We start from the raw sequence: 72,089 nt of genomic DNA on the forward strand, positions 1-72,089 counted from the left end.
CTGTTGCTTTATTTTCATGTTAGAAATAAATTAAGAAATTACCTTAAATTGAGCTGCTATTTGCTAGTGTTATTTGGATGAAATTACTATACAGTCTGCCATAAAGGAACAGCTGCAGTAGCCAATCTAAACATTTTCTAAAACCGTTGTGTTGCAGTTTTATTGATATCACTATTACCATCAAAAGAAAAAAAAAAAAAATATATATATATATATATATATATATATATATATATATATATATATATATCAAATCAAACCTGGATCAGACATTTCAATTGTATTTTTTTTTCTTTTAGAAAGTGAGTAAATGTGGAGAACAGCAATGTGGTAACGCTCGAAGCAAAGATATCCCATTTAGACATCGTTCAAACAGTTATTAACGGTATTGATTTATGTTTGAGTGATTGGAAGCCAGAGGAGGGAGATGAAGTCAGCCGTCATGACCTCTCGCCTGGGGACGGAAACGGCCTGACACAGATCACACCTGTCTCACATGTGGAACTGCTCCTGCAGGTGACATCTTAGATCATGGGATATGGAATACAGTGTGATAACGCTCACCGTATTGATATGGACCCGGTATTTACATTGTCTTCTCTTAAAAACATGGTGCTCTTTCTAAAAAATATACCTACTGTCCGTGGTTCGACAAACGTATTGAAGAATAGGGAATACTGTCTTACATTTTTACAGGAAATCTGAATCTGTCTAAGTGGTGATGATTGTTTTCTGTGTTGTGTGTGTGCGTGTGTGTGTGTGTGTGTGTCAGTGGCCTATGGACTGACTTGCAAAAGGATTCATGGTTCTTGAAATTTTCACAGTGTATCTTTTTTTTCTCTCTCTTACCTTCACCAACACAAACTTGCACACATTTGTGATGACAAACAGAAAGGCTTTCGTGGATTTCAAAATGTTTTAAAAGCGAACATCTGAAATGTTTGCCACGTAGTTGCAGAATCGCATTTGGCTGCAGTTGCAACTGAGTATCCTTCTATAATAATATCACATTGTGGGTGTAAGTCTCCCAAGTGTTGATATATTTAAAAAGGTAGCAGAATAAATTATTATTCAAATGTTGCATTTTGTTCATGTACTTTTAAATGTAGATGTTGTATTTATTTTTTTTTTTAATTTGTCATGTTATTCTATTGTTTTGTTGTCTTCTCAGTGCTGTTCTATGTTTTAACACTGTGTTTGCGAATCACTATCAGATTTTTGTTTTCTCTGAAAGGTGATATATTAAAATAACACTTACTTACTTGCCTTTGTTTCTGCAACGTGGCGAAATTCATTATCTTTCTTGGCACTTTCTCCATCATCTCTTTATATCCTGGTAATTCACTGGAGGAGCTTAGCATCCCAAATCTGTTCTTAATTATTTCTTTAACATTCCTCAGAACCTCCCCCAGATTTGTAGTCCTAGCTACCCAAAATATGTGCTGCCAACTATCCCCCCACCCTTCCCCAATGTAGTTATCTTTCCTCTGTCCTTCTAAAAGAAGAAACGATGACTTCTTTCAGAAGCGGAACTAAGCTTCTGCTAGAGATCATAAAACTTTAGTGCTGCGTGTCATTAGGTGATTACCGGCTTCTGCAGTAATTGTACTAAATATGTTGTCGTGCAAGTAAATAAACAGAGCTCCAGTTTCTAAAAAGAAGATTTAAAGACTCACTCATGTGTTGCCATCAGCAAGCAACTCAACAAAAGCTAAGGTAAAAGAGTTCAAGGTCAAACAAAAAAAAAAAATGGTTTGTCAGAGATTAAATTTAGAAAATTATTTAATTAAATTCACGCTTTTACCTTTTTCCTTGGTTTTCTTTCGCTGAACTCAAATTTAAGCAACACTGACATGAACTTTAGTCACGTTCCTTTAAATTTTTGTTCGGGTTTCAGGAAGCACTGTATGGCTTCCACAAGCTATTGCATTCTTTCATAATAATGATTTGAAAAAAAAAAAAAATCTTTTGAAAAATTAAACCCAGGCGGCAAAAAAAAAAAAAAAAAAAGATCCGCGGTCAAAAGGTTAGGCTTTTGATCCACACAGAGAGATGGTTTGAGGAGAGAAAAAAATAAATATTGCTAAATGAATACATGTTTGCATTCAGCCTTACCTTTTTGCTGAGCACACACCCTTTGAAGTCTTGTTTGTTCGGAAACACTCCCATCTCATTGAGTCCAGGAAATTCCCCTCCGTACCATTGGCCAGATTAGATGTAGTAATCCAAACTAACCCCAGAAATTCAAAGAACAGACTAAGAACTAATATTTGAGCTCATGTCTCACAAGTGAGCCTATTGTTAGTTTGTGACTCATAAAACACTGGCTGTCATCTTAGATCTGGGTTTGATAGATTGAGCGATTTAAGTATAACTGCTGATCTTTTACAAACAGAGCAAACACTCCTCGACAGAATTCTCATGTAAATGCCCGACATGGCTGTGGCTGTATGTGCTGGCTAACTGTGACGCCTGAAGAATGGCTTGGTGTTTGTGCATTTATCTCTAAAAAAGCAATGAACATGTATAATTAGTATGTGGTGACATTGATCATCCTCCAGATGTGAGTATCTGAAAAAAGGCTGGCGAAAGTTTCATTTGGAGATGCAGCGCTTTGCGAAAGCCTTGACTTTTCACCTTGTCATGATATAACCACTAACTGCAATGTGTCGCGTCGGTATTTTATGTAACAGAACACAAGAGCACAGTGCATAATTGATGTAAAGTAGAAAAAAAAAAAAAAAAACATGGGCCGAATTACAAAAATAATAAAATAAAATACAGCTTTTTCTTAAGTTCTCAAAAGGCAGCAGCATTGGAAAGATGTGAAAAAGTTGATAGCATGGATTTTTTTTCACAATCCATCTATCAATCCCCTGCTAACCTAACCTAACCCTATTGTTACTACCCTAATTAAAGAGTTAGTTGAAGTATTTTGACTGAAATTTCAAGCATTTTGTCCGTAGGGCTTGTTGTTTTTGAAAATGCCAGCACATGAATTCAGTTAAAAAGGGAAACCGCTGTGGACTGCAAACTTACTTGAACCAGAGCCACAGATTCACATTCCAATAAAAAAATTTAGACAGAATTTCAATACACTGGTTTCCACTTATGCAATGGCCCAAAGTTCAAACTTAAATCCAAATGAGATTGTTCACATCTACCCATCCCTCCATTTTTTTTTTTTTTTCAAAAGAAGGAGGATTAACAAAGAATTCAGTTTCCAGATGTCTCAAGCTGTCCATATCCCCACGGGTCTTAATTGTGCTATGTAGAAATGCAGGTGTTCTGAATACACCATACTTTTCAGATGCTTATTTGTAGGATTCATAAAACCACATGTCCTCTTCCTTCCACTTTACAATTATGATCTGCTTTGTGTTGGTCTATATTAATATTCATAATAAATATTCATAATAAAATGCATTATCTATAAATGTACAATGATCATCTATGAAAAGAAAAAAAAAAGGTCCAGACAGTACTTTTCCAAGGCACTGTAGGAAAGCAGATAGGCAACTCCCAGCACAATGGAGCACACAGTAGATGATTCCAGATCCTTTCTCAGCCCACTGCTGTCAGTGGAGGCCATGATGGATGAAAGCACTTTGGTGGGCCTTGCTGTTTATTTAGACCTCTTGTTTCTGACACAGATCCCACAAAAAAAAAAAAAAACAGAGCTGAAGTGTTCCGGCATTAAAAGACAACCTTACCAGACAACAATCTGCCACTCGGGGCTTTCGCCCTCCCTTCCCTTCCTAATCCAACAGAAAAGCCTGATTGTTCTCCATTGTGGAAGTTGGAGGCTGAGACTGTTCAGGACTAGCAGCGAGGAGCAGCCGACTGTGGCAGGCTTTCCAGTACATTAGGAGTTTATGAAAGAGCGACTGACCGGGCTCAGATTGATACGGCTGTGTCTGCACAGGACAACATATGGGAAAGCAGTAATCCACTCTCTGTGCTGGAACTGGGACTATTTGTCTTGGGGATTTGAGTATATGAGAGACAAATATGAATGGCTGTGAAGCCCTGGAAACGTTGCTGACAGCTGCTAGCACTTTGTTGACGTTTTCCATAATAAATAATTGTTTCGTGGACATCATAACCTCTTTTAAAATCTTTGCTGGCAAAAGAAAAAAAATGTTCTGCTGCCTTTGATTTGTATGTGGCATACATGTAAAACATAGCTTGTGTCCTGTATCACTCCTCTTCTCAAACGCATCTTTCAGTGTTTTTTATTTTTTTCCCCACGCCATTTCAGGCTCTTCCTGTTGTGACTCTTTCCAAGCATATGTTTGATGTGAATTGATGTATTCTCTTCTAAAATCGAGCATCAAGCACAAAAATAAACATACGTATTCAAGATCGGCACCACGTTCAAAGCAACATAACGTGAGATCTTGTTGGTGTCTGTTCTGTTTTCACTCCGAAATCACAAATGTGTCGCAGCAAGATGGAAAGACAGACAATTCTCTCAGCACAGAAATAAATAAATGAATGGGATGTGACACATCGCTGAATGTTGAAAATGCTTCAAAGATGTTTCTCCATTGAAAAAGGTTTTGTTGACAAGCTCAGTTCGCTTGCAGAATAAATGATCGGGAATGGAGCCTGGCAAAAAAAAAAAAAAAAAAAATACGATTAACCAAATATGATCATGAATATTCAAACAGGCAGATTTGACTCGAAATCTGCTTTCATGGTGAAGAATGCATTCATTTCTCTTCCACTTATTAATTTCAAATCCTATTTGCGGTAAATGAATGGAGGTGAGCTTCGTTTTGTATTTTGTCAAATGCGATCAAATTAAACTGGAAGCAGATCGAATTATGTGCATTTATGGGATGCTCTCTATCGCGCTCTCTCATTTTTATTTTTATTTTTTTTTCCTAAAGTGGTGTCCTGGTTTTAAATCCCTAAGTCTCAAGTGGGCACATCACAAAACCAACACAGTTTGGCAGCAAGGCTGGCAGTCTTTGCTTGTATGAGGCCCAGAATTTAATGAGCATGAATAATGAATACTACTCAACATGCTGGTGACTGAGTAGGCTGCCAGTTATTAGGTCAATGAAGGCCTTGTTTAGCAGGACACACTTACTGTCTCACTGAATGACAGACTCCCATGATCCGTGGAGACTAAATACTGGAAAATAACATTTCTAATGTGGAAAATCAGCAAATGCTGATGGAAACGCCATATTGAATTTGAGCTTAAAACACTTTCCATCATGGTTGTTCAGATGCTACTCTCTCTTTGGTCAGTTTGGTAAATCTAAGCATTTGAATTTCTGTATCTGCATACAACAATAAATAAATAACTGAATAGCTAGCAATGTACCTGCCTGCCTATCCATCCATCTATCTATCCATCTGCTTACTCTTACCTGGGATTTAGCGGCTTGGGTAACAGGTCCAGATATTAATCTCTCTACTCTGATCCTTCAACTCATTCTAGGGTATTTCATAATGTTCCTAGACAAATAGGTAGATCTGGTTCATCCTAAACGTTTTGTGTCTGCCACAAATTAACGTTTCTACTATGAGCTTCATCCACACGACAAAGCTACAGTGTGTACCCTACCTCTAAGGCCAACTCCACTTGTTACTTTGGTCATGATTCATATCATACGACCACAATGGAGTCCAAATATGGATGGACTGGTAAACTGAGAATTTCACTTCTGGGCTCAGCTCTTTCATCTCCTTGAGAGGATGACACATTGCTGGTTGTACTGTAGATGAGGTCACAATCCATCTATCAATCCCCTGATTCATCCTATCATTGCTCATTAACTATACACCAAGATGCTGGGACTCCTCCGATAGAGACAGAGGCAGATCAGCATTTTCCTGCTTGTGGCCTCAGACCCAGCTAGAGGAACTGACTGTGAAGATCCCACCAGAACCGCCACATGTGCAAAAAGCAAAGACGAGACGCTGAGGTTCCCAATGCAGAAGTCTTCTTGTCCATGATTACATTTGGGATCCTCTTCAGCTCTAGATTTGGGTGTACAAGTAGTCGATAGCTCCTAAAACCAACCCAGGTACACCACGCTTCTGCGGGGCTCGGACCCAATGTCTACGGGCTCGAGGAAGGTCGGGTCAAACTTCTTAGCATCACATTTTTTTTTTTTTTTAATTTGATGAAGAAAGTGTTACTTGCACCTGTTTAATCACATTATCACATGATATATTTTTAGCATAATCAATTACCCATATGTTGTTTTAATGACATCTTTACCATATGAGTTGTAAAATGCACTCTGTGTGAAAAAAAAAAAAAAACTAACACATTCCAATACAGGGAGTTCCTTTTCTGGCCCTCCAGCTATAGTGCAAATGCATTAGATTCTCTGCTACTTGCCGAGGATTTGAAGGATAAAATGGGTGAGCAATAGCAACAGCAGAGAGGGAGAGTACCCAGCAAGAGTCACAGCATGCAGATCAAAAGATCTAAATCAGTCAATCAAAACAGCTGTCATATCAACCAGCATAGCATTGAACAATCTGATGATTAATTATTGACTATATCCGTCTTTGTTGCCTTTTCACACCTTCTCTCTCTCTCTCTCTCTCTCTCTCTGTCTGTCTGTCTGTCTGTCTCGGTGGCTCTCTCTCCTCCCCCCACCTCTTTCCCCCTCACAAAGATTAGACACAGGCTCCAACATGAAAGCTGCCGACCTGTGTTTGGGTCTGTCACAGGTGATTTTGCTGCCGGTGCCACAGCTCCTCCTTTCAACAGGATATTCTCTCTCTCTCGCTGGTGTCTTCATGTTCCCCCGCACCCCCTATTCACTGTTGCTATGGCACCTGCCAGGTCGCCACAGGGACCTTCGTATCTCCACTCATCCTCTGGTTCAACCGGAGTGTCGATTCGATCCAACCCGACTTCGTGTCAGAAAACCGGGAGTAAGACCCCTCGCTGTTAAACACTCCAGAAGTTAACTGGGGTCTCTCTTTCTCTCCTTTCTACTTCTCTCTTTTACTGAACCGAAAGACACTTTTCGTTTTTGATTGTGAAAGTTGAAATAGATTTTTTTTTCTACTATTTTTTTTTCTATTTTACACTCGCAAACTGTTATTTCATATCCCAAAATTGATAGTTCAAGACTTTTGAGTTGAGATTTGAGTCATCAGTGATAATCAGTTGCCAAAACAGAATTTGACTATCTTCAAACAACTCTTAAATAGTGTGCTGAAAATTAACTTAGTAACAAACACATTGGATATGAATCATCTCCAAGTGCCAGAGTCAGAATGATTAAGTTGGTGTAGAAATAAAGAAACACATTTCGGTGAAGGGCTTGAAGGTACCTCTCCATTTCTTTATGCTCAAGCTGCTTGGACTTGTGGACAACCATCCACCATCCCGTTTTTTTTTTTTTTTTTTTAACTCAGTTGAATAAAGATCCAGAGCTTTCACTACAGCTTCATAACAGACAACCAAGCACTGCAAGAACAGGTCAACTTTTCACCATAATATCAATAGTTTTTGTCTCCAATTTTCCTTTAGAAAAAAAAATAAAAATCCCACATTGGAAATACAGCAGCATCTTTCCTCAGTGGAGGTCTTTAAAGCAAACTTTATAGTTGTTTTCTTCATGTTGGTGCCACCCTCTTTTAGAGTTTTTTTATTGTCTCTGCTGGCATGCAGAGGAAGTACAGGCATAAAAATTCAGGCGGCACTCAGATGAGTGAAGAGACACCTAGCGATCGGAAGAGGTACAAGAAAACAACTTCGATCTATTTCCTCTATGAATAATCATTGTGGTTTTTTTTCCGCAAACACCCAATTCAAATGTTATAACATGTTTGGGATATTATATATAGAAGTCCATTTTGATCGAGCTCCCTTGGACGTGTCGTTAGCTTTCGCTTCCAGGACAAACTAACTGGGATTGAAACCAGTGATGATGTCAGGAGAATTAGTGGCAATTTATTAACTGCTTACAGCCTCATAACTGAACTGCAATCTAAATTTGTGAAATGCGTCTTAAAAAAGTAAAACATTTGAAGCAATGCTTCTTCTTTATACACTTCTAGTGGTATTAATGTAAGTGTACATGTACAAAACTGCTGAAAGCTAATTTAAATAAACAAACAAAAAAAAACATTCAATAATGACACTTATGGAACAACAGTTTTCAGTAATATAGTATAAATATATAACAACTCCATCAGGTTGTACTGATGGGCTTGGTGAATGCTATAATAAATTATGTTAATGTAAATGTTTTTGCTTCTCAGTTTCTTGGTGACTTTAATTTGAACTCTGAGTTGATTTTATTTATTATCTTTCCCCCTTGGGGCACATATAAACATAAAGTCATTTTTTATAAGCATTTGGTTTAAAATGGGATGCATTTGCTTTGAGAAAATGTAGGATTCTTCTTTTTTTGTTGAGAAACTGAAAATCAATTTCACTGTTTATTGTAAGTGTTTTTGAGTCCTGGTAGCTGTGTAAAAGTTGTTGCCTATTTGGATTTTATTAGTGGTAAAAAATGTCCTTTTTGAACTGGTATTGTTTATTATTCTAAAATGTCAAATACATCCTCCTGAACTCAGTAATTTTGGCCCCTTTCATCCAGGATAACTACGGAAGCGCATTGCTATCACGCAGGAAAAAAAAATTTCGAGCGCTATCACGTTATAACGTGATACGTATCTTTTTATTTGTTTTTTAGATGCACATACATCTGCCAAAATTCAGTTTTAATATTAAAAATCCACCTGTATTTTCATTGGCTGGGTATTTTTTTTTTCCTATTTCACCAGAGGGTTGTAAATTCTAGAAGAGCTTTTATAAAACTTCAGTTTTCTTTATTAAAACTGGGCCGTTCGGGTATTACTTCGTTTTACTTTGATTTTTGAAAGCCTGCCATGTCATTCACAATCGGATGACATGTTGTCACATACCAAGTACTGAGGGCCCCAGTGGATCCACATTCCATTCAGGTATCAGCCCTTTTCCTGTCTTAGGCCATATGTTTCTGCTATTTCTGCCAGTAAAATCACATTCGCAACAACCACCGATGGTTGTTTACAGAAGTTAAAGCTCCTTTGATACATCCCTGCTTATGTTTGCATGCTTTTTGGGCCCATAGATAATACATGAGTTTGCTTGCTGTTTTTTTTTTCTTTTTTCTCTCTCTCCCTAACGAAGGGGAGATGCTGCCATATGCATGAAAGAATAAACGAAGACCCAAACTGACAGCACCATCTGCCTAACACAGTTGACGTCAGAAGAATGGCCCCCACTCAACATTTTGCCCGACTCTCAGGAGGATGCCACATTGTCATCAGTGCTAATACTAAATATTAATAATATGTTGACCCCAAAGTGTTTGGAAATCACTGATGCAGACACATATTGCCCTTCTGAATGGCATATGCAGATGTCAGGTGAACACCACTGGACTGCACTGCTCAGTGTGTGTGCGCACGTGAGTGTGATGCAGTGTTGTGGTGTTTTCCAGCAGCTCGGAGACCAGACAACTTCCACTTGGGCTGTCATGAATAATACATTATTCCAGATATCCTCTTAGCTCCTCCCTCTCTGTCTCTTTCAGATGCACACTTCCTCACCTCACCGTCGGACTCTGAACTTAGAAGGCTTCAGTAAAGCAAGAGCTGCTTTCAGTAGAAATGTGTTTAACTGCGTTCAACACTAATAAGCTGGACAAAGTGAAAACGCTACAGTAGCAGAGCCCTCCCAGACATTTTAATAAACAATGTTTGATATATTCCTTAACCAAAAATTTTGCTTTCTTTGCAGAAAGTAAAAAACAACGAATCCATGTTTAATTGTGCACATTCAAACTGGATTAAAAAATAAATAAATATATATATATATATATATATATATATATATATATATATATATATATATATATATATACATATATCTTCAATGTAATTTTAAGGCACATGCCTTTTTACTAATAAAGTTCACTCCTGCTTGGTTTCCGTAAGCAGCTTGCCGTTAAAAATGCCCACGCTCTTCAACACGTGGATATTAGGAAAAGCATACCCACCACTATTCCTGCTGGATTTCTCAGACCTAACGTACAGTAACTCTCCAGACACGAGATGCTTTTCACCTTGGCATCTGCTCTCATCGCCTCTTGTTTGCCTCCCATACATCTTTATTAGTTGGTAACTGATGGGGACACTGTGGGATGTCACTTGATGAGAGGCACCGTGTCAGTGAGGCTGATTTATTCCCAGCATTTGCTTGGCTTCAGTGCCAGCCGACCCAGTCCAACCCACTGCACTGCTCTGGAATCTCCACGCTCCCAGACCCCAAACTCTTGGACAGCTCTGCTTACAATCAGAATAGGACTCATCCCATCAATATGTAGTAACTTCATGTGTGAAACATGGCACCTGGATCATTGCATGGATACACGACTGAATCTTGCCACAGATGCAAGTTGATGATGTAATGACTGATTTTTCATGCCGTTGGCTTGAGGAAGTTTCTGCTGACATTTTGATCGTGAGCTGTAGCTGCATAAACACCTCATCACTTCTGGTTTAATCCGCAGATCTAAGGTCAGTGGTCAAGCGGCAACATGTGATCAAAATAAGCAAAAACGAGGGTAATAGGTAGGTGATAATGTGGAGAAGACAGCTTGGTTATAGCTGAGATCAGGCTATGAACTGTTGAGTATTATACCACTCAGCTGCTAGTAATATAATAAGATATTCTGGGAGCAATTCCTCGTTCTTAACTGTAAGATTCCATTGTGGATACAATAAAATAAGACAATACACAAGTCTAAAGTACATTTCAGACAACACTAGTAAGCAACACACTAAGAAAAGCAATTAAAAAATGTAAAAGAAGTGACAAAAATTAAATATTACAAGCTAACAAATCACACCACAAGATTGATTTAAAAAAAAAGTTGTTTGGAATTCTTCAAAATTTTGTTTATCGGGATTTTTTTTTTTTTTTTTGTATTTCATTGTCTTAACTAAATATTTGTATTTTTTTCTAATTATTTTTATTTTAACCCAGGAAATGTTTCTGTTGTCTGTTTTCTTGACGGGAATATTTTTGAACTTTTTTTAAACACACAAAATTATTATAATTCTGGGGCATATATTCGTCCCACAATGAGCTTCAAATTTAGTACTTTTAGTTCATTTCTCTTTTTCATTATATACAAACAACTGTATTTTATTGTTTATTCATTGCTTATTGCCTTTGCATTTAGTTTTTCACATAAGTTACAAATATCACACGAGTACACAAATGTCCACTTTGGCTGTTTGTCACTGCAAGCAGCCTTTGAGCAGCCTGGTTAATGTAACCTTTTTAGGCTTCCAGGCAGTCCTCCGATTAACTGCTGCGACTCACGAGGCTGAGATGCATTTGTTGGCACACAGCGGTAGCAGGCACAAAAGCATGGACGGGTGTCAGCTTTTAATTGTAACTCTCTTGCAGAATGGGTGTTGTTTTAATATCCTGTATAGATTTTTATGTAATACACTTACTTGTGCAAGGCGGCCTCAAGCAAGAATCAATTCAGCCCAAAGGATCCTGTCCTCCTCCCCTTTTGTTAAAAGCCAATCTTGTTTTAATGATGCATGAAGAAATATTCAAGCATTGACATTTTGCTGTCAGGTTTCTTTAGAAAAATCAATTAAGATAATACAGCTTTGACCCAGTTATCCAGTTAATGCTTATTAGGGATGTAATATGATTTACTGTCAGTATTTATAATTCTTTGCATCTCATCCCATTAGCCCTGTGACTGTTTCATAGAGTGCTGTACAATGGTCATTTCTAGGAAACTACAGTTGCTGGGAGCAGATAAAGTGGAGTGGAAAGGAGTAATGACATTGATTGGGATTGGTGGGCAGGTTAAATGCGAGCCCCTGAGGCATTCTCGTTCTCTTAAGCTTCCACACTGTCTTTCTCTTCATGTCTTTTTTCTCTTAAGCTAACCACAAAATGATGGACTATGAGACTGCAGTTACAAAGTGACACATTTATTAGGGTCCATAAAACCCACCTGATAGTTATTAAAATTTACATGAGTTATCAGTGTTGGCTCTTTTATACCAATACATTTAACTGAGGAAGAGCTCTCGATTGATTTCGCCCTTCCAAACATTCCTGACTTTCAGTGCAGGGTAATAAAAAGCGACGGCGGCCCAGCCACTTTACCTGGTCCGTGTCATTGGATGCTCTGATCAAGGGTGTTTGGGATCTCATCAGATCTCAGTACCAAGATTTGAATGGCAACGGTGATGTTTTCTGTGTTTGATTTTTCTTTAATTAAGGTAAAAAGCCTATGAAGGAGACATCTTGAAGAAAAATAAATAAATAACTCAAACTGTTACTGCATGTTGGAGCCCATAGCGAGATCCACGATATTATTTTAAGTCAGTCTCCAAAAACAACAAAACACACAAACCCATATTGAATAAATTAGAATTTTTTTGAAAAGGTTATTTACTTCAGTAACTCCGTTTATGACATTAAATGCTTTATAGATTAATTACACGCAGATGAATATTTCTGAACCTTCATTTCTGTTTGTAATGACAAATTTATGTTCATAGTAAATGAAAACATGCTACTGAAGCAGAAGCATGGGACTTTTAGTAAAAACATATTTGTTTTACTTATTTGTTAATATGTCATCATGTTGTCACAATATGATATGAGACAGATATGCAAAAAAAATGCCTAGTCTGACTTATGACCTGTTGTCATCTGAACAAATTGGTTGTTTCTGACAACCAATCAGACCAAAAAGGAGGGTCTTCGGGCTGTCAATCACTCTCGTGTACATGCTACTCCCAATAAATTATATAATTTTTATCCATTTTTTTAAGTATTTGAGGCTTGCAGTGGTTTGATTGTTCTGTTTTTTTATTTTTTATTTTATTTTATGAAGTCAAGAATAAGTTGTTCATGGGATCATATTGGTGCTCCACCAATGTTCCACCACTTCACCGATTTTTCTTGACATTGGCTCACATTATTGTTTGAATAAGTACAAATGCTTTAGAAATTGCTGTGGATCCTTTCCCCATCGTGTCTCAAACTTATTTAGATCAGTGCAGGATGTGTTGCTTTTTGACATCTTTTAGCCTATGTTTTGGCTAAGTTGTGCAGCGCAGTTGATTCTCTAGATGAGTTCAGGTTATTTTTGCTCATTATTAAATTTGTCTGTTGATCTGAACTATTCATATTAGGCAGAAAAAGCAAAAAACACTTTAAGTAGGCATTGCATATGCAGTGATCTTTAAAAAAATTCAGAGGACTAGGTTCCGAAGTCAAAACCAACCCCAAATCAACACCAAAGACATGACTCCAAAAGTCAGGTCATATAGTACAGATTTTGGTAGTGTGCTTCTGTAGTGCTTGTAAAATGGCTAATGCATTGAGAAAACAAAAGTGCCTCATTCTGTAAGTACATAGTATATACACATCTCATTGTTGTAAAGCCTACGAAGCTTTTGCTAATCACTGTGCTTCAGAACCCAGAGAAGCTGTGACAAACTGCACAAAGGATGTCTGTTGTTTCCATTTAACACAGACAAACTCAATTACAGCACCTACAACCGGGGAATATAAAACTCGGATATTTTAACCAACCTGTGTGAGTAAACTCTTAACCGTGCTCTGCTTCAGAGAGCATTCCCTGTTGCTTTGTCCTTACTTCTGCATCTATGAGCCAAAACAAGCCCACATCCCTCCCTACCTATCTAAATGGATATCTGCAATCCGCTGACACAAAGGCATCATCTGCGTGTGTGTACAGAGCAGCAGAAGCCACTTTGGATCCTGAATCTCAATGGGCTCATAGTGCCTGCGACGCCCATCTGTTCCAAGCCAGCCAGCAAGCCACTAAGCAGCAAACTTTGATCCCCATGTAGATTTTTTCCAAACCCATTCGGATTTGCCTGCCCCTCAAGAGCCATTGTGAGGTTGCCCCCGAGTACAAATTCTAGATTCATTATGAGTGTGGGCGGCAACCTTTCTATTCCCTGAAGCACACATGTATGCAGACAACATATTGCCATTTGGTAGCTTTAAAGCCTAAGTCCATTGTTCATTGTTGGTTCATATATCACAAGTATCTGTCTGAGAGAGTGCACTTCGAAATACCTGTGGTTCAAATCAGCTAATAATAATGCAATCATACTTGACCCTTGCTGGTCTTTCTTTTTAACCTCTTCATGATGAGGCGTTGGAAAGTACATGTTATAATTACACCAGGATGACTGTTGTGTTGTATAGTTTTGGCTTGACTTGATACACTTGACTACTGGTGTTTATTGTACTGTGTTTATTTTATTGTTGAAAAAACAAAACAATTATAATTTATATATGCTGCTTTTTTGTTTAAACCAATGTTAAAAGTATTTGTTTTAATTGTTTCTATAAGCAAGAATTTAGTTTGATTTGTTTTACATTATTTCAGTTTGTATATTTGTATGTTTTTGTTATTTTTCCTATATATTTTTTTTATTTACATGAACATGTTGAAAAAGCTGTTATGTTGTTTATAGTTTATAATTTTCACATCTTCAAAATTAACTTTAAGTTGCTGAAGACATTGCAGCTCTTGAGTTAAATTAAAGTTATCAAATGATAATTTGTAAAGTTAGGATGGATGAATTAGAGTAAACAATTAATAAAAAAGATAATGTTACTTAAAAAATGTGAATTAATTTAGAGATCATTTAGATTTTGCTTACTGTGTTTACATGTATAAGTGCTTTCAAACTAAATCAGCATTGTTTAACTTAATGTAAAAGTTTACAGGATGTTAAAGCTTTTCACTTAAAGCAAAACTTTTTATCAATTGCTTTGTTGAATTAACTCATTAGATTTTACAGTCTAAACACAATACAAATCAGCACTGAAAGCAGTAAGGAGTTTTCTCAGACAACTTAGTTTGAGAAGTTTTTTCCTTTTTTTTTTTTTTACTTCAACATTATTTTATTTTTACATCAAATTTCCTTAATGCATTGAGCCTTCGGATGTCAAAATAAACTTAAATGTATTATTTTTATTTGTCCTTGATAATTTTAAACATTGTTTTTGTTTTACTGAGTTGTGAAACCCTAGTGTTTAACAACTTAGCAAAGAGTTTCTGTAAAATAAATTGAGGAAATGCCAATACTTCAGAGCTGCCCAAATACAAAAATTAATTAAATAAAACGAAAATCACTATTAAAACTTACTGAAAATGTCAATAAACAAGAAACAAATTTGACATTCTTATCATTTAAATGACTCGGTAAACTTACATACATATTTTCTTTCTCACTTTAAAATTGAAAATTACATATCCTTTAGCTTTTTTTAGTCAACCTAAGACTTAAAGCAAAAACTTTATCCAAACTGTTTCAGCTGAATTAGCATATGAGCTTCTACAATGTAAGTATAACAATTAAGTAATACAGTTATTTATTATTATTTTACCATTCATAACATTTGCTTTGCTGAGATATGGATAAGATGTTTATAAAAAATAAATAAAATAGCTCGTGTGGGTGGCCAAGTACTTTCTTTCTGACAAACATTAATTTTAAAGCACATTATTATGTGGAAAAACACTGAGTGATATATATATATATATATATATATATATATATATATATATATATATATATATATATATATATATATATATATATATATATATAAATAAAATGTTGCACAGTGACACATTTTTAGAGACATGGCAGCAACATTAGCATTGGTCATTAGTGGCACACACATCCGTGTAGTGTCGAATACAGAGGCTCATACGCAGGCCCTATTTGGTTACCTGTGTGACAGGCTTGTTCAGGACACCAGAAACAGCTGTCCTGGCCTGTGTGAGCCGAAATAATTAGGCCTGTCATCTCTGTGCTCTGATTTCCCCTTCAGCCCGCTCCACAAAATGCTAATATTTTGCTTTCATTGTCACATTCACCTTGACACGGATATTGCCTCGGCGCATAACTGGATGAGATGACTCTAAATTTGCATTGTTCGTTCTAATAAATTTGCTTCCTCTGTACCTTATGGCAGGACCCATCAGATAAAGTCTCCCAGAGTGTCATCAATCACGGCCTGGGATGACAGACGGCTTTCGCCTTCATTTGTTACATAGAAGAACATGCTTAATTATTTGTACTGTAATTAGTTGGGAAAATGTCAGGAAATGTCAACGCTCTGTTCGCTGTGGAAGGGCTCTGCTTGAAAGCCACAGAGACTGAAGTGTCATTAATGCCACGTAACGAGATGAGGATCGGGGGTGGAGGTGAGGGGGTGGGGGGTGGTTTGGGGTCTTAGAATGTAATCATGGAGAGAGTTAGAGGGAGACTCAAATCAGTACTGCTATAGCTAGCATGATGGGCATCTTATTAGCCAAGCAGCCAGCCAGCTGCATTTTAAACCACATCTTTCCCCCCCACCATCCCCACCACCTCTTTTCTCACACTTGCACGAAATAAAGGCAGCAAGTGGGGAAGAGAAATGAAGTCAAGTAAACAATTCCAGCTTCCCACTTGCTGTCAAACCAGCCATACTTTGCTATGTTATACCGCCTGTCATAAATAGGCACTGTGCGGAGTTGGAAAACAATGGAAAGGCTTCCTGTTTGAGCAGTCTATGCTAAAGCAGAACTTTTAAACTGCAATTAATCAAAACCAGTTAAATTGTTATCACCAAGGTAGTTAAAGCTGCATATCTGTCATAGCAGTAATAACATTTTCGTCTGGAGCAGAACCCCTCATTTGGGTGCTTAATTATACAAAACAATTATTTATGGCAAAATTAGAACATAAAGTCGTTAAATAACCTTCACGGTCTGTTATATCGACGCTAATTATTGCGTTCAGCTTTGAGCAAAATACCCACTTCGCCAGATGTTTGTTTCTGTGACAACTGGACAGTCAGCGCGCGGACAGGCGACTTGAACACTTGTCCAAAAAAGGCAAGGCAATTTACACTTGTTTGAAAAGAAGGAGAGGGAACGAGACGGGAAAAGAGAATTTGGAATCCCATGAGCGAGATCTTTTGTTTTGGAGGGGAATATGTAGCATTATGACATCCCGCGGGGGTTTCGGGGGCCATTCGTCTTTTCAGGGCCTCGCAGTGGGAGTGTGGCAGAGCAAGCCTCAGCCTGCTACCTTGCCCACCGACAGGCACTGATGGTCATCCAAGAAGCTCCTTAATTAGCCCGCAATCTGGCAACGACCCGTGTTCCTGAGATGTGGCAGCCCTGTTTAAATATGATGCCAGATGCAGTCCCACCTTCAGCATGTCATCTCATTGTCCTAGGAAGCCAGGGGAAGAGAGAGCCTGCACATCCCACCACGCAGCATGTGCTGCGGGATGATGTGCTCATTGTTTTTGTGTTTATTCTCCTTTTTCCTTGTTTCCGTTTTGCTTTATGTCATTCAGCGGGCAATCCTTTCTCCTGCTCTGGCACATCCGCAGTGGCCTCCACTTTGAAAAGCGATGCTGCTCAGCTCTAAAAATGCACAGAATAAAGTGCTAAAAAAACATAAACACGTGTTTAATATGGCCCTTTAGATCGTCTGCGACTGGTTTGGGATTATAAACTTGGTTCAGTGTGATCTATTCATGCAGTTAATGTAGCAATATCAATGGATCTAATCCAGTTTCCTTACACATTACTTTGCAGAGCTTGGCTCTTTTATGGGTGATGCCACAAGCATAAATAATCTAAATCAAATCCAGCCAAGTTTGACCTCCTTATAGTCAGACACACTCTAACACTTGATATTACATCTAATCTGTGATTCAGTATGTAGAGCAAGCACAAGCATTATCCAAAATGGTGTAAACATGTCCCAAGGCCTTCTAAAATTCTTCACTTATAATAGTTTTATTTCAGAACATATAAATGCTGGATATGGTGCAATAAATACTACAACCCTCCATTCAGTTTGTTTTTTTATTTATTTTTTATTATTATTATTTTTTTGCTTGTGTGCTTACTGTGGGATTTAGGCTGTCACAGCACCAACTTTGTGCCGCTGCGCTTATGGTAAATGTGGATAAGCTCAGAGGACGGAGGGCTTTTTATAGACCCGATAGAACAGCTCTTTCATGGCATGTTTTTTTTTTTTTTTTTTCTTGCAGCTCTTTCCTCAAATACAGTGTCATGACTTGAAGTTGACTCAGTCTGCATCGACTTCCCGTACCGGAGTTCACGAGTTAGCAGAAAATATCTCTGTGGAGACAGAGTGACAAGAGGAAGAAGAAAAACAAAAGTGCATTGAAATGTTTGAGGCTACATTCCCCCAGTGTTTCCGTTTTACTCGTTTTTGTGTTTAGATTAGAGCATATTTATATGATTAAAAAAAAAAATCTGTGCAGTTCAACTTTTTTATTCTTTTTAGAAGAAACGCTTGTTTTACGAGTTTGTGATCAAACTTCACTAATTGAAACGCACCAAATCAGTTACATGGGAAAAACAAACAAACAAACAAACAAAAAAATCATGTCTTTTCTACTAAATTTACAACTTAAATGAAGCTTCAAATTGGCATGGTGCAGCAACTTGTATAAATAGACATTTTGTCAAACTCCCTGCTTCCAGTGTGGAAGAATTTGAACATTTATTTGCATTATTTCTAATAAGTATTACATAATGGTGTATTTGTTCAATCAAATGTGTACCAACACTAAAACCACAACAGTGTTCTGGAGTTTGACTGTCCATTGCAGGATTTTACAAAGTGCAACGATTTCAGTAAAGCAGTATAGAAAATTATGCTCAGTGTATTTGGCTTGATTACATTGCACGATGATTATGGGGCACCATAGTGCAAGAACAAATTTTAAGAGATTTCAGTATAAATTTGGATGCAATGAAGTTCCATTTTAATGTGTCCTAGTCCTCCTTATTAACTGTTTTGATATTTTTTCTGAAGTCATACTACAATCTACCCCCTTTAAAACAGGAAACTGTGTAACAAACACGGAGGAGGAAGATAAATCATTAATTTCTACCTTGTATCATGATGGGCTTGTTATTGATCTCTAAATTTTCTGAATTTTGACGAGTGATTTTTTTTTTTTTAAATATCTCTGCATTTTCATTCAGAACAGTCCAGCATTCTTTTAATTTTTTAAAGTAAATCTTTTGACACTTTTTTCATTTGATCTGGAAATTTTACTGACGTGCAGACGTCACGTCCTGGTGGACACTCGCCCCTAAAATAGAGATCTGACAAAACAAAACAATTGATTCCGTTTCAATAACCCCTCTGTACTCATCCACGCAACTTCAAGAATAACCTTTCTTTGCATGCGCCCGGATCCATCTATGGATTGATCTTTGTAAATTGCCCATACATCAATGTGTGTCACACAGATTTATCAACGAGGACAAATGGCACCAACTTGCATGCAAAGTTTGCATCTTGAAACCTCATTTATTTGTTGCTGCATATGGAGAGACGAGATAATCTAATCAATTTTCAGAGGCAAAAAAAAAAAAAAAAAAAGAAAAAAGAAAGGAGATGCTGGAATAAAAGGGAGAGGTGGAGCATCCAAGAAAACATTAAGGAATATTGAGAAATATCCAGTTGTCTGAGCAAATGTAAACTGCCAAAGCCTCTTAGAACATGGTAGGTCTTTATTCACTAATACATTATCTTGAATATTTCATACAGGGAGATTACTAAAACAGGCTTGTGTGTCTTTTCTGTTGTATGTCTTTATAATTACACCTTGAAGCCATGGCTAAGTCGTGTTTTTTTTTTTCCTCCTCCGGTTTTTCCTCCATATTCATGAAAAGCAGACTTGTAATTTGATAAAGAGACGCTTGTGTTCTCAACTTCATTCAAATGGCATCATGGCGCCGTATTAAAGTGGGCATCTGTGTTCTTGCGGCATTAATCTCTTCAAGCACATTCCAGCTGCTGTGATGTGCGAGGGGGAGATAAGTCTTAAACAGTCTAAAGCTAAGCAAACCAGACAACTCTATTATTGGCTTCATAATTGCTTAATTAAACTTTTGTCACTAATCATTATGAGGGCAATAGAGCTGTTATACAGGCTTTCTGTCGAGCAGGGAAAAAACATCAATAAACTATGTTGGGGAGCTGATCCCCCCCTCCCATTCTCTCTCTTTCTTTCTCTCTCTCTCTCTCTCTCTCTGTCTCTCTCTTCCTGTCTCTCTCTCTTCACTCTTTTTTGTCCTCTGCAAATGAAATTCATTGCTGCCGGTTAGTGATCTGTAGGTCTGGAGCTCGACTGATATGAGCTGCCATCACCATTTGAATTGAGGGGTATTCAGTAGCACATGAATATGAACAAATGGCAAACATAAATCTCTTGCATGAAGTACACCTTCTATCCTTTTATTATGGAACAATTGACCCATCTAAAATGAATTCTAATGCCCGGGAAAGCATTTAGATTTAAATTACACCACGGGTCCCCTGGACCTGAGAGATGACGGCATAAAAAAGATGAATATGCTAATTATTTTCTTCCCCCCCTCTCTTTATTCCTCTTTTCGACATTTGCGTTGGGGTTATTGTGGACCTTGTAAATAAGATGACTGTTTTGTCAAGGAACGACTATGAAGCTCTGTTCCGTAAAGTATACCTTAGATCACCGACATGCATCTAGCTGTGACATTATCTTTATTGTTTTTTTATGAGCCTCCGGACTTTTTTTTTCTGCCCTGATGCACTTTATTGCACATATGTTAAGACGCGTGGGTTTGGCATGCAAATATGTTTTGTTTTGCTAGTGACTCGGATAGTCCATCAGACGCAAGTAGAAGGCGATCTCTCTCTTTCTCTCCTGTGTGAAATGTGCCCCCCGTCTCTCCGCTGCAGTCACAAGCAACCTGAGATGGCCATGTTACAAGGTTTGTTCCAAACTTCTGCCAAAGGATCAGAGTGAAATTGTGTCGCGTTTTATGTCCTTTAATTGGCCTGGCTTTGAAAAAACAACTTTTAGCTTTGAATGTGTTGCCATAGGCAGTCGGTTGGCAGGAGTGCAATGGGTGCAAAAAAAAGCCTCATTTTATAATTTGTAGGCACTTTAAAGTTGACGAAAGCCCTCTGATCACTTGAAAAGTGTCCAAAACGTGACAAGAGTTGGGGGGCTTCACCAGGAGAATAATCAAGAAAAGCTTTTGTGTGCATCTTTTCTTGATTTTTTTGTCTTCCCCTCCCTCAATATCACAATGGCAATATGGAGGTTAAGAATGCCAGCTTCATCAAAAATGTGAAAGTAGGGGGAAAAAAATAAATATGGCCTATGAATTGACACTTTTACCTCGATTTATTATTTTACACAGCGTGAGGATTACTGTTCAACAGGGTTGCAATGTGATCATGTGGAACATTATAAAACAGCCCAACATTTGTCAAATTTATTTGGCTGATGCGTGGGTTATTTATGTCTGATGATTCTAGCTTGAATTGTGAAAGAAAAGAAAATGTTAGGAGGAGCCTGTCATGCACATAATAAATTTTGTGATCTTTCCCCAGTTCCAGTTACGTGTGAAAAGTTACACCGGTTGTCTAAAACTATATGCAACTAGATAATAATTTATTTATAAATGTCACAAAATTCATAATGCCTAAAGTTAATACTTTTCAGGGTCAAAACGGACGGACGTCTGAAATGTACGTCCACTCTAGTTTTATTCTGCTATGAATTATTCACCCAAAGCCGTTCTGTTCTATAGTGACAACTACAGTTTAAAATGAGAACTGCAGTGAGTTGGTTTGAAGTGGCAGTGTGCTACAAAAGGCCACAGGTTTCAACTTGACCCCAGTACTACCTTGCTAATGGGCCAACATAAAACTGTAGCCTTCAGTACAAAATGTTATTATAGGAGGATCATGACACACTTTACCAATGTTTTAGAGTTTTTTTAGAGTAAGAAAGGTAATAACTCAGAAGTTTTTGTCCAGTCATATCACCAAACTGGCTAATACGACTAACTGCTCATCAGCCCTCCATTTGCAATTTGTTTGTCTAAAAGCATTTTGGGTATCTAGTAAAAAGAAACAGAGACATAGAAGATACTTTGCTACCACCATAAGAATACCATATCTCAGGGCTTTTCAAAGTGAAGGGCATGCCAGAGCAGACATGGCTCATCTTTTCTTTGTTTCACAAGATGAGAAAACTAATTTATAACTAGTGGAAAACTTGATTATGAATTTAAACCGGTGATGTATGGGTGGGGTTCTGAAACTTTACTATTTGATTTCTTAACTGCTGATTGCTAATTGCAGGATCTGCTGACCTTATTTACTGTTCATGGTCTTTCTACACCCCACAAGTGCTCAGAGTGGTGGGCAGTCATACGACTATGTAACTGATCTTCCTCTTCTTCTACCGCCAGAACTTGGCTACATTCTGTTCCCATTTTGGATAATTTTTTTTTGTTTGTTTTTGCCAAAAACTTAACCATATGTAGAAAAACTGATCTAGAATAATTTTCTCTGTATTTAATAATTTGATGTACATTTATTCATTTATTTCTCCAATACATTTTTTGCCATTTACATCAAGTGACTAAGCACAATTCCCTGCAAGAAATCAGTCTTCAGACATACATCCTATTGCAATAACTGAGTCCAAAAACAATTATTTTTTTTAGCGTTACACATGCAAGAGAAAAAAACAAAAAAAAAAGGATAAATATTTAGTACCTAAAGAAACAGTGAGTACGCAGATTATCTGGCCCAAGCAAAATAATAAACAATAAGGAATTATGACCATGATTATTTAAATTTGGGATTTTGATGGTCGGATCTGAAGATAATCCACTTTCACAGTGTTGTGTCATGCAATTCAATAAAGTAATTAAATCCAAGCCTAATAATATTTAAACTAATTAAACTCAGATAATTTTAACTTTATGAAACTTTTAGGATACTCTAATTTTATTTACATTGCATTGCATGCACATAGAGCCTCCTTACAATTACACAAGACAATAAAATATTCAATTCAAGCTTAGACCAGAAAAAATATCTTAAGTTTCCTCAAAATATAAAAACATTGAGAGAACTACATTTTTGTAAATAAAATATTTTGTATTGTATCGTAGTAACTGTATTACTAAAAAATTGGTTTTGTAAAACTTTTTTTTTCTTTTTTTTTTTTTTGTCTTTTTGTTATTTACTTTGTTTTGCTGTTTTTCTCCAATATAGTCATGTTCAAAAATTGCACGGCCAGTTTAATGATTTTTCTTAGAAGAATTAATTACTGTATTACAAAGTTTATGGGAACATTGGCATATATTTTCTTTATATAGAGAGCAGAAAAGTTACCTTTGGTGAGTCTAAACACTCAAAAACTTTTGTCATTTAATGCATCTCAGCTGACAGCGAGACACTTTGTTAATGAATTGCTTCGAAGGCGTCAGAAGACAGACTTAATTACAGAGAACACAGTTCTTGCATTATTATTCCATATATCCCCAGCTGAATACAATTCTGCAGCTAGATAAACAAATTTCATGGCAGCCTTTATGGCACCACTTTCTGGCCAACCATTGATACCAGTGTTTATTCGCGGGGCTGCGTGAAGCGTGGCAGGCATGAAAATGTGGCATTAAAAGTGGAATCCTTCATTTTCATCTCATTAAAAAAAAAAGTTGGCAGAATGCAAATACGTAGCCATGAAGATGTACGATACTTACAAGTCTTCTACAGCCCTCACAATGGTTGATTATGTGGTTAAGTGAACAAATGTGGAAAAGAGAGAAGTGGTTTGAGGAGCGCTGTTTGTGGCAACATATTTAATGAGCTAGTTAGTGATTTAAATGCACAAGGAAAAGTCTAGTTAAAAGGCTGACATGTTGATATTTATTGCTACATTTCATTGTATATTCTGCATACTGTCTGTTCTTAAATGTTTATATATATATATATATATATATATATATATATATATATATATATATATATATATATATATAGAGAGAGAGAGAGAGAGAGAGAGAGAGATTTTTTAGTTAGTTTCTGTTCAGAAAGCTCTATTGTGTAAAAATGACAGTATAGTTTGACTGAACAAGTAAAGCTTTTATACTGAAAATTAAAACTCTTCAGCAGAATATTTATCATTTAGACAGAAGAACAATGTTTATGTATGTTTTTTTTTTTTTGCATATCTTATAGATTTCACCAATGTATTATTTGAATTAAATCTAATATTTGTATGCCACATTATTTCAGAAAAAAAAAAAAAAGGTTTTATGCCTTGAGCCTCCTTCCCTTTCTGCCTGCCATAAACCAGACTCTTCTTTTAATTAAAAATATGTAAGCGTTGTGTTCACATACTTCCAGAAACATGTAACATATTATTTTGGTTATGTGGAGATTCATTTCTACTGCCTCACCCTGGCCAAACAACGGGAGTATTACATATCTCCGCACGTGTGTGTGTATGCGCGCGCGTGTGTGTGTGTGTGTGTGTGTACTTGTTTTACCTGCCGCGTGGGGACTTCAGCCTGACTCTGTGCATACACGTGGGGACCTGATGACACGTGGGGACCAAATTTGAGGTCCCCACCGGCACAACCCCATTTTCAAGTAGAAAATGGTGTATAAACATGCCTGGTGAAGTTTTCCAGGAAGTCCCCACGAATTCCATTCCAAGACAAAATGTGTGTGTGTGTATAAGGGAACCGCCCCTAGTGGTCACACAGATTATTGCAGTCCCCATTAGGCTAGGTGTTCCGGAACAGTGCGTCACCATCTGCTCACTCTCTAGCTCCCTCTATTGGTCGGTCAGAGGTTTTGCAATTTATTGGTGAAATTAAACTTTAACTTTAAAAATGTAATATTTTTAACTTATTTTTTTACATTGTGGGATTAATGGAGTATTTTTCATTTAATTTATTTTATTGCAATTTAAAGTGAAGTTTACCAGTATTTACTTTTTTATTTAATTTATTGCAATAAATTAAATAAAATTTATTACAATAAATAATAATAAATTTATTGTAATAAATAAATTTATTATTTATTATTATAAATATTAAATAAGCAGCTTAGCTCAAAGCTGCGCTCTTAGCTTTGAGAAGCTAAGTGCACACACACTATTGAAACTCAAGTTAACTGGCAAATCGTAAAGAGCTGAAATTTGATACATCGGTAGGACCCACTGAAACAAGAAAAAAAGCCTTTTGGAGGAAATGTTGCCATTTTGGGTCAAATTTTTTGGCATTTTTGACTTTTCATACATGTCGAACTTCAACAAACTCCTACAGATTCTGAGCTATCTTCAAATTTGGTCAATATGACATTAAGGCAGTGGTTCTTAACGTGAGTTCATTCGAACCCCAGGGGTTTGATCAGTCGGTCTCAGGGGTTCAGTGGAGCCTCTGCCGCACTGATTGAAGAAGCTCCACTTCTCAGCATGAATTTGAACTTGTGTCTTTTATTACTTCAGCAAAGCTCACAGTTTTTACCAAATTCTGTACCAAATTCTTTTCGGGGTTGCTACTGCCTCTAGTGGCATGGGGGTGGTAACATAATTACTCAGTCAGCCTCCTGCAGTGATTAACAGGCAGAAGCAGCTGTTGGAGCTGATCTGATTATTGGGTGAAGGAGTGAGGAGTGAAATTGTTTTTGTACCGCAAATTAACGTTTTATTTTAAGTCAACTCAGAGATTATTTTTTGTTATTTTTATAAGCAAAAGAAACTCCTTTGAAACAGGAAAAGTCTCCCCAAGTGCTTTTTATTGTTTTTGAATGAGTCGAAAACCTCCTCCTGAGGGACTACTCTGGTATTTTTGTTTTCTGGACCTTTGTGATGCAAGAGTGGCCATAACAAGTACAAAAACCTTCACCGACGACTTGAAGAAAAGCGCAAAGTTGTGGGATCCAGCCGATCACTCACAGAAGAACAAAGAAAGCAGCCAGCGGGCAGTGAGTAAAATCAGCTGATTGAGTTTATGAATGAAAGTGCAGCTGCGCTGCAGAGAAACAATCAATCGCCACAGAAAGCAAAGTTGTGGATTTTGGAAAAGAATTGCAACAAAAAAGGATGTTTATGGATGAACTTATTTGAAAGTGAAGGGATTGTGTGATCATTAACAATGTCTGACCCTGACACTCCGCCTGCGTCTGAGGACATATTAAAGGTGTGCGTTCTTTCGCGCAGAGGCAGATTGGGAGCCTGCACTAGAAGGATTACATTACTAAATCAGAATACTGCAAAGTCTTTATTTATTATTAATTTTTCATTCTCTTAAGAATGTAGAGCTAATTAAATGATCTAAACAAGACCTTAAAGTGGATCCAGTTTCTCTCGATGGTCAACCTGTTGAAATTGTGGCAAATTTTAAATACCTTGGGTCGTTCCTGGACAGTCAGCTCAACTGAAAACACTGACTATATTTTGAAGAACTGTTATCAGAGACTCTACCTTTGAAGAAGACTTAGTGATCTTCGGGTGACCCAAATAGACTCTAATTGGGTCACCCCCTATGTCTTGAATTTTGAAAAAAATAATTTTGTTTATCACTACATAAGGGTTCAGCGAGTGCGCATATGAATTTGATGGATTTGGTACCTCAAAAAAGGTTAAGAACCACTGCATTAAGGTGTTGGGGAGTAATGATTATCAATTTTTTGTTTTTGTTTTTGTGGATGTTAAAGGGGCATGGCCAGGCCTTAACTTTGAGCTTCATACCATAAATTTGGAAAATCTATAAAGAAAGACTGATTTATACCAAACAATGAGTGATCCATGTGGTATGCCAAATGATACTATTTGGTCATATGATGACATAAATGCACACCCTATCAGAACAAGAAGTCTGTTTTTTTCCTTTGAAAGTTCCATTTCTGACTCCCTTGATCTAATCAAGATGATACTGAGGCAGATACCAGATAAATTGGTCTTACTTGCTTTAAAGCTCAACAAGTTTACACTGGAAGGTGACTTCCCCATGCCCACACAATATAGCAAGCCATTGCCATTCATTTGGCTCTAAATTCCACATATTTCAGCCAAGCAGCACCAAAGTCACTAGGGAGAATGGACATGTCTGGCACATTCCGCATCATGGCGTTTACCATAAGCGAAAGAACATACTGAGGGTGGTGTTTGACTGCACATCCTCATTTCAAGGAACCTCTCTGAACAAGAAACATCTCCAAGGTCCTGATTTAACAAACACCCTGATTGGGGTACTGTTAAGGTTTCGCCAAGAAGCAATCACTGTTATGGCAGACATTGAGGCAATGTTTTATCAAGTTTATGTTGATGAAAAGGACAGAGACTTTCTGAGGTTTCTGTGGTGGCCAGAAGGGGACATTAGTAAACCTCTTAAGGTTTACAGGATAAAATTTCACCTCTTTGGTTCAGTATCACTGCTGCTGACAACCAGAAACATTATTCTGATGAGGTTATCAAAACCATTAAAAGTAACTTATGTAGATTGTTTGCCTCTGATCAGTGGCAACAGAGAACCCTCCAGGACCCTGCTGAGGGTGTAGAGCTGGTCCAGTGTTCCACGACCAGGACGAAAACCACACTGCTCTTCCTGAATCCGTGGTTCGACTATCCGACGGACCCTCCTCTCCAGAACCCCTGAATAGACCTTACCAGGGAGGCTTAAGAGTGTGACCCCTCTGTAATTGGAGCACACCCTCCAGTCCCCCTTTTTGAACAGGGGGACCACCACCCCAGTCTGCCAATCCAGGGGAACTGCCCCCGATGTCCATGCGATATTGCAGAGACGCGTGAGCCAACACAACCCTACAACATCCAGAGCCTTAAGGAACTCCGGGCGGATCTCATCCACCCCCGGGGCCCTGCCACCGAGGAGCTTTTTGACCACCTCGGCGACCTTGTCCCCAGAGATTGGAGAGCCCGACCCAGAGTCCCCAGGCTCAGCTTCCTCAACAGAAGGCATGTTGGTGGGATTGAGGAGGTCTTCGAAGTATTCCGCCCAACGGCCCACAACGTCCCGAGTTGAGGGGACGGGGTCAGCAGCACACCGCCCCCACTATAAACAGTGTTGGTGCTGCACTGCTTCCCCCTCCTGAGACGCCGGATGGTGGACCAGAATCGCCTCGAAGCCGTACGGAAGTCTTTCTCCATGGCCTCTCCAAACTCCTCCCATGCCCAAGTTTTTGCCTCAGCGACCACCTGAGCCACATGCCGCTTCACCCGCCAGTACCCATCAGCTGCTTCTGGAGTCCCACAGGCCAAAAAGGCCCGATAGGACTCCTTGACAGCATCGCTCACCGAAGGCGTCCACCAACGGGTTCGAGGGTTGCCGCTGCGACAGGCACCAACAACCTTTGCGGCCACAGCTCCGATAAGCCGCCTCGGCAATTGAGGCACGGAACATGGTCCACTCAGACTCAATGTCCCCTACCTCCCCCGGAACGTGTTCGAAGTTCTGCCAGAGATGAGAGTTAAAGCTCCGTCTCACAGGGGACTCCGCCAGACGTTCCCAGCAGACCCTCACTATACGTTTGGGCCTGCCAGATCTGACCGGCTTCCTCCCCCACCACCGGAGCCAACTCACCACCAGGTAGTGGTCAGTGGACAGCTCCGCACCTCTCTTCACCCGAGTGTCCAAGACATACGGCCGCAGATCCGATGAAACGACGACAAAATCGATCATCCAACCTGCGGCCTAGGGTGTCCTGGTGCCAAGTGCACATATGGACACCCTTATGTCCATCATGGTGTTCATGATGGACAATCCGTGATGAGCACAGAAGTCCAATAACAGAACACCACTCAAGTTCAGATTGGGGGGGCCGTTCCTCCCAACCACGCCCCTCCAGGTCAGTACCCCCTCTAAGGACTCCAAGAGGGGTGGGTAATCTGAACTGTTGTTCGGCCCATAAGCACATACAACAGTCAGAACCCTTACCCCCACCCATAGGCGGAAGGAGGCTACCCTTTCGTTCACCGGGGTAAACCCGGTGAACAAGTATGCCCACTCCTGCCCGGCGCCTCTCACCGTGGGCAACTCCAGAGTGGAAGTACGTCCAGCCCCTCTCAAGGACACTGATTCCAGAACCAGAGCCATGCGTCGAGGCGAGGCCGACTATTTCTAGCCGACTATTTCTCAGCTTGAAGTAACCTCAGATTGAAGTAGCTGAGAGTAACCTCTCAGCTATTTCAAGCTGAGAGGTTCTACCCAGAACCTCTCAGCCTCGCACACTGGCGCCTGTTCCTTCCCCACCAGAGAGGTGACGTTCCATGTCCCAAGAGCCAGCTTCTGCAGCCGAGGATCAGACCGCCAGGGTCCCCTCCTTCGGCCGCCGCCCATTACACATTGTACCCGACCCCTTTGGCCCCTCCGACAGGTGGTGAGCCCATTGGAAGGGGGACCCACGTCTCCTCTTCGGGCTGAGCCCGGCCGGGCTCCGTGGGTAAAAGCCCGGCCACCAGGCGCTCGCCATTGTGCCCCACCTCCAGTTGTATTGTACCTCTATTGTTGTATATTTATTTATTTATGTATGTATGTATTTATTTGTTTTGCTTAGACCCTCCTCCTGCAGTGATTAACAGGCAGAAGCAGCTGTTGGGGCTGATCTGATTGTTGGGTGAAGGAGTGAGGAGTGAAACAGTTTTTGTACCGCAAATTAACGTTTTATTTGAAGTCAACTCGGAGATTATTTTTTGTTATTTTTATAAGTAAAAGAAACTCCTTTGACACAGGAAAAGTCTCCGTGAGTGCTTTTTATTGTTTTTGAGTGAGTCAAAAACCTTCTCCTGAAGGACTACTCTGGCATTTTTGTTTTCTGGACCTTTGTGATGGAAGAGTGGCCATAACACAGAGAGAATACCCTCCATGGATAAAGGAGTTGGAAACTAAAATAAAAAAGGGTCACACTAGAGGTGGTGGCTTGGTGCAGCTACTTCAAGCTCAATACCCAGAAGACAGTGGAGTTAATGATAGACTTAGGAAAGTCACAGACCCATCATCCCCTCTCAGAGTCCTTTCTATCTCCAATTTGGACTCATTCTGCTTCCTGGACATTACCATCATCCAGGACTTCAAGTGGGAGCCAACCATCAGCTCCTTTATCATAAAGGCCCAGAACAAGTTGTTCTAGCTATGGCAGCTGAGAGAACTCAAACTGCCAATTGAGTGTTGGTGCAGTTTAACACAGACATCATCAAGTCCGTCCTCACCACCTCTGTCACTGGGTACAATGGAACCACAACCAAGGACAAACCTAGATTACAACACATCATGCATACTGATGAAAAGGTGATTGGGTGCAACCTCCAACATTTACATGACCTGTACTTCAGGGATGTAGGTCGTGCAGGTTGGATTGCGACTAACACTTCTCAAGAACAGCTTCTTTACCTCAGCCATTAGACTGTTAACAATAGATAATTGAATGTTGCATAACACTGCCACTTTATCTACCTGCTATTCTGCACATGCATACATATTTTTACTTTTTAGTCATATTTTGCATCAATATATCAAAGCAATTTCCTAACACATGACCCTGTATACTAGCAATAGCAATAAAAGTGATTCTGATTCTTCATGCGACAAGTCTGACGTTCTATCAAACAGTTCTAGGAATGGGGTACTGTTCTATCCCATTGTGTGCTAGGGGAATGGTATGACTGAAAGAAACAGGAATCTTAATAAAATGGTAAACATAGCAGTTCTATGTCTGGAAATTGAATTAAAACTAATTGAATAATTCCTAAAGAGAAAGTATTTCACTCCATGTTCATTAGTCAAGTCAAACAGGTCATGTTTAGGCCTGCTTAGTAGAAATGACGGTATTAGGTGCATTAAGTGCAGAAGCTTTCTGCTGAACACAATCCTTTATTTGCTCTTTGTTTTATGTAAAGCATAAAACAAAGAGCAGTGTTGTCCATCATTTTAAGTGACTTGCCCATACAAAATTTAACAGAAATAAAAATCTTATCCACATATTTATCCACATGTAGTATAATAATAGTAATATATAGTAGTATAATAATATAATAGTATAATAGTAATCTTATCCACATATTCATCCACATATAGTTTTCCTTATCTACAATAGGCCTCCACCCAATTTCTCTGTAATGGCTGCCATCTCACACACATCCTGAAATTTGACGTCCCCACCTCACCCATGCCCATCCCCCCTCAACATTCCCTCCATGGCCTGGAGGGAAACATGCTGAACTATAAAGTATAGCATGTTTGAACTTTTTAAGGAAAATGCTTGGTTGACAATAAAGAATGGTGGGAGAAGAGAAATAAAGAATCCGCATGCAACTCAAGCAGGTTGACTGGCTCACATTTCCTCATATAGTTTTTCTTATGTACTATAGCCATCTACCCAGTTTCTCTGTAATGGCTGCCATCTCACACACTTCCTGAGATTTGACGTCCCCATCTCACCCATGCCCATCCCCCCTCAACATGCTTGGTTGAAGATAAAGAATGGTTGGAGAATAAAAACAATCAGTATGCTAATCAAACAGGTTGACCACCTCACATTTCTTCACTTTCTTTCAACTTTCCTAATTTATATATTTATTTTTCCACATCCTGTTTTTCTGATATGCTATAGCCTCTATCCCCAGTCTCTCTGTAATGGCTGCCATCTCACACACTTCCTGAGATTTGACGTCCCCACCTCACCCATGCCCATCCCCCTCAACATGCTTGGTTGAAGATAAAGAACGGTGGGAAAATAACAAAATCAGTATGCTAATCAAACAGGTTGACTGGCTCACATTTCTTCAGTCACTTTCTTTCAACTTTCCTAATTTATATATTTATTTTTCCACATCTTGTTTTTCTGATATGCTATAGCCTCTATCCCCAGTCTCTCTATAATGGCTGCCATCTCACACACTTCCTGAGATTTGACGTCCCCACCTCACCCATGCCCATCCCCCCTCAACATTCCTCCATAACTTGCTCTCAAACTTTGCAGAATTGACTGGTGTTGAACCTACAAAATTTCCATTACAAAGAATAATTTTGTCTCCTGAAGCATTACTGTGGGAGATAATAAAATGTAACTTATTAATTTCATAGTTTTAAAACTTAATTGATGGCGCGGGAAAGTTGTGACGCCAAAGTTAAGGTGTCATTAGTTATTAACACAGGGCTGGGCCGTCAACCTCAGCTCAATGCTTTTTGCAACCAAGCAGAAACTCCGGCGTGTGCCGGAGGAAAAATCAAGCGCTCCTTTTTGACTACTGCACACCGAAGGAGGGGATTCATGCTAACACATCCGAGGAATGAGGAGCGACGTATGACGAGGATTGATCTAAAAAAATGGTAAGATTATAGTTATCTTAATGGACTCCTAGTTTTTATCCATTATATCACTCGGTCAGATATACTTTTAAATGCTGTTTAAACGTGTTGATCTGTAAAAACTGTTTCAATTGTGCTTCACTTGGATGGCTAGCTTACATTAGCCTAGTACAGCTAATAAGAAACATGCATGTTTTATATTTTATTTATTGATGTGCAGTCTTACAAGAAAAATAAAAATAAAAGTGATAACCTAAAAAATATATTAAAATATGACTGCTCAAAAAAAAGACTCAAATGCAAAATATAAAAAGCTAAGTTAGCAAATTGCAAACCTCATAAAGCAGAAATAATGAAATATGCACTATTTTCAGTCACCCTGCTTGTGTGATTGAAGAGGGTTTTTGCTTTTTTGCATGTGTTTTGAATGGAGAGACGATAGACATGAGGATCTAAAACATGAGGCTGAAGTAAATGGATACCTTGTGGGTAAAGGTTGATTCTGCTGGGAGGGGGGCCTTCAGGGCACATTACACCAGACTACATTCTCTTTAGAATAATAAAGGTTGGGATATTTGGGGAAGAGCTGTGAATTAGAAACTAACTTCAGCATCATAACTTTAGTTGAGGGGAAGAGAGTGAATCTGCTTTGTTAAAATGAATTTCAGGGCTTTGACACATTTATAATCATTGAATGTTTGGGGGGGGGGTTTTCCAGGAAAATCCCAACCAGAGATGCAGATCCAGTGATGGGAGTGACGGCTGTTCCAGTTTAAAAGGTGAATTATCTCAGGGAAAGATGCATTAGCCCACAGTGTTTTTCCCACTTTTAAATTGTTTTTGCATAACTGTTTCAGCTAAATTAATGTAACCTGTGCATAACCGCACAGGTAAGAGAAGGGAGGTGTGCAGGGGCAGATCTAGCAAAATATTTATGGGGTGACAAGAGGAGGGCAGGGATTTTTTCAGGGGTGGCAGCATATGCCAGTATCTAAGTATGAATCTAGATAGAGATGTGCCAATACCGTGATCGGCGATCACCGATCATACACTTTTTCACGGAAATCGGCCGATTATGATCGATGGCCGATCGATCGGCACACCTCTAATAGATAGATAATATGTCTCACTCTCACATTTGTCATCTCTGACAGCGGGAGATGTTTTGGTAGGACCCAGTTCAACTGCTTTCCTTTATACATTCATCTGTTATTGACTTCTTATAGCTTTGCTAATTTTATTTAGTAACAGTCTAGTTGTTCCTTTAGTTGTTCTTCTAGTTGGGGAAATCATATTTTATTTATCACTGCAGGAGGGTTCAGTGAATGCGCATATGAAACTGGTGGGTTTGGTACCTCAAAAAAGGTTAAGAACCACTGTCTTGCATATAAATGTCAAATAATTTAAAGCCTTTTAATTTATGTATGCTGAAACCATTATGTCAAATTTAGCAGCAATGATAATCTCAATAAACAAATGGTGGTCTGTGTTAAAATATTAGCATTTATGGGGCCTCTGAAGCTCTGGGGGCCCAATGGAGCTGCTGACTTAATTTGGATTTAACAGAAGTGGACAGAATTGATATTCATTTTAATTGTATTTTTTGATTAGTTGTTTTTAAGACTAGTTGTGGGTTTATATAGCAGTTCAATGATGATGTTTTCCCATAACATAATTACCCAGTGATATTTTTACTTTTATTGTCAACTTAACATCTTTTAATACAAAAAACACGGTGGACCGCCTGGGCACCCGACCACCGGGTTTAGCAAGTTTTCTGGGGGAAACCCTGCATGTTGAAGTATAAAATCAATGTGCATAGTTTGTGTCATTTAACCTACAGTTAATAGGTCAGATTAGGTGAAAATGGATATCATAGTCCAAATGTAATTTGCTGCGGTCAGTACCTAACTCCTGTGTGGGTGTCTGATTTTTAACTGTCAAATTTGGACACAGCAGAATATTAGCTTTTGGTGTATTTGTGACAGATCCGGGTGGATCACTTCATGGTTAGTATTAAATATATAAGTAAGGCTTTTGCTTTATTTGTCCTCCCACCCCCTCTGTTAAGTGCTGTGTTTTCATATTATGCACCATGAAATGCAGAATCTCCAGTGTAATCTGATGGAGCCTGTACACTTTTGATGCTGTTAATATGTGACATATTTGGGATTTCTAAATACCTTCATGAAGTTGAAGTTGACTCTGTAGCTCTGTATTAAGTTGTAACAGCTAATTTAGGCATTTTACTGTTAACTTGTCAATTTTTAGGAGTTGAAACAGTCATCCGATGAGAGCGACGATACCGTCATCCTTGGTCCAACACCAGCTGAAGTACGGGACACGAGCGTGCCTGAGCTCACAAGAACTGATTGTAAGTTTATCTATAAATATCATAGTATTACACTTTTTTTAACTGATGATTGTAGATGTTTTGATTTTTATGCTTGTTTCTGTATTTATCATCAGAAATAATTTCCCAGAGAACAAAAAGTCATGGGAATAGAAATTATTTTCACAGGCGTCTAAGAAAAATGCAATGAACATTCAGGTTAACATCGGTAGGCCTAACAGCAGCCAATCAGAGTGGAAAAAATATTATTATTTTGTGCCATTTTCTAGTTGTTAAATATTCCACAAAATGAGGAGATAAAAGATGAACAACATGCCAGTTTAAACTTTGGACTATTTGCAAACCAACTGAACTCTGCAGCATTAAAACATGGATAGAACTGTAACTACATTAATCATAACTCTTCTTCTGTTCAATGTTTGTCAGTTTCTTGTGGTGCAGCTCTGTGCTGCCTTCAGGAGAATGGGACATCAGAGCATCATCCATAAAATTTCACCCAAATGGCATTTACTGTGCAAACCAGAGCTTTTAGTGGAAAAACAAAAGTTCCTTTTAATGCCACACAAATATGAGACAGAAATATGGATTATTTCTTTATATAGACCTGTCTATTGATTATAGATTAATAGTTTTACTGAACAGAAATTACAAAGAACAAATCTGGTTCTTCATCAAATCCTAATGAGTCAAACTGAAAGTGTCATGGAGTCACTGAACACCACCATGACATTAACACTGACATGAAAATAATATTGAAGAAATAAATATATCAAATATAATTAAAAACATAAATAAGTGATAAGTTATTTACTGTTATGGTCTGTAAGATATATTTATTCTCAATATTAGATATGGTCTCAGCAAACCCATGGCACTTCAACAATATTATTTTACCTTTTATCTGGAAATAGTGTGTTTATTCTTGCCATACATCCTATGTATTAATTATTGATCGAAAGGTCTTGCCATACCAGTTTATTCCTCTGTATTTACTTTAGTTTCTTAGTTTATTCTTGCATTTTGTTCTTCATTAATTTCCATTTAGTTTCCTTTGATTAGTATTGTCCTCTCTTGGTTTATTGCTATGTCCACTTTAGTTTCTTTTCTGTTTCTAGATTTATTTTATCATTTATTGATGCTCAGTAATCTTCACTCATCACCTGCTGCGCTGCCTAATCATCATGTTTCACATCATGTGTTCATTTTTCACTGTTCAGCGTCGGATTCTGTTTTTATGCCATAATTCACATCTCTGCCAGCATGCCTAGGTGGGCCCCATGTGGGGAAAAGGAGGGCAGACCATGTGGGTTTGTCCGCGGTTTCCACAATGGCCCGGCATGGGTTTGCCCATGTAGGGCCCATGTAGGGCCACAGCCCACATGGGCCATACATGGGCAAACCCATGTGGGCCCCCACCATATAGGGCATGTAGGGCCCATGTGGGCTGTGGCCCTACATGGGCCCTACATGGGCAAACCCATGTGGGTCCATTGTGGAACCCGCAGACAAACCCATATGGGACCCATATATCAGCCCTCCTTTCCCCCACATGGGGCCCACCTAGGCATGCTGGCAGGGTACCTGCTGATGCTTTTTTAAGGACTGGTGAGATTAATGTTTTCACTCATTACTAGTTGTCAGCTTCATCAGTGGCAACTATTACAGCTGACAACTGACCCTTTAATATTAAATACTTTACTACAGCTGTGATTAAAAAATGTTTTTGTGATAGCTTTATAACTTGCCCTGTCACACAGACTGAAACCTTTTTTCATTGAAGAACACTTATGTGCCCCTAATTATTTTTCAGGCCCACCACAAAAGAAGAGACTCAAGTGGAGCCAAGAAGAAATTCAGGCGGTGGAGAAAACGCTCATGGACTGTATTGAATCTGGAAAGGTTCCTGAGAAAGCCCAGTGTACAGTCATGGCCAAAAGTTTTGAGAATGACACAAATATTATATTTTCACATGAACTGCTGCCCTCTGGATTTCATGTGTCAGATGTTTTCATCACATACAGAAATACAATTGCAATCATATTATGAGTAACAAAAGCTTTTACTGACAGAATGAGTTAATGCAGCAAGTCAGTATTTGCAGTGTTGACCCCTCTTCTTCAGAACCTCTGCAATTCTCCCTGGCATGCTCTCAATCAACTTCTGGACTAAATTCTGACTGATAGCAGTCCATTCTTGCACAATCAATGCTTGCATTTTGTCAGAATTGCTAGGTTTTTGTTTGTCCACCCGTCTCTTGATGATTGACCACAAGTTTTCAATGGGATTAAGATCTGGGGAGTTTCCAGGCCATGGACCCAAAATCAAAAATTGCTGTTAAGCTGATCACTCTTTATAACATTCTGGAGTACATGCAAATTGCCATTATAAAAACTGAAGCAGTAGACTTTGTAAAAATTAACATTTGAATCATTCTCAAAACTTTTGGCCATGACTGTATGAAGTGCATTGAAACCTCGCCAGTGGCCCTCAAGGACAGGACATGGCAAGGGGTTAAATTCTATGTGAAAAATCGCATAGATGCGTTAAAACGAGAGACTTTCAAAAGAAGGTAAGCGTTGACTTTTTTGGTACTGTTAAAGAACCTGATCATTTGTTAGTGCCATTACCACCCCGGATCTGTTTGGAGTTTCTGCCAGTTTTGAAGTTCTGAGACAGCTGTAGTCAAGTTTTGTAATCCAAGTATGTATGCATACTTTCATAGAAGAGGAAGTTTGTATGTTAATGTTTATGGATGCAAATCAATGAATCCATTTCATATATGTATATCCATGTTGAATTGTACTACGTATATCTGGAAATTGTGTAATAAAATGGTTCACATACAACCTGAAAATGCAGTCCAATATTGATGGTTGGCTTTAAGCAGGTTACCAGGAACTTAAAATATCATTAAACAAAAACAAATCTAATATAATGCAGTTTATTGACTTAAAACAACTAGGATTGCTCATATTTAACAAACTGTGTTCACAAAAATTACACAGTGCCACCTGGTGGTAGTTGGTGAAGGACAAGTCCCCACGTGCACCCAAAACCTGACAGATTTTTGATTTTCTAAACTTTATAAATTTTTATGTTAAAGATGATATTTCATGTTCCAATGTCCCTAAAAAAAATCCAAACCTAAAATGGAGTCTTTAGCTCATTTAGAAAGTTGAGTCCCCACGCGTAACCACCTAGTCACTCGCTAAAAATGGTCCTCACGTTTCACCTAATACAAGTATGTGTGTGTGTGTGTGTGTGTGTGTGTGTCAATGCTTGTTTTCAGCTACCATACTTAGTTCATAATGAGCTATCCATTGCAAACACATATAAACACACACGACAAGTCACTTCCTTCCCATTTTGGTGTGTGTATATGTTTTTGTGTGTACCGCCAGGATAACACTGTGAACACTGGCAACAGTGCCCACGCCCTGGGGCCGCGCCATGTCTTCTCACACCTCTCATTTTCAGTCTGGGGCTTCATCCTTTGTGCAAATACTCGTTTTTGACTTAAATAATAGAACCACTCTTTGGGCTGTAATATACACAAATCCTATAAAATTATAGGGAGCTAAGGGTCCACATGCGGTTCTACCTTTGTCACTAAATCCCAAGTCAGTATTTTTTTTTTTTTTTTTTACCCCATTTAATGTTTTTATTACTCCCAACTGTAAACGGATAAAATGATACGTTTTTAAATTGAAAGCATATTTATTTTTGTCTCAAATTTCTTACGTTATATATTTTATTCAGTGCAACCTTTTACGTTAATTGTGCATTGAAGCGTTCTTCATTTATTTTTTACTTTATTGTTGGACTGGGCTTTACCCTGAAAGGGAAGCTGCTGCTACCTTTGTAAAATACTATACACACAAGTGGAAATCACTTAATAACATGTTTGTTTCCCCTCTAATCCTTGAGTATTCTTTAAGAAAAAAATGTTCACCCTTTAGTGAAACATATAATTGCTGGGTTGCCAGCTCACAAAGGTATCCCCAGGTTTTTGGCTTGATAGAAGAGGGCCAGTCAATTAAAATAATTACAGTATTTCTGTGATAACTGCAAGGTTTGGGTATTTTAGAACATTTAGGGATTTGCAGTTCCATATAATTGGAGCTGTGAAGTCCACCTCCTACTTTTTGTCAAAAGCAAGTGATTATGTGGAAGAACACACAGTCATTTGGTGAGTTCTAAGCTTTAATGCAGTGTTTCCTAATCTGTAGGTCAGAAGCAATGTGTATCACAGGCCCAGAGGACATACAGATGTATGTCAGGTGTTGGAGGTTCTTCGACAAAATCTTCACTGCTAGGCAAAGTTTAGAAATATGCCATTCACTAAACTGGCTAATAATGTATTAAATTCCCTTGTTAACGTCTTTTACTTCAGCTTCTACAGTTTTACATTCCATAACAACCAAAACAAGTCCGTTCGCAACCATCCATGTCCAAGGCCTGGCTCGGAGCTAAGCTATTAGCGCCAGTGGCGAGCCAACCATAACGCTAGTTGGAGCGATAGCCCTATTTCAGTGTCGGGGCAGCGACTCAGCCATATTGTTAAGATGATTGTTCTGCCAGCCTTCTGTCATGGCTGATGTGGCTGGAGCGCTTGGCTTGGTTAGTGGCAGCCTGGCTCCTCACCGCCTGGAAAGAGGCTTTGCTGTAGGCAGCTCGGAGGCTTTAAAAGCCTTATTGTCTATTTTTCTCGCAGCTAACCCTGTTCCCCCTCTGTTCAACTCCATAGGATGGTCAGATGGGAGAAATAAAATGGGAAGAGAGGAGAAAAAAAAAAAAAGGAGAGAGAAGCCAAACACCACATGAGGGACCGGTCCAATGTATCATGATCAGCATAGGCTTTTACAGCAGCGTCCCACTGCATTGTTTAGCCACTTTCTTTCTGGCAGCTCTGCCATTTGAACAGAATTTTGACACTGCAATGGGGAATTCTGAAGATTAAAGGGGACATATTTGGTACACTTGCTTCTTGGCATTTTTTTTAATCACTGGGGGAAGGTAGATAGAACTTGAAATGTGAAACTTTTCTTTATCCTTTCATATAATTTATTCAAATTCATACACGTTGTATGGATAACGCATTATGTATTTAGCTTTTATTATAGCAGCAAACAAGATGTTACCATTTTGAAACACAGTTCTATTTTCTTCTTATTCGGAGCATCATGGCATTAAGGGTCGGAAATTAACACTCAACACCTGGATAAATGTGGATAAATTTGTCAACTGGCAGAAAAGTTTAAAACAATGTACACAAGCAAACTCTGTTTGGTCTTTAGCACTGATCTACGAGGAACAGAAATCAAGCTGAGCTGCTGTTGTACTGAATGTTGTTGCTCTCCTGGGGTAATGCGGTTGACCGAAACCATCAAACGCTGACAGGAAGGATGAACACAAACTTAAATAGCTGCTTTATAATGAAAAGGTTTGATTACTGTTTTTATTTTTTTGCTTTTTGTTTTGTTTTTTGGATGATGGCAACCAATTAATTAGTTTTATTCCTAAACTTAATAAATGCAGCCTATACTCCCTTCACAATTTGGTACTCTTTGGCAGTCTTAATCTTTTTCACACCCAACCATTTTGGAGACTCTGTACACGCTTTTACAACTAACAAATTAAAATAATTTGCTAAATTATATTTGTATCTCCTGAATGGTAATATGACTTTATCAGATGCCTGTAAGTACAGAGTTGCACAGAAGTATCGTGATCAAGTGACAGCTCATTGGTTCAGAATGACAACAGGTAAACCTGATCAGCCTACAAGCCACAGTGCTGGGTTTGCAGTGTGAACAGGAGAACAGCATTTTAATTTTCACAACTGATCTGTAAGGGGCAAATGTCCATGAGCTGCCACTGCCTGCCTGTCTGTTTGGTACGAGTCACTCAGAAGGAGCTCAGCTATGACCGAGTTGGACAGCAGTGTGGGGAGACACTCGATCAATGCATGGCACGGTGCTGTAACTGGATTAGGAATTACAATGTTTAAGATGAGGTGTTTAGTTTATGAAGTGGAACTCCTTCTGTACTTCTTTCCCCCCATAAATGAATTCCTAGATCCACAGAGAAAATAGTTTATGAGGTAAATTATGAATGAGGCATCTGAAAACACACATAAAGCAAGCTAGCTTTAGATCTAGTAGTCCTCCTTGCACAAAGGTTTTCAGCAGAGCACAGAGTGTGTTTACCGAAGAGTTCTGTAGCTGTTCTCCATCTGAAATAAACTGATAAAGCATTACATGTTTTAGATGAAATGTTGTTCTAAAAATCTTGTACCAGATCAGCAAAACCTGTCAAACAAAACAGGGCCAGCTTCATAATGCTGATGAAATGTGGGAACTTTAAGTTTGGATATTTGTAGAGGACCTTCCATGGAGAGCTTTTTGTTTGTTTTGTTTTGTTTTTAATAATAAACACGTGTCACTTGTTTATATTAATCACATTAAATTTGCGTTATATTTAACATCTCATCTATTAAAGTCACAAAGTTCACAAAAACCCTTTTTTCAGTAAAATATGCTTTATTTTGTAAAATGTATAATTATGAAAATATATGGATTAAAAAAATTGAATTTGGCAAGACAAAACAAGAAAAAAAAAGTATTTACTTAATGTACTTCTGTTTGGCATGTTCTTCCATTTTTATTATGCATAAACAGCAGACAAATGAACAAGAAACAATGACAGATTGTACAAAGACTGCAGTACATTTCTCTTTAAATACAGAATCAGGAATAGATGTATTTCAATTAGCAAATTTAATTTTGCTGATATTACATAATTAAAACAAACAGTAGATTATTATGTTTTTGAATAGATTATCCACCCCTGACTGTCCAGGTATAGTTATGGTTTCATATGTCTGGACCTCGTATCATTTTCTTCCTATTTGGACTCACTAGAACAACCAACCAAGGCAACACTGCTCAAAACTTTTTCCAATTGTCCAAATATTTACGTGGCTCTATGTGTGTGTGCGTGTGCGTGTGTGTGTGTGTGTGTGTGTGTATGTGTGTGCTTTTCTACGCCTGTGCAAAGATTCAGATTGTTGGAGAGAACTATTCATTTAGGGGGCCCCTCTTCTCTCCTCAGCTGCTCCCTGCCTTCCCCAGTAATTAGCCTAGTGTGGCAGCCACCTCTCGCTGCTCAGTCTGGGAGAGAGACACTTGACACGGCAGACATCAGAGAGATTTTCAGGAGGCTCTCCCGGCGCCCCAACAGCTCTTAATTAACCACTTAGGTATCCCCGCTCATTCTCCCGGTCGGCACTTTCCAAATGGTAAGGAGGTTCTGTGCCACGGATCTAAACACCGGGGGAAGCGTGCTATCAAAAGATCTGGGTAAATGAAGGCTTGTGTAAATTATTTTTAATGATTCCCTCCTGGCACATCATTATGTTTGTAGTTACACACAGGCACTTCTGAGACGGCTCATCTTTGCTAAGGTCATCAGCAGGACCAACTGTAACTAGCTGCTAGTCTGTAAATGGCTTATTAATTAGTGCTGTGGTTTTACATAGCTGTGAGCTCTGATATATGGAGCAGGGATCGTAATTGTGGGGAATCAAAAATGATGATGATGATGACGACGATAACCAATCTCCAGGCTATTTATGCAAATTAGCCCCTCGTATTAGAAAATCATTACCTATCCAAACACTGCAACACTCAGCCCGCGTGAATTACAATGATGGATTTTATGATAATTGCGATTTAATTTCCTCCCTCTCGCCATCTCTCTTTTGTCTGTCTGCGGTTTGAAAATAATTTGAGTCATTGCGAGAGCTATTAATTCTGTATTAGTTAAAGATGAGTAGATGGGTTTATTCAATTTTCTTCTAAATTTAGATTTGTAAAAGATCATCACATTTTCTTTCTTTTTTTTTTTTTCATCAGATGATCACTATGTCTTCTTTTCTTTGTTTTGGTTGTACTCCGCATGCCAGATTTATACTAATTTTGGAAATTTGAAAATCTGTGATTGATTGTATTCCTATGAATATTATTACTATCTATAATTGGTACATTTTATTTATTTACCTAAAATGAACAAAAATGACTGATGCATTTGAACTTAAAAAAATACTGTGCTCACATAGCATGTCACATTGTGGATTAACAGTGAAAAGGTGAACAATCCAACATAATAAGTGGAGAAGTTCTGCAAGCGTGCAATTCATTATTTTTTTTTTCTTCTTTTGGAAATTCCTGCTCCCCCTGTCCATTGCCTGGATTGGATTTAATTATCTGCCAAGCTCTGCCCTAACAAGTGCTTTGTAGTTTGGTATTGAAATCTCCCCGGAAGTCTTCAGAGAGCCGAGGCGAACTTTGCATTCATGAGCGAAGCAAATACTACATAACCTTGATGAAATGTGCATTTCACCTTAGGCTATGAGAAGAGGACATAGAAACCCCACATCATTACATGAAGGCAGCTCTCCTCCCTGACCGCTTTAAAACAGCACTGTGGCAGATAAAAAAAAAACAAAAAAAAACAGAAAGAGTCAATTCTTTGTTTTTTTTTTTCTTTTTTACCTTGCATGTCAGCTGGTAAACATTGATGGATCAGTCTCCTGATTAAAAACAGTAATATTAAATAAATTGTAATATTTTTAAAATGTTTGTTTATGTTTCACGAATGAAAACATGAGAACTTAACAGAAAAGCGGTAAAAAAAATCAAAAAACAAACTTTTTAAAACACACGTGGGTGCAGTGAAATGCCCTGCTTCAAGGTTGTTATTTTAAAATTAAATAAGAAACAAACTTTAATCAAACGCATATTCCAATCTGTAGAATGTGACTATATAGATTAAGCTGAACTCAAGTTCGTAACTTGTGACACATGGAAATTATGATACTCTGGAAATCCTAGTGATTCCACATTTTGACCTTTTTATTACACAGTTGGGCCTCAACAACCACCAAGCTCTTATACTTATTCTAAGTTATTAAATGTGACAGTATTAACCATGGGGGCACGGGGTAAAGAATCTAAAAGAACTGAGTTTATGAAGCATAAAATGAGGCCAGATCTGTGGTGGTGTTTTTTTCCCACCACCACAGATGAGCCGGGTGTCTCTGGTTCCACGCTACCAGTTTACCCGACCCAACCCGGGCCCGTCTCTCTGAGAGAGCCTTTTGGTATGCTGACGGTATCCAGGTTGCAATCAACATCTGCTAATTTCTGTCTATTAACCATATTGTCGTAACACATGATCATGATGTTCTGTTTGTATGGCTGAACTGAGACTTATGACCCTAATCCATCATCTGCTTGTCATATTTTTATGCGTTGTCTGTGCAGTTCCCCGCTGCCCAAAGCGAGCGCATTACAAGGCCCTGTCTAAGTTATTGGCCAGCTGCTAGAGCCATGCCCAGCTGAAGAGGTCATTGTGTTTCTCTCTGTTTTTTTTTTTTTTCCTCCCCACTTTTCCTCCCAGAATATCACACTGTAGCACAGCAATGCCAAGGATAATACAATCCGTATGTCCTGTGAAGCTATCGTTTGCATGCTCCGTAGCTGAATATTTTACCAGGCGCCACATCCTTGTCTGTTCACAAAGACACAAATGGATAGAGTGAATGCTGAGGTCTTCTTCTCTACTCGCATCAGTTTTTGACTACAGACAACTTCTGTCACACACACACGCTCAACATATGACGTGCATTCGCAAGGATCATGCAGCTCAGAAATTTTGAATCACATTTTACTACAGGTTTGTTTTGTTTTGTTTGTCCACTGCTGTTGGTTCCCAACACTTCACTTTAATTTTGTGTGTGGCTCCAAATCCAGGCCTCCATTGGTTAATAAATTTGATTTCCACTGATGATTTTTGTGTGATTTTGTTGTCAGCACATTCAACTTTGTACAGAACAAAGTATTCAATGAGAATATTTCATTCATTCAGATCTAGGATGTGTTATTTGAGTGGTCCCTTTATTTTTTTTTGAGCAGTGTATATATATATTTTTTTTTCTTTTTGACCTTCCTATTTATCTTTGTGCAGCTAGCTGCTTGAACAGATGCAGCATGTTGTGCTATTAATAAAAAAAAAGAAATTGTGCAAAAGGGGATGATTTCACTTGTATCTTTTTATAGAGAAAAAATCTGAATGACACTTCAAGGCAACCAGACTCACCATACTAATCATCCAGAATATTATATAACAAATAAATGAATAAAAATGAGGTACCATTGAAATTTTGTTTACTATTACAGCAAAATAAAATTTGTTCAAAACATCAAGCCCTGTATTTTATCATTCTTATCTTTCACTTCTTTTGTAAAATAAATCTAACTCTGTAAGGCAACCAGACTCAACATGCTGTCCGTCTAAGTTACTCGGACTGGACATGACAGAAAAAATTAAGAGAGTGCATGTGAAAAAAATGTTTCAGGCAGGTCTTTTTTTTTTCCTTTCATACCCCTGTTGTAAAAATAAAACTATTTAAAAAAAAATCTTCAAATGACACTGGAAAGCATCCATAACTGCCACATTATTTGCAACAAAAGAAAGAAAGAAATGAGGAAACAAACACAGAATAAAACAAAGAAAGAAAGAAAGAAAGAAGACATTAATAAAGGATGGATCAAATGTGCAAAATGCATCAGGTTTTTGTCATTTTTTTGCAATTCTACACTATGATTTTAAATCGTTCTTTAAGACAAACAATATTTGGTGCAAATTAAACTGTGTTTTTCCACACCCACTAAGTCATGAGATTGTGAATATATATATATAGCCAACATATATAAAGCAACAGCTCATGATAAATATCTGGGACTCTGCCAATTGCAAGCTGCACGAGCTCAGAACCTCTGCCCATTACGAAATGAATGGGTTTAGAATAAATGTCCTCTTGAGGACAGTCGATGCATATCACCGCAGAGAGCCTTTCCTTTCCCCAGCTCGACATCGTGTTGATAGACACAGGCAGTATTTCTCCTTGTTAAGAAAGGGCCTTGTTTACTCTGCAGGTAACGATCCAAATCCACCAGACATTTGCCCCACAGGAAGGGGTGCGCTCACTCAAGTTTGTCATTTCATTTCTACTGTGAAATCCATTAAGTCCACACACCGCAGCTCCCTTTTTTTTTCATGCTTATACAGAATTTGCCGTCTTTTCTTTTTTTTCTTCTTCTTCTTTCAGAATCGTCTTCTAAGAACAAAAGTTTCCCGTCACTGAGTTGCATGTTAAACTCACGTGATGATATCATTCGTTTCAACAAATGCACATCGCAGCAGAGACATAGCCAAAGTACGACTGAGAGAACAGATTAAACAATGCAGATTTTTTATTTTTTTTAATCCACAAGTGTTTTACATGACAGCATTTGCCTCTCTGGGTAGAAATAATAAGGTCTTCACACGTTCCCTCCCGTTCCCAGTTTGGTTTATTTGTCCGCTTTGTGTCGCTTTTCCCTCTTTCGGGCAGGTTTCTGGTTAGCCGTGTGAAATTAATCTGAGGGAAAGTAAACAGCAGAGCCTAACAACTAATACAGTTAATTGTCTTAGTGCTTTTCTGGCTGGCCGCTCGCTAACAGCTGGTCGTACTGGCTCATGGCACCACTTCAGCCAGCCTTTGAGATAATAACTTTTGCATCTGCCAAAGAAGTGGCTGTTACTGCCCACAGAATTTACAACTCACAAGTGGAAACACAGACTCCGACAGAATTTTCTATGCACGGCTCTTTGAATTTTATTAATGCAATGCAAACACAGTCCTTCCAACACATTAAATTGTTGATGTTATGCGAATACACTCTGGAATTGCAGATCCTCATTAACATTATTTGCATGTTAATCTGCATCTTTTTAATTAGTGATATTATTTATGCACATAATTTTCGCCTGGTGATGCCAAGTTGCAGGCACATTAATTAATCTACTGAGATGCCAAACTGTTTTTCTTCCACTTTATTTGTCTACACCATGTTCTCGATATAGGAGGAAGACGGCAGAAAATGGATCAAAATTGCCCAAAGATGAATGGAAGCAGAAAGACAAGATAGACAAAAAGTCCTTTTTGTTTTCATAATTTATATTGTAATATTAGCCAAATGTCACGTGAGGACTCTTTCTCCCCTCTCTCGTCCTCTTCCCTTCCCTCCGAGATCGGTTATTCAGTTACATTACCTTGATGTATTATTAAAATCCATAATGGACTCCTGAGGCCTCCCTTGCTTCTCTTCTTCATTTACAGAATATAGTCAGTGTTATTCTAATATCTCTACAACACAGTCATGCATAGGCAATGAGACCCCAACCGCGGCTCCACCACCTACCCGGCCACCCCCGTGAGATCGTCCACCTCTCCGCACATTGGCCAGACAGACACTCCAGCGAGGTTCACAAGAAACACCCAAAGTTTAGAGCCACGTCGTGCTGCTCGGAGCCAAGGAAACAATATCTTTCCTGCTGCTGTATCAATATTACAGCGGACTGTTTCATCACTGACCCGGTAGAATTCAGCTGCTGAATTAATATTACAATTCATAATGTTCATACACCAAAAGTGTGGTATTTTCTAAATCCCAATATGAAACAGTGACAAAAAGTCGTCCTAATTTCAGTTACTAAGTCCTTTTAAAACTGGGACTCTTAAGGTATTGCTGAGTTTGATTTTACTCTTTAAGCCTAATTTATAAATTTTGACCCAATGTGTTTTTAAAGGGATGTGGTGTAACCAGTTGTTTATGTGGAGTAGAGGGAGGATTAACGGCCATGACTTTCTGACCCTTAAAGCTAAGGGGTTTTTCAGGAGAATGTTTGGAAACAATAACCCCCGTCATCTACTTCTGGTGCATTTCAATGCTGATCATTGTTAGCATAAATTTACCAAAAGTGTGTTTTATAAATGTATTTTCAAAGTAAAATATCCCACTGTACCTATATATTACCAAAATGTTTTGATTTTCAATTCTTCTTTGTAAGCAGAAAACAATTATTTTGATGTATTCTGACGTGTTCCACCGCAGAGTGAATTCTAAATCTAGTTATCAGCGAACTTCTAATGTGTTTAAAAATGTGTGCCCATTTCTGCAATTTTAAAATAGTTTAAAACATAAAATACTTTTTTTTGTTAGCATATTGGAAATATATAATTAAAAGAGAAATAGATAAGGACATCTGAGAATATACTGCAACGATACTATCAAAAATAAACAATGGAAAAAAAAAAAAAAAAACTCCACCCCCAAAAATATATTTTCTTTTTGTAATAACAAGCTTGCAACTCTTGCAAACTATATTCACAAACATTTGACTGATTAAGTTCCCCTGGTTGTGTGAGGGAAGCAACATCTTGAAAATTAAAACTGCAGAAAACTTAAAAACAGTTTGAAATTTATTTTTTCTTACAGTTTAGTTTGAGCAATAATGTACTCCTAAATTCTGCTCCTTGTTTCTAAATTGGGAGAAAAAAAATGTAATAGCATTTTAACTGCAGATAGACCAATGCATGATTCCACGGTTTCTTGTGAATGAAACATTGACCATGCCCCCTGCTGCAGAACGTGGGATTTGGGTGGGTACCAAAAGTTTATGTAGGTCATCATACAGCTTTTGGCCTAACCTGGATTAGATACTATGTTTTAAAAAAAAAAAAAGAAAAAGAAAAAAAAGAGGCTGTATGGAGTATCAGATGCTAGTTAGGGCTTAATTTCCTTAAATGTTTCCGCATGAGAGTGTGCAAAGCAGCTTTGTAAGGTCATTTTAAAAAGTTCTGAGCCAATCCATTAGCCTTATAAATGCTGAAGAATAACATTACTTTTAATGAAAACCCTTCACTGTGTGGCTCCATTACCTTATTCTATTACACGTCTTTTATGAAAAAAAGAGAAATGAACCTTCTATTAACAATACATCTAAAGTGAAATGTGTTATGTGGATCAATAAACTAGGAAACTATTACAGAGTATACTGAGTATTCCATTAGAAATTTAAAATACTGTTATTTTGATATTTGCTCTGGGTTTCCCCCTGACTGCATTTATCTACCATTTTATGAAAAAGTAACCTTTCAGGTGATATTTACAGATGACTTTAAAATGGGTGCATGCACAAGACTTCTCATATTTGATGGTCTTCAACAATGAATTTTAGACTCTACAGCATCTGAGATCTTGTGGCACAGGATGACAAAACACGATTTCCATGGTCGGATCAGTTTCACAATGACCGCAGAGTAAATTCTTCATGGTTTGAATAGTAAAACATGCAAACCGTAAAGTAACAATGCCTTTTTACGCCTTTTTCATGAGTACGAAGCACCCCGTACTTATGAAAGAGGAAAGACAAAACAAATGTTAACCTTTGGAAGTCTAAATGAAGTGACAAGTTTAGGTCTTAACATGAATGATTACCCTGATCAAATCTCATCTCAGTCCTTCAATTCGTAACAGCTCCTCATCTTGCCAGTGCATGTAGTTATGCTGTTATGATAATACCGGGACTAAGCTCTCAACTTCAAAAGGCGTTTCTTTTGTGCAGTCAGTATCCAAAGACAATGAAGTTAGTGACAGCGCTGAGGCAAATCCTTCTGAGGGGTTTGTCTGGAATTTACAAGCTTACAATGCATTGCCAGTGGCACAACTGATACTGCAGGTAATTTGGCATATCATGTCCAGGAACCAGATCCTTAGGAAGGAGAAATAAAAAAAAAAAAGAAAGAGGGAAAGGACGATATCTGGTGGGAAAAAGGGAGACTAAAATCTTGGCATTCCAGTGGCCATTCACATGAAACTGATAAGTCTGAAAAGCCAAAAGACTCCCATTTTTCTTCTCCTTGTCTTCACCCAAGTGCGGCTGATGAAAGTCCCTTTTGTCTCTTGAATGTCTGAGTTTTACGTTAAATTGTGGTATAATTGATATGTGGTGAGGGTGTCTCATGCCTGACTGTGATTTCAACAAAGATCAAACGTCGTCACATGAATTGCTAAATAGCTACGGACAGGTGCAAGACTTGTACGCTTTTGCGGTTTGCAGTATATGTGAGAGAAAAAAAAATATTAGACGTGCTGCTTTTTCTACTAACTTTAGATCCATAGATTATGGCACATTTACTGATTTCATCTTTTCTCATTGCCGTACTCAGGACATCCTCTTAGCCCATCTTAGCCATTGTCTGGAAATATTTGTATGACTTTCAGCACAATGAAGTTTGTCCGAAAACTGGCCGATGCATTTTCTCATGCAGGAATGGCTTTATCTTTCAAATTTAGAAATTCAGCAAATTCTGAAATGATCCACGATTAATTAACTTTCAACATAAATTATGTGCTTTACTCTGAAATATCAAATGTGAGAACACCTTCAGGCAGAGTTTTTATTTTTTGTGCACTCTCTGTAGTATACTCAAAGCATTTGAAAAATGATTGAAGAATCCAGTTTCAGAATTATCCATCTAAAATTATCTCTAGTGTTGTCCCAGCTCTCATTTTGATTGGTTAAACAGCACCACGTGATGTCTCTTCCCCCGGAAGCTCCAACTCCTGCTGAGCTGCAGTCTTCTCGTACTGAGACAGAAAACAAACCTGAACCAACACGAAAACTCTTAGTAACTGGACTGAGGACTGACAACCCTGCAGAGGTAACCCTCTTTGCTAATTTGGGATAATTTGCATGGGAAGTTCCTGCAAAGATTCTTCTACTTTCCTGCAAATCTTTTACATAACGAGTCTCTTTAAGTGCATCACCAGGTTTGGCAGCTAAAGTCTGGAGTCTCTGAACACCTAAAAGCCACTACTTCTTGGAGAAAGCGTTATTGCTGGACTTTTTAAGAGTCACCTCTTGGTAGACAGAATTGCTAGTGGATCAGAAAAGCCCAGCTGTTTCTTCAGATGAGAGAGAGAAAGAGGGGCCATGAAATCGAGCTGCGAAAAAGTAAACTGCTGTGTCCAACTCAGAATGCTCACTTTCTTTTCCTGTTCTGTCGGTTCTGGTGCCGATAGACTCAAATTAATCTATGGTGGTTTCAAAAATTTGAATTTCTTTTTCCGTTTCCCATTAAAATGAACATTAGGCAAAAGAAAATCTTAATTGTGGGCTTTAATTAAGCTCCTGAGAGTCTGATTAACTTAAGAAAAACATCTTTTCCTTTTTGCTGTAGTTTTTTTTTGAAGATTGTACTGATATTTAGTTCTAATTTCTCAGTTAAATCATTAGAAAATTGACAAAGTTTGTAAAAAAAAAAAAAGATTACAATTCTAATTACTTCTTAACGGCTTTCAAAAAATAATTAATTGAAGTGATAATGTTTTGGAGATATGATGATAAATTTTAATCTTAGAAAGATACTGATTTTTTTGTTTCTTGTAGTATGTGATGATTTTTTATAGACAGTGGAAGAAATTGTATTTTGAATATGAGTCTGATCTACTTTTTTCTATATCAGTATTTTTTTTTTCCACATAGCTTATTTGTACAACAGTTCAGAAGGCAATCAATGTAAATCAAATACATAGGTGCCGCTTTACCCAGGACTAAAGTAAAAGAAGAACAACTTGCTATCGTTAAATAAAATTATACAAGAACGATACCTCCTCTTTGAGTACTTATAATAATTCTGTCATTTCTTGCTGTAATCACATCGAGATGTCCTTTTGACCTTAGTGACAGACAGAGTTATAGTCTCCACGTTATAACTAACAGGCTTAATTTCCCATGTCAGAGGAGGGCCCTAAATAGGTTTTTAATCCTAAACTAACCACAGTACACATTGCACATAGTGTGTAGGTGAAAAGTTCTTTCCACCACCCTATTATACTGGGGCAAGTTGGTTCTGTAACCTGAATCACTGGAAAAATAATGCGCTAAGCCCCTGGTACTGTATAGGCGTTACACTGCAACAATGTGTTTCTTGTTTCTGTTGATGCCTCGGACTCCTCTTTGATGCAGCTCTGAAATGACTGAGCACCCTGGACTATTTTCTCCCTGTTCGAGCAACTCAATAGCTGCTCTGTCTAGCCTGTTTGTTTTCAGCTAATTGCCTCAAGATCTAATAAGTTAGTGATGATGTATGTCGAGTCACCCGTGACCCCTGCTGAAGAAATATTGTCGCACTAAAAGGAGTCCAGCGAAGGGGTGAGGTGCCTCTTTGTCAGCCCGGCCTCAGAGGCAACTGCCTGGGTCAAATAATGATGAAATTAGGTCACGAAAGCCTAAAAATTAAGTCATTATGCAAACCATTTAGGACATGAAAAGGGAAACTTAAAAGTTTAGGTGGAGGATGACAAAGCAGTTTGTCAGTCTGTCATTACAGATTAAAAAGTCGTAAAATCACAAGTGCTCATGACCTTGTTTCACCGGCTTTTGTCTTTCGGCATGAACCGTATTTCTTTTCGCTTTTGCTTTTTTATATTTACCCGTTTTATTTCCTTGCCACTTTTTTTTTTTGGAAACTATTTTATAAAAGGACTGTTTTAGATTTTTTTAATAGTGAAATTATGTCAAAAAGCTGTAAGCAGTGAATGTCTTACCTGCTGTACATACGATTATCTTCTGATCTTCATTTAGGCCCTTTTCACACTTAAAAGAAAAAAAAAATCACCTCATGTCTGAACACAAACAGTGTCTTAGTAAAAAGAAAAAACAACAAATGTATATATTTTTATTTCTGTTCTTGGTGCATAAATATATTATGGTTCTCCTATATCTACTCCGACATGTGCAGCTATGCAAGATGAGCATATACCCCCATCACTCTGTCATTTCTGTCCAATAGGAGCAACGTTTGTCACCCATGTGGCTTTGTTTACAAATTATAGTCCATTTGCAAAAGAGCACACCACACCAAGTGTAAAGAAAAAAAAAATCTGCTGTTGATCCTGGTTTAAACAAGCTCTTAGGTATTTAGACATAGTAGATACCTATCATTAATTATTGTTAGGTTTTAACAATAACTAGCAATATATTTACTCACAGTGAGTACCTTTATTGTAAGTATTAACTTACAATAATAGTAAGTTTTAAATCAGATGCATGTTTTTCAACTGCAGGTTACGATTAGATCAACCAAACAAGCATACGACAATAACTTTGGTTTTTAATTTTATTTTAGCCCAGAATAGAGTTTTTGCAAGTGCCTGCAAACCACGTATTCTGTTTTATTTTAACAAAAGCAAAATAATGTAATCCAATTCAATAACATATTTTGATGGATAAAGTTCAAGCTACGTCATGTACACGAAGCAGAGATTTGATTGATTTTAAGAAATCAAGAAACTTCATAGACTGTTGTCTGTCAAGGGAAGAGAGACAAAAACTGGGTAAAATGATGCAATGCTTCCTGTGCTGACCATGCGTGGCTTATGCATTTTGATTGCATATATCTCTGTGGGAGTATTCATTTTTCCCTGGCAAAGTATCTATGATTCCCCACCTCCTCCTCTTTTATTTTCCGAAAGACAGACAGCAGTCCAAGCCAAAAAGCCATTTCACCTGCATTAATACACAATGAATAATTTATAAATCCCAATTATTTGGTATCATTTATGCAAGGAGTGTCACACAAGGCATACATAAAGCATTAAGGACGGTTAACCCGTAAAGGAATGGGAGACTAGGAGAAGAGTGGAAGGTCACACCTGAATGTTGGGTTGCTGTTGTTATTTTGGGGGGGTTTTATGTCTTTTTTTTCCCCCTCTAAAGCTTCTCATTCAGGGTCCACAGTACTTCGCACTGTAAAAACAGCTAATCGGTAAGCACATATAATCTCTCATATTATTTAAAGTGTAAGCATCGCTTCACAAACAAAGCACATGTCTGTAACACGACTACATAGTTATGAAGGAGGACAAAAATGTGAGAGTGAAGAAAAAGCATATTGTTTGTAAACATCTTCTTTCTATATGATGTGTTGCCATAAAATTTAGATTGAAACTGCACTTGTCCTACCACCGCTACTCCATTTCGCTGTGATCTCCTTATCAAAACAAATGCAATTACGGTTGGGTTAGCAGTGGTGCTTCCCAGGAGATGGACTGTCCCCCCTTGTCGCTGACTATCTCCCCCACTAATCCTGTCTTAGAAGGGTCTCTGTTAACAGGGATAAGGCATTGGCCTGGTATCCTAGGCTAGTAAGCTAAAGCTTATGTACAAAATGCTATTCAAGAGGCACTGCCTGGAGCTATTGGAACTGCGTAGATGTCCATATCATTCAGCCAGCCTAAATACGCAGGAATTTAGCCATGGCTAAATCTTGGAGACTGACGTGGACATGTTCGCTGATAAGAACTAGGGGGCTGGTGCAGGAGTCTTATTTGGAATCAAATTGATGTGTTATAGAATCTGGAACATGAAGATCTGGTCTTGTCCAATAACAAATCCACAAACTCCCCAGCAAACACGCTTCTACTGCTGAAATCCCCCCTCGCTTTAGCCTGCTACCAATCATATTGCTTATTCATTCTACTCGAGTCACCGCATCAACTAAGCTTACAGGCGTAATGCTGCAGTATGTCTGCAACAATTTGCGCTCAAACTATTGTTTCTGATTTTGCTGAAGGTTTACTTGCCTCAGTGCGAGGGGTTGGAACGGCATGTTTTTTTTTTTTGTTTACAGCGTTGCGTGAAAGTTTAAGTGCTTTTCGCTATACGAGTGCCTTTCTTTAACAGTTGGCTGAAAGTTAAATCATTATGGAGGGTCACGTTATTGACCCTGCGCTTTTATGGCCAGGGAAAGAGCTTGACACCAAACCTCAGTCAATTTAGCCTTTCTGGTGTGAACAAAATACTTCTCAGTTTCACACATTTGGACGGATTAAGCTTTTAACACTTGGTGAAATCCAGCACTTATCCTACAAACACTTGGGAAGTATATGTAACAGTGGATCTATATTAAGTGTGACTGGCCAAGCTCCTTGGGACCGGAAAAGGCAGCACATCTGTTCCACCAAGTAATGACTTTGACCAATTGTCACACGGTTGGTTTTCAATGATAAACAATCAGTAAATGACCAGTTTCAAATTTTAGTAATGGCTTCCTGCAATAGTTCTTGCAAAAACGAAAAAAAAAAATAAAAAAATAAAAAAGAAAGAAGAAAGGACAAGTAAGAAGGCAGTAAATCAACTTATTACTTAAATTGGAGCATTAGGAATTTAGCTGTACTCCCTGAAACCACTTCTATAATGAAAGTCATGTAATCTGATACACTTTGCTCACCACCCATGTTGAAAGCACCTATAATGTACCACAACAGACGGGAGCAGCTTTGTATGTTTGTCGCTCACATTCCTGCATATTTTATCACACACTCAAAGAGTGAATTAATATCACACTCTCTTTGATGAGAGACGCAGCACAAACATTTGTGATACAGGGAGATAGGGAGATGGTCTGTAACATGCTGGCTGCATTTGTAGATATGTGACCTTCAATTGGTTGTTTCACAGGGATGGTAAATAATAACACCAAGAGTTAATGGATTTCATATGCTCCTCAGTCTCACTGCTGCAGTCACCGCGTGCAACTGTGCATTCAGCCTCACCCCAAGGAAATGAGAGAACTCTGTCAATTACCTTACACTTCCTGCATTTAGGTTTAAATTTAATGTATAGAAACACGCAAAAACACGCATACTAGTACTTCTCAAAACATTTTCATATTGTTTCCTGTTAGTCATATAAGTGAAGTGGTAATTTTGCAGAGATTCTTCACATAGAGAGTAACATATTTCAACCTGTTGTTTTTTTTTGTTTGTTTTTTTGTTCTTTTTCCTGGTGCTTGACTGCATTGACTGTGGACTTCAGAAAACACAGTGGACCAACATCAGCAGATTGAGGTGTCTCCCCAAACCAACACTGTCTGTGGAAGCTTCTCAATGGACTTCGAGCATCATGGATTCTGTGCATCTTCAATCAAACCTTGATTTCCAAATGAAATGCTAAATTTATTTCAATCTTAAAACAAGACTCTGTACCATTGCGCAACAGTTCAGTTTATTTTTGACTTAGCCCAGGTAAGACACCTCTGACGTTGTCTCTGGTTCAAGAGTGGCTTGACACGGGGAATGTGAAATTTTTCGCCCATGTCTAGTATTCATCTGTGTGTGGTTGCTCTTTTTGTAATGGATTTCATTTGACAATCCCCTCTAGGCTGCAGTTCTCCCTGTTGCTGATGCACATGTTCCGACCACACTTCTTCCTTCCACTCGAATTTCTGTCAAGATGTTTGGATATGGCACTCTGTAAACAACCAGCTTCTTCAGCAATGACATTCTATAGCTTACACTTCTTGTGAAGGGTGTCAGTGAAAGACTTCTGGACATCTGTCAAGTCAGCAGTGTTCCCCATGATTGTGTAGCCTACTGACCCAGAATGAAAGACCAATTAAAGGCTCAGGAATAGGCTCATCGGGAGATGATTGACCAGTCAGATATGTACTAGACTCAAGAATAATTTATCTGACAGTCCATATCAGTATTTATACACTTCTCATTTATTTATACTTTATAGTGAGCCAATTTTAAATATCCCCCATTCACTCTTGGCCACAGCCACTCCACATTCTAGACATGAAAATGTCACTTAGTCATCTGCAATGGTGTAATTTTTATTTATTTATTTATTTATATTAGTGTGTTTCTCCAACATTGTTTGTGTCCCCAACTTAGCCAACACTTTGATTACATTCTACAGCTATCCCTGATGGTGAAATGCAAAACATCGTGTATTTACCAATTTACACAAATAAATTAGCTTTTAATACAGTGAATTAAAGTGAGATTTTGCACTCACACTAGAAAATGTGAGCTATAAACCACTGCATAGACAGCTTTGACCACAAAGCTTAACAAAAGCTTTAAAGATGAAAAACTGGGATCTTGACTGAAACTAAACAGCATCAATCTTTAAAAAGACAAAAATCCCCAGTACAGTCTTTGTATTTCCAGGCTATGTTTTTTTTTTTTTTTAAACTGCCTTAATCCGGTATGTTGCTTCAGCCATCAGTTACTGTTCTTCCACTTGGTCTTTAGGAAAGTTTTCAATTCAAAAGGATTTCTTTCAAAGCAACTTAATTTGGAGTCACAAAGGGCCAAAACTGCCTCGTTGTGGTTAAATGTTCCAGTTTCCTCTGCCAGGCCAAAACCCTTTAACCTTTGCATGGCCTCTTCACATCTATCCCTCTCCCTTTCTCTCTCCATCATTCGCTGCCTCCCCCTGCTCCGCTGTAAGTGTATTCCTCATCTGACTGAATTATTGCCTAGCTGTTGGTTTTTTGGCCGCCATTCCTATTTGTGTTACAGAAAGACATGAGATTTGCATTACACTCATTTCAGCTGCCTGCCAAAAGATTTCACATTAGTTTCAGCTGGATGTGTGAATTATTGTTCAAATTTGATGAGCTTAGTAATGCAAATAAAGGTCACATCAGAATTTCCAGATGTTTCGGTGTCGGCGGACGTGAGTACATTTGAAAAACAAGGATGCTGTTCAAACAGCAATGTGTTGCGATTCCGCCGAACTAAACTCATCCGTCAAAGTGCTGGTTGTCGAACGGCCACTGAGAGGGACGGAGGGAGAGCGAGAGAGACCGAATTTGAATTGGAAGACCCTCTGTCAAACCACAGTTTAGCTCAGTTTATCCCTTGTGTTTACAATCCCTGAAAAAGGTCGTTGATTTAAAAAAAAAAACAAAAAAAACACTCAAACCTGCTCAGAGCGGAGCCTCTTCTTTATCTCGTCCCAACATTCCAGTGGGGCTTGAGGGGTGTAGCAGGCAGAAAACTAGCAAGACTCAAGGAGGGAAGGGGAGGGAGGCAGGCATAAAATCTGCATGCTGGAAGAAACAAGATGGACATAAAAGATGGACTAAATTGCAGAGAGGACTTTTCTTGTCAAAGGCTAATGGAAACATTTCCACACAACACAGAGAGGGGAATGGAGGCTTCATTATCACAGCAGAGCAGACGGAGCTGGCAGCCGTTCCAGAGAAGCGCTGAGATGTGCACAGTGGCCCAGCTTAGTGCCCCCAGCCAGCCCCTCAGGCCTCTACCTGAATAATCTGTGTCAACAGGTTCCAAAATGCCCACAAGAATCATATAATCATACAGAGAAAAACACTTACTAAATAATTATCCGTCTGCTTTGTTATTGTCTTCCTACTTTTTTTTTTTTTTTTTAATTCTTCACTTGAACCTTTTAATTAAGTAGCAACATCCCCCAAACCCAGACTTCTGTCGACTATTGACAGCCTATGTGCTGTTTGACAGAAGGGTTTTGTAGAACACGTAAAGGTAAAATCCCCTACTTTGATTTAAATCCCAGCTTGTATCTCCTAATACTCAAAACAACAAATTTAGACAATAAAGTGCCTTGTGAAGTTGTCAAAACCCCTTAAATGGTGTCAACAACAACACTGCAATGCATTTCACTGGGATACCACAAGCTAACAGAGAGAAACACTTAAGTGTGAAGTAGAAAAGAAATAAAGGATCCCTGTTTTTTCGGAACTTTTTGTAAAATAAAACCCTGAAAAGTGTTGCATGTTTTTGTACTCATCCTCTCTTACTCTGACACCACTAAATAAACAATCCAGTGAAACCTTCAGAAGAAGCCTAATTAGTAGACAGATTTGTCCTGTGTGTGTAATTTAATCTCAGGAGCAGCTGCTCTGTGAAGGGCTCAAACATTTGTTAGACAACATTAGCGAACAATCAGTTTCATGAAAACCAGGAAACACTCCAGACAGGTGAGGGATAAAGTCACGGGGAAGTTCAATGCAGAGTTAGGTTATAAAAAAGAAATTTAAATATCCATTAGTTCTTGGTGTTATTCCAATAAAAACCAACAACATTCATCTAAACTGATGGATTGTGAACATCAAACCAAAATAAAAACCATGGTTACTCCAAAAAGAGCTACAGAGATCTACAGCTTAGGTGTGAGAGTCTGTCAACAGAATTACGACGTGCCACAATGGACACAAACAGACATTAGTTATGCATGGATAATATCTGGCTTCCTATAATTTTGGCCATAGCAACTCATTGCTGAAAGAAAGTCATGAGAAATCCCATTTAGAGTTTTCCACAAACATTGTAAGGGATATAGTACACATGCAAAAGAAACAAAGAACATATGAGACCAAAATTAACTGTTTTGCCCCTCATGCATTTTTGGTTTTGAACTAATATTCTACATCATTCTAAGAACTTTAACACAGGGAGTAAAAAGTGCTTATGCTGTGGGAATGCTTTTCCTCAAAACAGACAAGAAAGCTGGTCAGAGTTGATGGGAAGATGAATGGACTTAAATACAGGACAGCTCTGGAACATAAACCAGGACAGATTTCATCTTCTAGCTGGCAACTGGTCCAAAACACACATCTAGAGCAACAATAAAATGGTTGAGATCAGTGTTTCTCTGTTCCAGTCCTCAGCCTCCCGGCACTGCATATTTTAGATCTGTCTGTTCTGGAACACCTGATTCAAATGATTGCATGACCTCCCATATGCAGCCATCAAGTGCTCCAAGAGACCTGTTAATCACCTGCAGATTCCAGCCAGGTGTGTGGCAGAAGAGAAATACTTAAAACGTTCAAGGCAGGGTGGGGGTTCTGAGGACCAGAATTGAAAAACAATGGTCTGGATCAATGCATTTAAAGTTGCAGAATGGCCTAGTCAAAATTCAGACCCAAACCCAAGAGACAACATGTGAGGATACTGCTGCTCACTGGGTGCAGCGGTGGAGGCCTTGGTTCTCGATGCCTGATGACCTTTGTTGCATATCTTCCCCCTTTCTCAATCTTAGATAAAGACCAGTAGAGATGGAGAAAACCTTAAAAAAAAGAAAAGAAATACCACTCACAAGAGCCTCCTGTCCTACTTAACTAAGCTTTAGCTACACTACACGGCAAAGATTTCAGTGTATGGGTTTAACGGAACCATTTACTTTTCAGAATACCCTCATTACAAACTCATATTGCATTTTTAATAAAAAAAAAAACAACATTTTGGTAACTGTATAAGGATGTTCTTTTAAGTCACAGGTATGTGCTATTTTGTGTTGTTCTATTAAAAATCCAGTTAAACACTTTGAAGCTTTTGGTTGCGGTGTGGGAATTTTTTTTTTTTTTTTTAATGTTCAGAGCAAATTACCAAACAAGTGAAAATACGAAACACATTTTGTGAAAATATTGCAGAAAAAAAAATAAATAAATGACATGTGGGGAATCCTGTTCTGTTTGTGTTTACTGACAGCATTGGTAAGAGTGAAACTTGCTAAGCTTACACCAAAGCTCTGTCGAAGTAAATTATCGTGATTTTTTTTTTCCACACCGAAACCCATGTCCCATGAGACCCAAGAGAGATTGATTTGATGGGAGCATTTTTACTGACAACTCCTCAAGGCAAGCTTGCGTTTGTGTGCTCTCTGACACCTCACATAGCCCGAGGATGCCACAGAGCCACACAGACTGCTAGGACCAAAGCTGGATTTGCCGTTTCCTGATAAGTAAACGGGTGAGAGAAAAAAAAAAAAAGTGGAGATAAAAGCAGGTGATGAAGGACAAGATGACTTCTCGAATCTCTGGCTGCCATTTCATGTCACAAAGCACCATGGCACACTCGCGGATTAAACGGGACGCACTCCAGTAAGAAAAAAAAGAAAAATAAATAAAAAACAGAGCAGACTATATTGTGCCCTATAATCAAAAACAATCTGCATGCAAAATGGTAAACAACCAAGTTCAATGAGAGAGATGAAGGAGAAGCCAATCTGACGACTTGTTCATCTCATGTGCCAGTCTTCCTCTGGAAATCATCCATTTATAATAAGGCCAGTTAATAAATGTTTTAGTAAAAATATTGCATAATTCATTTTGGCAGGCCTAGTTTTAATTGACTTATTGCTGAATTGTTCTGAAGATCAAAAGCATGATTAAAGCAATGTATATATTAGTGCTGTGAGGTCCTCCCCTCCCCCCCAACGCCATGTTTCAAAGAACATGAGAGGAGAAATACGTTGTGAAATGTGATCAAATATTCATCAAGATAATCAGTTAAGTGAAAGATGGAAAGATCAGCTTTGACAATAGTGATGTAAATGGTGCGTGTTTATGAAGCACTTTTCTCGTTGTGTTGACCATTCAAAGCACTTTCGTAATCTTTAGTCTCTGAAGTGTAACTACACAGCACATCTAAGGCTTTGTAGAAACACTAATTATTGGTTGGCCAAAGAAATTTAGTAAGAATGTCTGGGGCAAGGACACATTGACATTTGAAGTCGGGAAACTGGAATTCTACCTCCGGTCGAACCAAACAGCACAAAGTTTAATTTTGAGGACTAATATAACCTATTACAAGTATCAAGCAGTTTGTAAGCATAATAGAAATTATGATTAGAATTTAGCTAAACATATGCAGTACAAAGAGATGTAAATAGACTATTTCGTGTTGTTGTTTACAATAGGGCTTTTGAGTAGAGACAAATGACACACCTCCAAATTGCACGTATAGGCTGTCTTTTGGGACAAAATAGCACCACGCTGTTAAAATGAGCAATCGATGTCATCTTTCAGTTCAGTCCCAAGCATATAGATCTGGATTGGTGGATCAGCTCATCTCATGGCTTGATATAGCCAGCAGTTCTGCAAACCCAACTTTAGCAAAGGGGTTGGTGTGTCTGAGAAAGAAATGACAAAAAACAAACAACTTTTTTCTTCTGAAAGTCTAGACTTTAAATATTCACTATTATAGCATTGTTTCCTATGAGCATAGGAATTTTTTTTTCTTGTTTTTTGCTTTTTTTAATTTGTTAAAATGAGTGGTCTATCTGACCCCACTTTTAGCCTGTTACCCCTTTTGGGATATTTTCACTTCTCAATAATTTCAGGGCAATATGACATAGTTAACAGGTGTAAGGGACCTAATATTTACTGATACTAGTTTAATTGAATCTCAAATCAAAAACTAATCCTTCAAGTTTGTATCCTGGTCTAACTACTTCAGCAGCAGAAACTTGCTTGTAAGCTGAGCGTCACAACCCTGAGTCAGTCATTATCAATCAGTAACAGATCTTAGAGCAAAGAAAACTTGTTAAAATACCATTTGCCATTTTATGCCCTTATTACAAACCACTCTTCTGTTTTTTTTTCCCTCTATAACATATATATGAACAGGTGACCTGATGAAAAAAGACAGTATTTGCAGGTGTGTAACTAGTGTCAATGAGGGTGAAGTAGATGTGTTCACTGTAAAAAAGAAAAAGGAGGATCCTCTTCTGCTTTATAAGAGAAAGGGAAGCTATAATCCTTTTTGTTTTTTTGTTGTTTTTTTTAACAATAACAACTAAAGTTATGAAATTGTATCTTTTTTAATTATGTTTTATTGGGTATTGATTGATCTGATCTTGTAAACTTTAGGAGCACATTTATTTAAATTAATGTTATTGAGGAAATGGTTACATCTCAATTTGATTCTATTTATGCATGTTGTGTTGAAAGATCGACTCAATATAAAACATTATAGTGCTGTTACCTGAGCAATATCAGAGATGCTTTTTAAAGACCGATCAATGACAATAAATACATTTTAAAAAACAGCACTGATATTACCTGTTTCCTTAGAAACATATTCATTTATTTATTTTTTGTTAGAAGTCACATTAGTGCTTCGCAGCTTTTCATTCAAAAACGCAATCGTGTTACGAAGCAGCAAAGTTGACAGATAAGACAACATTTACACTTCACAGCTGTTTGACACCTAATTACACTGCTCTATGAAGGCCTTTGTGTGTGCGTGCATGTGTGTGTGTATGTGTGCGTGTGTGTGTTTGCTCCGAGTTCACACAGTCTCACAGCTATAATTATCTTGTCTTAGTATTTGACAGTATATTGTTTAACCCAGATCCTGTGGGGGATTCCACACGTCTTCCAACAGCTTACATGTGAACTGCTAGCTTTTCCTATTAATCTTACAAAAGACCTGACATTACCTTACAGGTTTAGGTTTAACAGGTTTTTGTCAGTGTCTGACATTGGCCACTTTGTCCTGAACCTATTTGGGAATTTCTCTGAAGAGGTTGCCCCACCGAGCACTTTTGCTTTGAAGGTCTTGATTTATTTGAATCTTAGGTGATGCTTTTGTCAAAAAACCTCATTAGGCAAAATGAGTCATTCCGAAAATTCTGCTCTGTCTGCTGCAGTGCTGCATTTGTGGTTTATCTTCAGGTGGTACGGCCGGCTAAAGGTTGAACTGGGCTCGGAGCAGAATTTACTTTTTGATCTCACTTGCAGATAAGGCAGAACAGAACGGCATTTTATTTGAACTCATCAGACTCCAAAATGGTTGCTCCGTTTTTGTTTTTTTTCTTCAGATCATGTCAGTCAGTTTGCATTGTTATTTATATTATTTACAAAACATTTGAAATTAAGTATTTGTGAAAGCTCAAACAGAAAATAAGCCTTGGCAAGTGGGTCATTTCTCCGACTTACTCATTTGCTCTGACAAGCACAATTGTTGATTACCTGCTGAGATTTATTTGCAGACAGAATAAAATGCCAGGTCAGACAGAAGGAATACAAAATTATTAAACTGCAGTTGCTGCATTAAAACTCATACATATACTATAAAAAAAAACAAACATTAAAGACATTTGAGTGCTATATTCTACTTAAATGAAAAGTCTGCTCGTTTAAAAAGAATGGTGTGAACTTGACAGCTGGCCAGTTTGTAGCGCAACTAGACCCACTAGACCCAAAAAAGCTTGAAAAAAGAAAGAAAATTCAAATCTCTTGCAGGCCCTCTGCTGGCCTTTAGCTGCTATCGGAAGCAAGGAAGCTTGCTTATGCCTCAGGCTAGCTGCTCTGTCAGGAAGAATAACTGTTTGTTTGGTGATTTGAATTATTATTATATCCACACATGGATGTTTCACTATATTTATTTAGTGTTTCACTGTACAACTTGCATTTATCATGGAACTATAACATTAGCATTAAACATAATTGTAACAGATAACAGCAGATGACTAACTCTCAGTTATGACAGCACTCCCAGATATCATCCAGGTCATCATTGGGCTGTTTCATGTTTCACCACAACAATAAGAGCTAAAATACTCTATATATTATATATTTTAGTGTATATCCTGGAAAATAGCTGTTATCACAAAACAGGGTAAAAAAATTAACTTAGCCATTTTTATTTACTTCTCAATCTTGTAATAATTTGACTTACTGTTTCCCCAGTGAGTCAAATTAAGTGGTAGTTTATAATTAGATAGTGACCTGAAGTGTAAGGTAAATGTGCTCACTAAAATGGACCACGGTAATGACAGACAGACATAATGCTGTTCATAGTGCAAACTGCATGGTACAAAGAAAATATCTTTAATATGCAGATCAACAACTACGATGTGTTTTTTTTGTTTTTGTTTTTTGTATTATTAAAATCAGTTTCATTCTGTTTCTGCAATACAAAATGAATTAAACACAAATTAACCAGATACTCTATCTTTATGTCCAGGTTTGGTCTCATTGTAGCAGATTGAATGATATTACTGCATCTGTCTTACAATGGACTGTACTGACTCAGCTTCTAAAAGTCCTGCTGTAGCTAACTCTGACTGGGTAAATAAAGATTACCCAAACACTGATGACCAAACACCAGATTTAAACAGTCTGGTGTAAATGAATAGCTTTGCTAAAATATTCTGCTCATTCACTTCATGGAGTCTTGTATTTTTTATTTTTTTTAACATGCATACACACAAGAGGAGCCTCCTAGTGTATTGTTCTGACCTCAGGCCATCCTTCTTACACTGTTACTGACCTTTGAGTGATGAAAGGAAAAACAGCCTGCTCCCCGAATAGCTCACAACCTACAACACGTTTATTTGCACACAAATGAATACATGCTTTTCTGCACTCATGCATCAACTTATGAAAGGAATCTCACACACTCATAAGCAGAAACAATGCATTAAGGGCAACTTTGTTGTGCAAGAGGTCACCGGGGGCTGGAATGAAACATAAGGTGATATATTATTGGGGGCTCTCAGATAAACTGCAAGACAGAGGGGGAAAAAAAATAAACAAGAAGTTTCATCCACATTCTCCTTTTGTTTTCTTATCATAGATCCTAACACAGTTTCATTTGAGCGTGGAGTTGGAAGTTGCTACGAGATACCAGAACGGATGTTAAGCAGAGCAGTAAATTCCATCCAGAATTTGATAGGCTTCCTTTGTTTCCTCAGTGATTTCAGTACAATAGATTCAAATGAAGTGTGTGCAAAGTGTGCCGTTATGCCAGATGTTGCTATTGTTTGACTCAATTAAGATTGGTATCAGTAATCAGTGTGGAGCATTAAGGCAACATTTTGTTCCATTCTGAAATATACCTGAGTGTGTGTGCGCGTGTGTGTGCGTGTGTGTGTGTGTGCATTGGTTTGCGTGTACACACTGAACCCTGTGAGCCTTCCAAAGCCCATTTGTGGTCTCTGAGTGATCCCATAATAAACACCGTGTCAAAACCTTTCACTTAGACACAGACTGTGCACGTCTTTGTCCATTTCACTTTTCCATTTCTTTTCTAAACGTTCTTTGAGTGTTTTCATTACTTTCAGTCCTGTTAAAATTAATTTTCCAGCTTCTTTCACCTAACTAGGCTAAACAAAAAAAAAAAAAGAAAGAAAAAAATGTGTCTCGTTTCCACAGCGGATAACTAACTGGCTTCCTCACTCAGACAAACTGCTTGATAATGGAATCATCTCTATTCAATTAGTGGTCTAACTGTCTCAGCAACCCAAAACACACACACTCACGCATTCCCCAAACTCTCCGTCTTTTTCTCCTCCTCAGCTCTAATGCAGCCAGACACTCTTAATGTTGACAATGGCAGTAGATGCTGATTTCTCCTTTTTTGCTTCCTCTTATTCTCTCTTTGTCATTAATCAGTGGTGAAGGAGAAGGAGAGAGAGGAAGAGAGAGAGGCAAAGAGAGAGAGGGAGAGATCTGTAGAGTTTGGTCGGTCAGCCGCACCGGAGTGAGTAATTAACTGGCATTAACTCATTAAACTGTCCCAGATGTGGCCATGAATATCTGAGTGGTGGGGAGACACAGAAGAGAGGAGTGTGAGAGAGAGTTCAAGCTTCCCCGTCCTGCTGACAGCAGAAGAGACAGATAAAAAGGAGAATGTGTGCAGTGGAGTCATTTGTGTGTTGCTGTGTACTTTATGGTGAGTTTGCTGAGGCGTGTATTACTTTGAGCTGAAGTGCCTGACTCAGAGGAAATAAAGAGTTGGGAGAAGAGGGTGTGTCTGTGTTTGACATTCGTTTTCAAAAAGATAAAAAGATTCTCCCAGTGTGGATAAGCCAGGTGAAAGATGATTAAAAAAAAAAAAATCCTCATTCACAATGTTAGGTGAAAATCTGCCCATGTGAAAGCCTAATGACATGATCAGGAAACTAATTTTGGGTCTTCTAGGAGAATTTCAACTTTCCGTTCATTTTTTTTTTTTTTTTGCATCCTTACATCTCTGCATTTATGATATCAATTTCATCTGCATTTACTCAATCATGAGGGTAAAGTGATAGGGAAATGTGACAAGTTAATATTTTCTTTTTGTTTCTCACATATTCTTTTTTTGAATTTTCTGTGAAATATATGATTATTTATACATTTTATGTAACACATGAGTGTTTAAGAGGAATAGATCCCAAGGAAACAGGAATGACTGAGGTGCGTCAATGGTGTAACCTTTACATTTTTAAAATGTGTCATTATCTGCTGCATACATACCCTAAAAATGTTCAGTGTTGTTTTGTTTTGTTTTTACATCCAGGGTTCCCCAGGTAAGCCGTTCCCTTTTCGCCCATTACAGTACATGACCTGCCCCTTGCTGCAATGGCTTTGGTGGTTCCTCTGCTAGGTCAGAGCGCTACTAGACGTCTGGAACCTTGAGGGTTCAGTATGATATCTTAGCTGTTCCTGGGATGCATCTTTCTCATTGTTCTGAAATTTAGTCCTCATTAAAAACAGTTGAATTTCCTTTTTTTAATAGGTGTTGATTCGAAAGGAATGCATCAGCGACCTTCTGCAGCATCATAACCCTGTTATGGCCCATTGTTTACCGTGCATCACAGATATGGTCCCTGCGACGTATTTAACGGGTATCCAACAAATAATAAAATTAAATGAAATAATGAAAAACATCACTGGCACATTTTTTTTTCTTTTTTTAGTTGCTTGTGCAGCCCCCTGATAAATGGGCAACCTGACCAAGAAGCCATATCACCCATATCAGAGCACCGCACTGCGAGTGTAGTACTAATATTTCCCCCTCATCTTTTTTGTTGCACTTTAAGGAAAGTTTATATAAAATATCAAAAAATATTTAAAAAATATTTAAAACATACAAATTTTACTTCATATTCATATATATATATAAAGTAAATCAGTTCCACTTTCTCATCTGCTTGGATAGAAATGTGAATGTATAAAGACACGTTCACACCTTGTGATTCCACTTGCCTTTCAACAGAATATATTTGAGAAATCTTAGTCACTGGAGTTCACTTATGTATACGTTTTTTTCCCTCCGTGTTGATCCCTCTGGGGCAAATATTTGCGCTCACACAGATTAGTTGGATTCTCCCCATCAGAGCATTATAGAAGCACAGAAAGAGGAAAACGCTGATGGCTTGATAGAATATGAAGACTCTCATTTTGTTGCTAATGCCACTTTTTTTCCCCTGTCTCCATTAAAACACTTGCTATTCACTTGAACATATAGGAACACACCACTTAGCAGTTATTTTTGAACCGCTTGGCTTTTGGCACCGTCAGTTCTGCTGTGCGTAAAAATGTGATTGAATTGGAAGAACTTACATTAAGATTACAAATCTAACAACCGGTTGTTAGGCAAGGTAAAATATGTAAAACATGCGCTGGTGTAGGCGAAGGAACACCTTTGAAATCTGAAACAGCAGCTTGATTTTTTTTTTCGTTGTTTTGTTTTCCGACAAAGTTTTGTTTTCCTTTTCATTTACAGAGATTCAGTTTACTTTATGCCTTTTAAGTGTATTTATGCATGCACTTGTTCTAGGCTTTAAATTAGAAAGATGCTGAAAACACACTGCCTGTATTTAAATTTAGCCCTGTGATCACATTCAAAACCACAAGACTGTTACCGTGAAGACCGACCAAAATAAAAAAAAACAACATTGCTTTGAGATTTCAAATTTAATCAAGTGAAAACACCCCAGTTATAAGACTTTATACAGGAGGTCATTCATTTTCCCATCCATGCCACCAACAGTCAACTAATTTTAACTTCTCGAAAGCATGATGGAAGGAAGTCACGGTAAACTGTTAAAGTAACAACTGCTTATTAAAACATTTATGGTACGTGAATGAGATGACAAATACCTCTCCTTTACATAGCTGAAAACTCCCCTGGTGCCCGAGAAGGCGAAAAACAAAACAAATAGACATTATTCATTTTGCTGCTTGAGATCTGCTCCAGAACAATTTCATTTGCATTTATCCAGTGTCAGGCACCGAAAGAGGGAGAGGGGAGCGCTCATCTCAAATGATGCATGGCTGACATACTGTGAGTGATAAAAGTAATCACTCTAGATGCCATCTTTGAAATCAGTGCGTGTGCAATGATGCATGCACAGCAAATGCAGGGTGCCATTCAGGGTATAAGTGTGCATGTCTTTGCGGCAACTTTGTTTCCCTCTCAGTGTGTGTGTGTGTGTGTTTATGCATAATTGTGTGTACATACCTAAACCTGCATGTCCGTTTGGTCATGATTGCATGTGGGTATAATTGTGTCTGTAAAATGTCTTGCAACGAGTCTGCATGAGCATGTGGCTGCGTGTGCACTCGTACCTTTTGTGTGTTTGACGGCGTCTTATTAAAGTGTCATTTAGACAGACACTTCTCAGAGTCTGGCCCCAGGCAGCCTGATAGATTGTAATCATGGACTAAATTACTACTTTCCAAAGTAGTAATCACAGGTTCTGCGTTTGCGTGCTCGCGTGTGTGCGTGTGGCGTGAGTGTGTGCGTGTCAAAATGTGTAATGGTGTGTGTGTGTGTTGTTCAGTGAGAGGTAGACAAAGAACTTCATCAGTGTTTGGCATGTGTCTGTTTTGATTCAGGTAAATCTAATGATCCTTACTGATTATTTATTTGCTCTGAATTACCTGCATCCCTGCTCCTCCGTCTTGTTCTGAAGATGGTCATACTGTTCATTTTATGCAGTCATGAAATACGTTCAGAAAAATAACTCCAACTGGATTCAATTAATTCAGTTTTTAAATATAATAATAATAATAACAGTAGAGGCTTTCACTTTATTGGGGATGAACCAAGCTTGAATGATGACCAAAGGTAGTTTTGATGGAAGTTATCTATCCACTATTCCATATTAAAGTTTCATATAAAAGAAAGAGAGTAAAGTATAAACTAATTTGTGGGCTAGTTAAAATAATAACTAGTCCCCAGGGTTGCTTCAATTGTTTTATTGACTTTAATCCAACCTCATTAGGATATGAAGAGTAGAAAGATTTTTAATTCTAGAACTCACTGTTCATATGAGTTAAAATGTCCAGACCTCAATTTCAGTGTTTTTTTGGAATCAAGAGTCACTTTGCAAAAGGAAATGTCATCTTCAGTTTCCTCTGATTCATTTTTAGACCACTGTACTCCTAGTGAAGAATTAAACGTTGTGAACTCAAAGAGCTTGATTGAAACAGCTCTAAGTGAGCTCTTGCTTGGGAAATATTAATCAGACTCAAACACTTTTATTCACAGTGAACTACAAACATGCAATGAAAAATTACTTTAATTAATTTGTCATCACCGCAGTTCTGAGACATTCCCAAAGCAGGTATAAGTGGGTGTATACCATGTAAAAAAAAATCATACAGATGACAACATATTCGTGTCCAAAAAAGTAGAGTTCCAATGACAAAATGCATAAACATAATGTCCTCAATCTCCAGCACTCATGGTTACGGAAACCTAAAAGTGTGAACCAAATAAAGAAAAACAAATCCCAAGGAAAGTGATTTTTCTACTTATACGCTATCAAATGTAAAGTCTGAGCTTCACTCATCTTCAATGCAGGCTGATTTGCTTTTCCATATTTATTGTAATATTCTGCGACCTAACTCCCCCTCATGTTGACGCTAATGTTTGTAAAAATGTACATTTTTTGCAGCATTTACACCTGTCATCCACATGTAGCCTGTGCTTTCAGTGAGGATGATCTCTAAAACTGTTTTGCTAGAGAGAAGATCATGTATCCGTCTAACAAACACATGGAGACTAAATCACACACACACACACACACTTACTAAGGATAATTTACAGCATCTGATAGACCTTACTTTCATATATTTTGGAGCACAAGAGTAAGTTGGAGTACCTGGAGAGTGCCAAAGCGTACATGGGGAAACATTTGAACTCCAAGCAATCTCTCTTGCTGCCACAGTCCTTCCAAATATGTCTCCTTGTAGCTGAAACACTTTTGTTTACTCTATGGCAAACGCTCACTACGAAAAAAAAAAAAAAAAAAAACATTACTATCTCATTCACTCACTACAGCTTTATGTGATCTTGCTTGAGTTTGTGTACAAAACCAAAACTTGCAAAGCTTTGAATGATTTTTCAGAATCAACAGTGAACATCCCACCATCCCAATAGTGAAACTTGGTGATGGTGACATCAAGCTGTGGGGATGATGTTCTTCAGCAGGGGAGAGGGAAGCTATCCGGGAAAGGAACAACCGCCACATTAAACTTTGATCATGAGATTAAAAGCTTATTTATTGAGGAAACTTTAAACTATTACAATGAAGAAAAAAAAAAAAAAAACAAGCAAAAGATGTTTAGAAAAAAACTTTTCTGTGTGTGTCTTAAGAAAATATATGTATATATATATATATATTCTTACATGGTGATGATCATGTGCTAGCCCTTGCAATGTTAATGCAGCATTTTCTTCAGAGCTGCCACATTCTTTTTTTTTTTTTTGACAAAGAAAAAAAATATGTCTATAACAATACTGAGAGTGGGTCTGGCATAGGCCTTAGTCTCAACCATCATTCTCTCATCTTCTGATAAAATAAAGCAGCCTAGTTTGTCACGTCCAAACTAAGTTATGGAAACATGCGCATTGCTTATTTCCTGCAAAATGTGTCTCAAGGTTGTTGCAAATTGGCTTCATCGCTGTCTTTTCCTCTCAGAAAGAGTTGATCTTAAAACACTCCATAAGTTCCAGAAAGAAGAAGCCTTATTCTCAATGTTTTGATTCCCGCTTGCGTGAATGTGTCGTCTAAATGTGCGCCAGGTGTTCAAAGCCCCACGAGGGCCATCACCTAAAATGAATTTTCCCCAGATTGGCTTCGAAATAAACTAAAAACAAAATAAACACTAAACAGCCCTCTGATGCATTGGTGATGACGGTGTTGTCTGGCAACACCTCGCCTTGTTGAACTGTGACTCCAAACTACTTACGCGCGCTATCTCGGATGCACTTGCATAATTTGACTATTTTAAGATACAGAGAACATGCACACTTTAGCAACACACACACACACACGCACGCGTGCACGCACACACACACCACAGTTACAAGCATTCACACGCTCTCCTCCTGTACCTGAGAGGCATGCAGCTTTTAAATCTCTCTTGACCTTTTGCAAAGCACACGATGACATGAACTGTCTTTCCTTTTAACCCTCTTGCCCTGTTCTTCTGCAGTTATCGCTTTCCTCTCAGACTTTGCCCAGATTATGTCTCTTCACAGCTCAGGCACTCTGAGCAGAATGTCGGCAGGAAGAAAAGGAACAAAACAAACTTGTGGGAGTTTGTATTTCTGACATATGACTCATGGCAATTGAGATTACAGACTTGAGTAATGAGCTATAAATATATGAAAACAAACCATGTAAAAGGGCATAAATACATTCTGGTGGCATTCTGCTACACTAAAAAAAAAAAAAAAAAACTACAAATGTCAGAAATTTAACACAATGTGCAGTTTAATAAATGTTTAATAAATGCAGTAAATGATATTATCACCAGTTTTTCTTGGAGCTAACGCCTGCTCTGCTCCTCTTCCTCTTTTAAAGCCTACACTGCACCTATAATTTCCTCCAGCCTTTTTATTTATTTTTTTTTCCGTTTTGGCATGCGAGGTGGTAACTTGATTGGTCAGCTGTGCGCCTTTCCAGTCTGATGATTGGATTTGGTTCTCATGTGTCCAGAGCGCCACCCCTGCACGCCGGGATGGAGCAGATTAACTAGATTTTCTGTTTCTCCATGCTTTCTCTTTCCCTCTCCATCCCTGGCACTGTTATTGGAAGAAAGCGATAATTCCCCTGCACTTCAAACACAGCCCCCTAACTAAGACTCAGCTTAAGTCTCCTCCAAGGAAAAAAGCTGCCTGCCTGTGCACAGATGTCTCTGATTAAATTGTATCTCAGAGAGAGAAAAAGAGAGAGTCCTGCTCACAGCT

The 72,089-nt window shown here is 38.2% G+C and overlaps 1 long non-coding RNA gene across 1 annotated transcript; it reads left to right on the forward strand.

Moving 5' to 3' along the window:
- Window positions 1-25,140: 25,140 nt before the first annotated feature.
- Window positions 25,141-37,453, forward strand: LOC148155081 (uncharacterized). Its single transcript, XR_015765585.1, has 3 exons — window positions 25,141-33,025; window positions 34,518-34,620; window positions 36,410-37,453. It is a non-coding gene; the product is annotated as an uncharacterized LOC148155081 (long non-coding RNA).
- The last annotated feature ends 34,636 nt before the right edge of the window (window positions 37,454-72,089 follow it).

The sequence above is a fragment of the Poecilia mexicana genome, unplaced genomic scaffold, assembly GCF_051168715.1.
Source record: "Poecilia mexicana isolate PSO_F unplaced genomic scaffold, ASM5116871v1 scaffold_16, whole genome shotgun sequence".
Lineage (NCBI taxonomy): Eukaryota > Metazoa > Chordata > Actinopteri > Cyprinodontiformes > Poeciliidae > Poecilia > Poecilia mexicana.